Raw genomic sequence first — 72,089 nt, 5'->3', positions numbered from 1 at the left:
AGGTTCCCGGCTGCACTAAACACTCTTTCGGAGTACACACTGGAGGGGGGGCAACTCAGGTAAAATAGAGCCAGTTTGTACAGGGACCTCTAAATTGCTTCTTTTTCCTGCCAGTACAGGTACGGACTGTCTGACATGCCTACTTGGATGCTGTCACCGATGAAATCCTTTAACAGACAGATGCACGCTTTTTGCTGCTGCTTTAAGGATGCAGGTGCGGCTACAGCCCACACATTTCACAAAGACAGAAAAAAAAAGAAGAATATTTTTATTGTTTGTGGAGCACACTTTGAGGGTGTCACCACCCTTTAACAGACAGACGCACGCTTGTCGCTGCTGCTTTGAGGACAGTATCATATGCAGTGACAGTAGACTTGTCAGAAATTGTTGGCACGTCCTTCAGTCCGGACCAGATGTCCAAACCGGCCCTTGACTTATGGCAGGCGCACGCTTGGCGCTGCTACTGTGTTGATGCACGTGCGGCTACATCGCACACAAGTCACAAACACATAAAAAAAATAGTTTTTTATTTTTTGGAGCACTTTGAGGGTTACACCACCCTTTGTCGCTGCTGCTTTGAGGATGCAGGTGGAATCTAGACGGGATTTGGAACCGGGGACACACTACCTCCATCAATTGTCTAAATCCCACTGCACTAATGGCGGATACCGGACGCACGTCTAACACCAACATAGCAGTCAAGGCCTCAGTTATACGTTTTGCTTCAGGATGACTGCTGTCGTACTTCATCCTCATCGCTAGGGACTGTTGGAGGGTCAATTGTTTAGTAAAAGTAGTGATGTTCCTCTTTGGGATGATGAACAACTCCCAGCAGCAGCAACAGCACTAGGAGGAAGTGGTTCTTGATCTTTCCCTATTTTATTTTTATCGGAGAAAGTTTGGTCCTCCATTTATGTTATATTGATATATACGTGCGGCTAAGGCGCACACAAACACAGAAAATATTTTTTTATTTTTGCTGGAGAGTAGTGCACTTTGTGGGTTACACCACCCTTTACTTATGGGACACAGGCGCACGCTTGGCACTGCTCCTTTGTTGATGCACGTGCAGCCACAGTGCACACAATTCACAAACACAGAAAATATTTTTTTATTTGGTTTGGAGTGTACATTGGGGGTTACAGCACCCTTTAACGGTCAAGCCAGCCGGCCCTTTACTTATGACACAGGCGCACGCTTGGCACTACTTTGTTGATGCACGTGCGGCTACTGCGCACACAATTCACAAACACAGAAAATATTTTTTTATTTGGTTTGGAGTGTACTTTGGGGGTTACAGCTCCCTTTAACGGTCAAGCCAGCCAGCCCTTTACTTATGACACAGGCGCACGCTTGGCACTACTCCTTTGTTGATGCACGTGCAGCCACAGTGCACACAATTCACAAACACAGAAAATATTTTTTTTTTTGGTTTGGAGTGTACTTTGGGGGTTACAGCACCCTTTAACGGTCAAGCCAGCCGGCCCTTTACTTATGACACAGGTGCACGCTTGGCACTACTTTGTTGATGCACGTGCGGCTACTGCGCACACAATTCACAAACACAGAAAATATTTTTTTATTTGGTTTGGAGTATACTTTGGGGGTTACAGCACCCTTTAACGGTCAAGCCAGCCGGCCCTTTACTTATGACACAGGCGCACGCTTGGCACTACTTTGTTGATGCACGTGCGGCTACTGCGCACACAATTCACAAACACAGAAAATATTTTTTTATTTGGTTTGGAGTGTACTTTGGGGGTTACAGCACCCTTTAACGGTCAAGCCAGCCGGCCCTTTACTTATGACACAGGCGCACGCTTGGCACTACTTTGTTGATGCACGTGCGGCTACTGCGCACACAATTCACAAACACAGGGAGCACCCCTGACGGACAGAGCACCCCCTGGACAACACTACAGCACCCCTTTAGGACTGGGACACTGCACAGGACTTTGGAGTGGACACAGCCCCTATGGACAACTGACTGCACAACACAGTCCAGCCAGCCCCTATGGACTTTGAAGTAGTGGATACAGCCCCTATGGACAACAGCAGCACAGCACAACACAGCCAGCCCCTATGGACTTTGAAGTAGTGGACACAGCCCCTATGGACAACAGCAGCACAGCACAACACTACTCTGCACTACACTACACTACACAGCCCAGCCAGCCCTAACTCCCACCCTCCCTCTTCACTGTCCACAGCCGAGTGAGAAAATGGCGCCGACGCGGGTACCTTATATAGGATCCAAAACCCGCGAGACCCGGAAGGCGGGATGATGACGTTTTGCCTCGATTTCAGATCCGAGTCAGGCGGGAAAAGTCGAGCATGACTCGGATCGGGGGGGTTCGGATTAATGCCTGGTCTTTAAAAAGATATACTAACATGTGTGTTTATGTATATATATATTTTATATATGCAAGTAAATATATGTACAGCATATATATATTTATTTACATATATAAATTTATCTGCCAAGGGGCGCCGAACTCTATCTTCGCTTACCAAAAAAATAAGGCACGGGCTGGCCCTGGTTATATAGGGGCCTCAGGGAGTGTGACTAGTGATGTGGTGGGGCATGACCAGTGCTGTGGGGGTGTAGTCTGCATCATGGGCTGTGGCTAGCGCCTTCCTTTAATCATCTCTGCTTATTTCAACAGTGTAATGTGAAAGTCTACAAATAAAAGGAGATACCCTTTGCTAAAGTGATAAAAAAGAATGGCACTTAATGATCATATGAACCTGAAACTTCCCTACTAAAGAGCATGTGGGTCACTTAGTGATCACATGAATATGACACCTCCCTACTAAAGGTCCCATTGGAACTGTGACTGAGAAGACCAATCATGTCTCCGCAGCTTCCTATCTCTGTCTGGCAGACATCTTACGGTTATTGACATAAAAGTCTCACATATCGCCACAAAAGGGCTGTTTGTGATAAATTGGCCACATATTGTTAAAGTGAAAATTAAGCCTAGTAGGTTACTGGTCATTTTTTCTGCAATACATAGTAGTAAGCATCACAAAGATCAGTTTGTGGTATTTCTGACTGGAACCCACTGTCTAAAATTGAAATAAAAGGCTGTTTTAAATGCTTCTCTATTCTGATAAATACTGTCAGCAATACAGTCTAATCTCCAAAATATATTCTCTCTTATAAATTATTCATTTTAATGTCTTAATATGGGCACAAGTACATCTTAGATACATATTTTACTGTTTACAGTTTGGACAGGATGAAACTTACATATACATGAACTGCCATAATATATGTGCTTTAGGACTAAGCTCAACTAACTGCACACTACAGTTGCTTGTGACATCACAATTATTGATGACATCACAGAACTACTTGTACAGCTGTTAAAGCATTTGTACTGTTTTCAGAAACTCCAAACTGCGCAGTCACATCTTGTGATATTGCAAGTTTGCTTTATTCTCTAAGAGCCCCATTGTTGTCTTCTGACATAACATGGGAACTATTACGAGAAAAAAACCTCCAGACAAAGCAGGGAGACGGAAAAACCGAGGAAAACAGACCAAAAAAGCAGAGAGATGCAGAGGAAAGGAGGCAGGCCAGGCAAAAACAGCTAAGAGAGAGGTGAGAATAAACAATGCATTTGCAGCAGGTGTACAAAGAGGCTGGGAGAGGTTTGCTGGATTTCTAAAACAGAAAAGAGATCAATTCATAAGAGCATGCAGCAGATGTACCAGATTTTGGCGAGTGAGACACAGGAGAAACGTTGACGTTGCTAAAGATCCAGGGGAGGGATGCAGCCATTGGGTAGGCCAGACAAACCTTTCCATAAGAGATGACCAAAAAGAAGCCAGGTAAAGCAGCTATACAGAGACGCTGGGACAGGTTTGCTGGATTTGTAAAAAAGAAGAAAAATCAATTCATAACAGCAATTAGCAAAGGCCAACCAGGCATCCCACTGGTTCAGCAAACTGCAGAAGAGAGCTGCACCATGCCCACCAGCCACCAAAGCACAGACACTGTACCTTTAACAGTGGAACAATTTACTTTCCACTCACTACTTGGAAAGGGAGGTTATGGCAAAGTAATGCTGGCAACAGATGCTATTCGTAGGGAAAGAGTGGCAGTGAAAATCTTAAAGAAGAGAGCATTGATTAACATCTTAAAGAAGACAGCAATAATAGAACATGAGAACAGTTTGGTTGAGTGTCAGCTACTTGAAATGTCACATGAGAGCATTTTTATGATCCATGGTTATGCAGCCTTCCACACAGAGAGCTATCTATACTGTGTAATGGAACTGGCTGGCAGAGGGGATCTGTTTGATTTTGTGAAGACCTCACCAGTGGACCTAACCACAATAAAATTTATAGCTGCTGAACTGGTTTGTGGATTGCAGTTCATACATTCAAGAGGAATTATTCACAGAGACCTCAAATAGGAGAACATATTACTAACCACAGAGGGTCATGTTAAAATCACAGACTTTGGTCTGGCCCTATTGAATGCATATGGACAAACCAATGCCAAAGTACTTGGTGGGACCAAGGGCTATAATGCTCCAGAAATTATAACTTGCCAGCCGTACAGTGCTGGTGTGGATTGGTTCGCATATGGTGTTATTTTATATCTACTCACCCTACGCAAGTACCCTTTTAATGGAGAGTCAGCTTCTGTGGTAAACACAATAATCCTTACTCAAGAACCAATGTATTCAGGGCTTACTGATCCTGTAACAAAGGACATTATAACAAAGCTCCTGTGTAAAGAACAGACCCTCTGGCTTGGAGTAAATGGCAATGTGCGAAAACACCGCTTCTTCTCTTCAATTAACTGGGCAGCGAGAGAGACTGGAAAAACAGCATCCCCAGTTATACTGCACAAGGACTATGTGGATCTAGATGAAAAACAGCAAATTCCTTTGTCCCATAGTGAAGTGTTGAAAGAACCAATTACCATCACGAACCAAAGGCTTTTTGATAACATTCAATTTGTGTGCCCTAAATGGGGTAACATTTATCACAACATGCCAATGGAAGCAGACACTATGCCATCAGACGAAGACCTGGACTAACAAAAAGTAGAAAATCTGCAGTCCTAAAAACATCTTGTTCCTGTGTTGTCTTCTGCCTACCCCAAACTCGGCTACATCCCTGGAGATGCATTGTCTGTTGCCTGTCCCGACCTCGGCTATGTCCATGGAGATGCACAATCTGCTGCCTGCCCTGATCTTGGCTACATCCCAGGAGATGCACTGTATGCCACCTGCTCGACCTCGGCTACATCCCTGGAGATGCACTGTCTGCCTCCTGCCCCGACCTCTTCTATGTCCCTGGAGATGCACTCTCTGCCGCCTGCCCCGACCTCTGCTACGTCCCTGGAGATGCACTGTCTACCACCTGTTCGACCTCAGTTACATCGCAGGAGATGCACTGTCTGCCGCCTGCCCCAACCTCTGCTATGTCCCTGGAGATGCACTGTCTGCCACCTGCTCAACCTCAGCTACGTCCCTGGAGATGCACTGTCTGCTGCCTGTTCGACCTCGGCTACATCCCAGGAGATGCACTGTCTGCTGCCTGTTCGACCTCGGCTACATCCCAGGAGATGCACTGTCTGCCACCTGCTCGACCTTAGCTACGTCCCTGGATATGCACTGTCTGCTGCCTGTTCGACCTCGGCTACATCCCAGGAGATGCACTGTCTGCCACCTGCCCCGACCTCTGCTACGTCCCTGGAGATGCACTGTCTGCCACCTGCCCCAACCTCTGCTACGTCCCTGGAGATGCACTGTCTGCTGCCTGCTCAACCTCGGCTACGTCCCTGGAGATGCACTGTCTGCCGCCTGCTCAACCTCGGCTACGTCCCTGGAGATGCACTGTCTGCCGCCTGCTCAACTTCGGCTATGTCCCTGGAGATGCACAATCTGCTGCCTGCCCTGATCTTGGCTACATCCCAGGAGATGCACTGTATGCCACCTGCTCGACCCCGGCTACATCCCCGGAGATGCACTGTCTGCTGCCTGCCCCGACCTCTGCTATGTCCCTGGAGATGCACTCTCTGCCGCCTGCCCCGACCTCTGCTACATCCCTGGAGATGCACTGTCTACCACCTGTTCGACCTCAGTTACATCCCAGGAGATGCACTGTCTGCCGCCTGCCCCAACCTCTGCTATGTCCCTGGAGATGCACTCTCTGCCGCCTGCTCAACCTCAGCTACGTCCCTGGAGGTGCACTGTCTGCTGCCTGTTCGACCTCGGCTACATCCCAGGAGATGCACTGTCTGCCACCTGCTCGACCTCGGCTACGTCCCTGGATATGCACTGTCTACCGCCTGTTCGACCTCGGCTACATCCCAGGAGATGCACTGTCTGCCACCTGCCCCGACCTCTGCTACATCCCTGGAGATGCACTGTCTGCCGCCTGCCCCAACCTCTGCTACGTCCCTGGAGATGCACTGTCTGCTGCCTGCTCAACCTCGGCTACGTCCCTGGAGATGCACTGTCTGCCGCCTGCTCAACCTCGGCTATGTCCCTGGAGATGCACTGTCTGCCGCCTGCCCCGACCTCTGCTACGTCCCTGAAGATGCACTGTCTGCCGCCTGCCCTGACCTCTGCTACGTCCCAGGAGATGCACTGTCTGCCGCCTGCCCTAACCTCAGCTACGTCCCTGGAGATGTAGTCTGCCACCTGCCCCGACCTCAGCTATGCGTCCCTGGAGATGCACTGTGTGCCGCCTGCTTCGACCTTGGCTACATCCCAGGAGAAGCACTGTGTGCCGCCTGCTTCGACCTTGGCTACATCCCAGGAGAAGCACTGTGTGCCACCTGCTCTGACGTTGGCTACATCCCAGGAAATGCACTATTGATTCTACTATATTGCTCAATAAATAAAATAACATTTAAAAAATTAATAAAGGTGTCTTGCTTAACAGGAACTGTGTAAGTAATAAGCGCAAGGCATAGTAGGGCTAAAAGAAGCTTTATCCCTAAAAGGTCAACAGAGATGAGTTTAGAAATTATGTACATTATATAATCTATTGGAAAACATAGACGGCCCGATTGAGAGGGGCACATAATGTTGATGCCACACACAAGCAGCCTATGTTTTAAGTGTATGCATATAAATAAATTGGGGTCCTCCTCCTGAGGATTAACACGGCCAGACCTGGCAAAAGTAAACTACATGTACAGGTGCCTTTTTACTTTAACTTGTATGCGCACCCTGACATCTATAAAATACCATGCAAAAATATGTGGTGACAAGTTCTACATTGTGCCAGTCCCTGTAGGTATTTATGGTTTGGTTTTGGAAGGCACCAGGGCGTCATATAATGAATTGACCAAATTACTTAAGTGTTCGGCGGCAGCAGTATGAGGTGACAGTCTCCTGTGTGCCTATTTTCAATGGGGGGCCTGGAGCTGCAGCTCCAACCACCCCATTGTTGATCTGGCCCTGGCCTAGGCTTCCTAGAAGTCTAGCACCGGCCCTGGGTTGGGTACTGGCACTGAGGATCCCGGTGCTCAACATCCCAATGCCGGAATTCCGGTTAGATGACTAGGTTACCCTACGCCTAACCCCCCTGCAACCTAAACCTCTCACTCTAAACCTAACCCTCCCCCAAACCCTAATACTGACCGTCGGGATGCTGGTGCTGGGATTCTGACTGGTGTAACACATATAAAAACATGAAAATGTGGATATATCCATTTTTATCTTAGTTTTCTCTGTACAATTGTTTAAGCAGTAGTGCAAATTGAAGGTGCTAGCTTTGGGTTTGTTTAAGATTGAATGCTCTCCCCGTTTTGTTTCTGTACTGTCTCCAATGTTCCTTCAATGGCAATGGCTGGGCGCAATATTTTTAAATGTCAAATCAAATGGATGCTGACTGATGACAGCAAAGATGACGAGCACATTAGTCTTACTGATATTGCACAGTGCCGGGATCACCTAGAGTGATGAGCTCTGATCTCAGAGATGGAAAGGCAGCACAGCCGTAGCTAAACATCTTAGCACACTGGGCGAGAGTGATCATAATATGCCACACCCTAATGCCCCCAATTAATAATATGCCACACCATAATGGCCCAATTAATATTATGTCACACCATAATGGCCCAATTGCTAATATACTACACTATAACGTGTCAATTGATAATAATGTTCCTTTATATTTCAGCCACAGAGCCCTCTTAGTCATGCCCTTTTATATGGTCGGAGCCCTCTCAGGTGTAGACATGACAGGCCACTTTATATGCCTTCATCCTCAAATCTCCCACATGTCCTTATATTGCAAGTCCAGAGCCCCCTCATGTCCTGTTAGTACCAGCCCAAAGCCCCTCCCATGCCCTTATATTGACATCTCAGAGCCCAAGCATGCCCTTATATTGCCATCCTAGACCCCCTCATGTCATTGCCAGCCTAAAGCCACCCTCATGGATTTATATTGCTTATCTAGAGCCACCCTCATGATCACACACTACTCCTGTCACATCCGCAGCCAGAGGGCAACTCATAATGATTAACAACTCATTAGAGCTAGGGGGACTGGACTGAAGGGCGGAGCAGTAGGGGACCCGTCCGGCTGCGAAGGGGGTGGCTGAGCTAATGGGGACAGGAAGAGGGAAGCCTGGACTGTTGGGGTTTGCACATCAACCATTGCTGCAGGAGTCCGACAAATTGTTTTGCTGAGGAAGCAGTGGCTGTCTGAACATGGTAAGCTGAGGTAGCGGCAGTAACGATCCCTCCCAGACCCAGTTCTTGTGCCCTGGATCATAACACCGGCTGCACCACCCTCCCTATGGCTCTGAGAGGCAGAGCCAGGGCAGGAAAAAAAAAACACACATAGACCCCCCACATGAGCATATAAACACACACATTAGCACCCACATAAAAGTAATAAAACATATAGGATTTGCATGAAAAAAACACACATAGGCCGCCACATGAAAATGTATGAAGTGTTATAGGGCCTCCTATACAATAGGACCACCCTGGATGCTAAGCTACAATTACACCCTAAGATGCGTATTCATACAGAGGGAAACAGCCAGTGGGTGACAGGGAGAGGGTGACGACAGGGAGAGGGCAACAGGGACAGAATGACGACAGGGAGAGGGTGACAGGGAGAGGGTTACAGCACTGGGTGAGAGAGAGGGTGACGACAGGGAGAGAGTGACGACAGGGAGAGGGTGACAGCACTGGGTGAGAGAGAGGGTGATGACAGGGAGAGAGTGACGATAGGGAGAGGGTGACATCACTGGGTGAGAGAAAGGGTGACGACAGGGAGAGAGTGACAGGGAGAGAGTGACAGCACTAGGTGACAGAAAGAGGGTGACGACAGGAGGTGAAAGCAATGGGTGACAGGGAGAGAATGACCAATGGATGATGGGGACAGGGTGATGACAGGGAGAGGGTAACAACCAGTGGGTGAGAGGGAGACAGCCAGTGGGTGACAGGGAGATGGTGACAGCACTAAGTTACAGGCAAAGGGTGACAGCACTGGGTGACAGGGAGAGGGTGACGACAGGATAAGGGCAACAGCACTAATGGTGCGTACACACTGGTCGATAAAGTGGACGACTGAACGATAACGATATCGTTATCGTTCAGTTGTCCACTTTATCATCCATTTTTAACCCCAAAAAGATGAACGATGACGACGACGCGCGTTCCCGCGGGTCGTTCGTCATCATCGTTCATCGGGCTGACATGCAGGCCAACCTGACGGTCTCGTCAGGTTGCTGCATGTTGGGGAATGGGGGAGAGAGCCCGGCGCTGAATGATATTGTTAATGATATCGTTCAGCGGCTGTGCTCAATGTCATGAACGACATTGAGCACAGCCTGCCGGGGACAACACTACACGATATCGCTCAGGGAGCATATCGTCTAGTGTGTACCCACCATAAGTGACAGGAAGAGGGTGACAGCAGTGGCTGGTAGGGAGAGGATGACAGGGAGAGAATGACCACAAGGAGAGGGCGAAAGCACTAGGTGACAGAGAGGTTGATGACAGGCAGAGGGTGACAACCAGTGCATGATAAATACAGGGTAGTTCAATTTTCTTACCTGAGGCTGCTGTCCTGGGTATGCCGGGGAAGAGGATCTGCAGCTGGGAAGAAGACCAAGGTGGTGGGCTGCTGCAAAACAACATTATGTGTGTGCGGCTCAGGAGTATGGGAGGGGTGGGAGCTGTGTGGGATACCAATGCTGCAGGGGGCGCGGAGCTGGATGGGCATCTGCCGGAGTAGAAAGAAGGAGCCATCCAAATGCAGCAGTGGGGGTCTGGCAATAGGGCCTGTGACAGCGGATGAGCATGATGGGTTCTGCTGTCAGGGCACCCCCCCCATCCCAGTACAGGCATGTCACACAGTGCCCCCCCATCCCAGTACACAGGTAGGTCACACAGTGCCCCCCCATCCCAGTAAACCGGTAGGTCACACAGTGCCCCCCCATCCCAGTACACAGGTAGGTCACACAGTGTCCTCTCTCCATCCCAGTACACAGGTATGTCACACAGTGCCCCCCCATCCCAGTACACAGGTAGGTCACAAAGACAGTGCCCCCACCCATCCCAATATACAGGTATGTCACACAGACAGTGCCCCAGCCCCCATCCCAGTACACTGGTATGTCACATAGACAGTCTCCTTCCCCCATCTCAGTACACTGGTATGTTACACAGTCCTCCCCCCCACTGGTATGTCACACAAACAGTCCCCTTCCCCCCATCTGAGTACACTGGTATATCACACAAACAGTCCCCTTCCCCCCATATATCACACAAACAGACCCCTTCCCCTCATGTATCACGCAAACAGTCCCCTTCCCCCCATATATCACACAAACAGTCCCCTTCCCCCCATATATCACACAAACAGTCACCTTCCCCCCATATATCACGCAAACAGTCCCCTTCCCCCCATATATCACACAAACAGTCCCCTTCCTCCCATCTCAGTACACTGGTATATAACACAAATAGTCCCCTTCCCCCCATATATCACACAAACAGTCCCCTTCTCCCCATCTCAGTACACTGCATACAGTCTACCTCCATCTTAGTACACAGCCTCACATTAGAACACTCATTTATTTCTTACTTCTCTGCTGTTTCTTTTCTATTCCTTGCTTCTCCACTTCCTGTGGGCAGCTCCTCTTCACATACTTTGCTGAGCAGCTTAGCCTCGAGTCCTCTTCAACTGCAGCACCGCGCTGGGAATGAATGGGACTGGGACAAGGCAGCACTGCCCGTACTGCCTGCAAACACAGCAGATCTCCCTGCCTCCTCTCCCTTACATAGCTGATGATGAGTCAGTCTGATAGATGTGCGCAGGTAGCGGAACCTCATTCACTGGGGATGGTGATGCCGGCGGCGCACAGCTTGTTCCTCATGGCAGCCGCATCATTACCATCAGCTGAGCGGCCATGCCCATGCTGCCCTCTTTAAAAAAAGCATGGGAGCAATACAGTGGCTCCTTGCCGGACTGACCTCGAACTGCTGCCTGTGTTGCTACTGCGGTGATCAACAGGGGCCCGTACATGCCTGCACCCTGCTGACCACTACAGCAGCACAGGCAGCGTTTACACTCCGGGGCCCCCTAGGACCTCGGGACCGGGACAGTCTCCCCCCCGTCGCCGAGCCTGGTAACGCAGAAAGGGGAGGAGCTAAGAGGGAAAAGTGAGGCCCCTTCTCCACCAGCCAGACACAGACTTGTAAGCTGTGTGACTCTAGGGGGAGGAGCTGAGCAGAAGAGAGCAGCCACTCCTCCCTCTCCGGCCTGTCATTTAACAACGTCTGGGCTGTTTTTAAGGCAACGGCTGTGCTGGCTGCGCAGTGGCAACTAATGAGTCAGTGTGACTCATCGTAATGCCAGCGGCTGTGGGGGACAGCGGCGGTACTCAGCTTGGTGACACCCTTACATCTTGGCTCCGTACGCGGCTGCGTACCTGGCGTAATGGGCCGGCCGGCCCTGGTGGCAGGTACATTTGTCCCAGATTCTTGTCTTTTGTGTTTTAAACCCCCAGGAGAAAGTCTGCAGTGTAGCAGGCTTGAGTTTCGGCTTTTTGAAAAGCCGGTTTGGGACCTGGGGGTTGTGGGTGAGAGGAGAGGGAGGGCTCCACCCACGGCCACTCCAGGTTTTGGTTCTCGCAGCCTGGTAACAGGCTTGTTAGTTTTCCACCTGAGAGTGGCCAATATAAGCCTAGTGTGTTTAGGGCTGATTGTCTCACCTGGGAAAGCAGGCAGGGAGTTTGCTCAGAGACACTTGGATACCTAACTGTGAGTGTTGTGCTGTGCTTTTGTTGCTGGCGTGGGCATTAGGCCCTGCCAGGTTCTGGTAGTGAGGGAACTACCTGTGAAGTTAGTGCCCCAACAGGGCTAAGATTTATATTTATGTTTTCTTTATGTTTCTGACATTGTACAATAAAGACTGGCGCCGACCAGCTTGTACTTGCATCCAGACTGGTGTGCTGCTTCCCTGCTGCTGTGTGTGTGTGTAAGGAAGGAGTCCTCTACCCAGGAGAGGGACCCCCTAACCTAACTGTGTCACAATATGGTGGAGAATGTGGGCACGTGACGGTGGCCCGCCAACTGATGTGCCTCCCATTGAGGTGGGAAGTGTTGTTGGGCCAGGTGATCATCTGCCTGATTTAGAGGTCAGAAGAGGTCTTTGCCGTGGAGCAGTTGAATGACCCTACTTTGGTAAAAGCCAGGGACAATGTAAAAGTAGTTGATGGTAAACCCGTAGACCCTGATAGTCCTTTGTCCTATCCCCACATGGCAATGTGTCAGGATTTGTTATATCAGGTGACTAAGAAGGGGGAAGATGTTGTGGAACAACTAATAGTTCCCAAAGCCTACAGAAGAACAGTGTTGGATCTGGCCCATGGTCATATAATGGCAGGCCATCTAGGGGTAGAGAAAACCACTGAGCGAATAATGCAGAGGTTTTTCTGGCCCGGGCTTCATAAAGAGGTATCTGACTTTTGCGCATCTTGCCCTGAGTGTCAGTATCATGCTCCCAGGCCACATTTTAAGGGTCCACTAGTTCCATTGCCTATCACTAGTTTGAAAGAATAGCGATGGATTTGGTTGGACCCTTAATGAAGTCTGCCAGGGGACACCAGTATATTCTGGTCATAATGGATTACGCTACCAGGTACCCGGAAGCGATCCCGTTGCGCAATACGTCAACCAAGACCATTGCCAGAGAGCTAGTTCATGTCTTTAGCAGGCTGGGTATACCTAAGGAGATACTAACTGACCAGGGTACACCGTTTATGTCCAAAGTCATGAAAGAGTTATGCCGCCTGTTCAAAATTGAACAGTTAAGAACTTCGGTTTATCACCCCCAAACCGATGGGCTGGTCGAGAGGTTTGACAAGACGTTAAAACACATGCTTAGGAAAGTGGTCGACAAGGATGGTAGGGATTGGGACTACTTATTGCCGTATTTATTGTTGGCCATAAGAGAAGTTCCCCAGTCCTCCACCGGGTTTTCACCCTTCGACTTGTTGTATGGGAGACACCCAAGGGGGTTACTAGACATTGCCAAAGAGACATGGGAGGGGCAGTTTAGTCCTTACAAAACGGTGATTGAGTATGTTTCCCAAATGCAGGAGAGAATTGCTGCGGTAGTGCCGATAGTGAGAGAGCACCTGGAACAGGCTCAACAGGCACAGCAGAGGGTATACAACCGCAATGCTCGGTTACGCAGCTTTGCTCCTGGGGACAGAGTGTTAGTATTGGTTCCCACTGTGGAAAATAAACTTTTGGCTAAATGGCAAGGGCCCTTTGAAATCTTAGAAAGAGTGGGGCAGGTCAATTACAAAGTTTACCAGCCGGGGAAAAGAAAGCCGGAACAGATATACCATATAAATCTGTTAAAGCCCTGGAAAGATAGAACGGTACTGTCGGCCGTCCGAGACCCTCCAGTAAGTCCAGGACCCTTAGTTCCCGAAGTGACAGTGGCAAAAACCCTGTCGGCAATTCAACAACAAGAGGTCAAGGAGTTTCTGATTAGAAATAGGGTGCTGTTCTCTGACGTACCTGGGAAAACCTCGGTCATTAAACATGACATCATCACTGACCCAGGGGTTAAAGTTAATCTAAAGCCCTATAGGTTACCAGAAGCACAAAGAGAATCGGTGTCGAAAGAAATTAAAAATATGCTAGAGTTAGGGGTTATTGAAGAATCACATAGTGAATGGTCAAGTCCCATTGTGTTGATTCCAAAGCCCGACGGGAGTGTGCGTTTCTGCAATGACTTCCGAAAGTTGAACAGTGTTTCAAAATTCGATGCCTACCCGATGCCAAGAGTGGATGAACTGATTGAGAGACTAGGGACGGCAAGGTATTTAACCACTCTTGACCTAACCAAAGGGTATTGGCAAGTACCATTAACCGAGAGCGCCAAACAAAAGACAGCTTTTTCAGCGCCAGAGGGCTTGTTTCAGTACAAGATGTTGCCCTTCGGGTTACATGGGGTACCTGCTACCTTCCAAAGAATGATGGACAGGATTCTAAGGCCCCATAGACGGTATGCGTCTGCTTATCTGGATGACGTGGTCGTTCATAGTCCTGATTGGCAGTCTCACTTACCCAGGGTACAAGCAGTGTTGGACTCCATCTATAAGGCAGGTTTGACAGCCAACCCAAAAAAGTGTTGTCTAGGCATGGAGGAAGTAAAATATCTGGGATACACCATTGGCAGAGGCCTGATAAAGCCTCAGCTCAATAAAGTTGATGCCATACAAAACTGGCCACGGCCTCTGAATAAGAAGCAGGTGAGAGCCTTCTTGGGAATTACGGGGTACTACAGGAGGTTTATACCCAACTTTGCCACCATGGCAGTCCCACTGATTGACCTGACCAAAGGCAAACAAAAAGTCATGGTAGAATGAAGTCCTGAGGCAGAGAAAGCTTTTCAGGAGTTGAAAGTAGCGTTGTGTTCCCAACCAGTCCTGATGACTCCTAATTTTGAAAGGGAATTCATAGTACAAACCGATGCATCAGAAGTAGGCATAGGAGCGGTCCTGTCCCAGAACAAGGAGGGTGAGGAACACCCTATTTTCTATCTTAGCAGAAAGTTGAATGTACATGAGAGAAACTATGCCACAGTGGAGAAGGAGGCGTTGGCCATAAAGTGGGCGGTAGAGGCTCTCAGGTACTACTTGGTCTGAAGAAAGTTCAAATTGATCACTGACCATGCCCCTCTGAAGTGGATGTCTGAAAATAAGGACAGTAATGCGAGAATTACAAGATGGTTCATGGCATTACAAACTTTAAAATTTTCAGTGGAACACAGGCCAGGAAGCCAGCTGGCCAATGCTGACGCGTTGACACGCGTTTATTGTTTGGGAGCTTCAGTTGTTCCGCCCCACAGGTCGAAACAAAGCGGGGGGATATGTGATAGGATCACTGGTAAAGTGGTCTGTGGCAGGTACATTTGTCCCAGATTCCTATCTTTTGTGTTTTAAACCCCCAGGAGAAAGTCTGCAGTGTAGCAGGCTTGAGTTTCGGCTTTTTGAAAAGCCGGTTTGGGACCTGGGGGTTGTGGGTGAGAGGAGAGGGAAGGCTCCACCCACGGCCACTCCAGGTTTTGGTTCTCGCAGCCTGGTAACAGGCTTGTTAGTTTTCCACCTGAGAGTGGCCAATATAAGCCTAGTGTGTTTAGGGCTGATTGTCTCACCTGGGAGAGCAGGCAAGGAGTTTGCTCAGAGACACTTGGATACCTAACTGTGAGTGTTGTGCTGTGCTTTTGTTGCTGGCGAGGGCATTAGGCCCTGCCAGGTTCTGGTAGTGAGGGAACTACCTGTGAAGTTAGTGCCCCGACAGGGCTAGGATTTATATTTATGTTTTCTTTATGTTTCTGACATTGTACAATAAAGACTGGCGCCGACCAGCTTGTACTTGCATCCAGACTGGTGTGCTGCTTCCCTGCTGCTGTGTGTGTGTGTAAGGAAGGAGTCCTCTACCCAGGAGAGGGACCCCCTAACCTAACTGTGTCACAATATATATATATATATATATAGATAGATAGATAGATAGATAGATAGATAGAATTAATATATAGTATACTCTATTCATAATATATATATATATATATATATATATATATACACACAGTATATAAAAATAGTATACATATATTATTATTGAAGACTCCATCTTCAATAATTGGCACCCCTAATGGATAAATATTATATATAAAAGATTCCTCCACAACATGGACCCCTGGGGGCCCACACTACACACCCATATTTTTAATACCTCTCTAGAGTCCCACATCGGCGGTAGCGCTGCACAAATCGCCTGGAAAGTGGCTTCTGCGGCTCCCTATGCTGCACCGTCCTTGTCCATTTCCCCGGTGATCTGTGCATGTGCAGACTAGTGCCGCCGGCCACCAGGGAGAGAGGAGGGGGCCCAGTCGGCCCATCCTCTCTTAATATGCCTGTGAGTAGAATATACCATATAAGTGTAAAACATAAAGTGGATAACACAATGCAGTATTTATAGGTTAATAACTATAAGCAATGTGAGTGACGGAATAAATGATGCATATAGCGATAGATGGTAAAAGTATGTTAGGTTTTATTCGGAAGGCAATGTACTATCATACTAAATGTCCTATTGTGGACTATGCTGCATGTTACTGTGCCAGCAAAAGTCACTGATCACTGTAATGCTTCTTATTATACTGTTGGGGGGAATGATGGTATCCCATTGTTGGAAGTGCAGGGAATGGTGTGAGTCCACAAGTGGTGCAACTCCTGCCAGGGTAGTCTGCTCTGGAGGGGCGGCATCCTGTACCCTCCATTTGTGTCTTGCTGGGCGTTCCCTTCTTGGTGAGCGGTATCTTGATGTTGTTGTCCTGCACTCCTGCTTCTGCCCCCAATGCTAAGGGCTGACCCGTAGTGTGTCCGCACTCGGGAGTAGGACTGGCAATAGAAAACCCAGTCTATTGTGTAAGTACTTGTCCCCGCCTCTTTTCCTCATTCCACCCCGCAGATTTGTTTTTATCTCTGCATAGGGGGGGGCAGAGCTTTCATTGTACCCTAAGATCTGTTACCGGCCCTGATCAGGCGTCACTTGTGTTCTGCAGGACAGATGCTGCGGTCCCTCGGCAGTGGCCCCCGACTCCACGGCATGTTCTGTGAAATATAATACATGATTATTTTGAATTTTTAGTGTCGTGTTTTAAACAATATGGCATCTTGCATGTGGGGCAAGGATGGCGCAGCATATTAGTCCCAATAAAGTGCTGGTTTAGTGGCCATTTTCCCCAAACTGTGAATGCGCACCTACCACAATGAGGTAACACATAGACAATAAAAATGGCAACAATAAGTGCTACACCTAAAGGAGGTCCACAAAGTCCACGAAAAAAGTTATGTCTTGTAGTAAAATAATTTTTCACACTCCACTTCTCATGCGACGCTGCTATTTCTCCAATAACTGCTGTTCTGTATGTCAATAGATTAATCTAAAGCAATAGGGCATATGTACTAAGCCACAGAGAGGGAAAAAGTACCAAGCAATCAGCTTCTAATTGTCATTTTTCAAATACAGCCTGTAAAGTGACAGTTAGGAGCTGATTGGTTGATACTCCTACTTTAGTGGAGGTAACGGCATACTTACCGACATATCGGTGCAGCAGGGAGGGTGGGGGCAGTTTCAAGTGGCAGAACTGGGGCTTGCCGAAGCGATTGCGTTATCCTGACCCCGCCCCCCACTTTATAATGCTGATATTACCGGCTATATAAAGCAAGCGGCGGGGCTACGATGACGCGATTCAGCCCGAATTGCGTCATCACACCCCCGGACCACCCACTATCACGGCGGGCGCGGGAGGGGAGGTCCCCATTCTGGGGGGCTTAATTACTCTTGCGGGGTGACGGGAGCTGGCGATTTTCAGGAGGCTCCCGGCAGTCCCAGGAGAGTAGGCAAGTGTGGTAATGGGAAGTGTCGGCAAAAAATGCAGGCGTGTCGCAACTGTTTTGTGGGTGTGTCGCAACCTGTGTCTGCAATCCCGTATGGAAGAAAAAAGTCTCTGGTGTCTTAGTGAACACGCCCATTCTACGCGACCAGAGGGTGACTCAGAAGACCAATATTCAAAACATCTGCTTCTTCGTACGTGGTCGTGGATGCTTGGATTTGCAAAGCCGTAGGGGGGGTCTCAATACATTACTGGGCGTCTGCGCCATTTGCATATTTTCCCACAACAGTTGTGTACAGAATCGCAGCTGCAATGACATTATCACACAACTCTGAATCAGGCCTAGAATGCAATAAAATGTGTTTGAAAAAATACTTATGTGACATAAAACTTAAAATTGATATCAAACAAATACACTTCCCATTATCAAGTATAACACACATGGCATTAACAGTGAAATGTTCATATCGTATGTTATACAGACCTGATGTCATAAGCAAAGCTGCACCTAGAAGAACAGCAAGTGGGTGAGGATGATGTGGAGGATATGGAGACAGCACATGATGGTACCTTGCCGGTCTGGCTGATATAACTGCCAGAATACACAAGAGACGTCCGGGCTGTATGCCTGGCAGAGGAGAAGGAATAAGAAGGAAACTACATTTAGCCAGAGAGTGAGGAGGATTCACAAGGGGAATTCATCTGTGTATGTATCCCTTTTCCTTCTTCACTATCATGTGCCAGCAATTTCCCTGACTATACAGTGTGCCGGTAATCTCACTAACTATACAGCATGCCGGCACTCTCACTAACTATACTGTGTGCCAGCAATCTCATTACCCATACTGTATGCTGGCACTCTCACTAACTATACAGTGTGCCGGCACTCTCACTAACTATACTGTGTGCCAGCAATCTCATTACCCATACTATATGCTGGCACTCTCACTAACTATACAGCGTGCCGGCACTCTCACTAACTATACAGCGTGACGGCACTCTCACTAACTATACTGTGTGCCAGCAATCTCATTACCCATACTGTATGCTGGCACTCTCACAAACTATACAGCGTGCCGGCACTCTCACTAACTATACTGTGTGCCAGCAATCTCATTACCCATACTGTATGCTGGCACTCTCACTAACTATACAGCGTGCCGGCACTCTCACTAACTATATAGCGTGCTGGCACTCTCACTAACTATACAGCGTGCCGGCACTCCCACTAACTATACAGCGTGACGGCACTCTCACTAACTATACTGTGTGCCAGCAATCTCATTACCCATACTGTATGCTAGCACTCCCACTAACTATACAGCGTGCCGGCACTCTCACTAACTATATAGCATGCCGGCACTCTCACTAACTATACAGCGTGCTTGCACTCTCACTAACTATACAGCGTGCCGGCACTCTCACTAACTATACAGCATGTCGGCACTCTCACTAACTATACTGTATGCTAGCAATCTCATTACCCATACTGTATGCTAGCAATCTCATTACCCATACTGTATGCTGGCACTCTCACTAACTATACTGTGTGCCGGCACTCTCACTAACTATACTGTGTGCCTGCAATCTCATTACCCAAACTGTATGCTGGCACTCTCACTAACTATACAGCGTGCCGGCACTCTCACTAACTATACAGCGTGCCGGCACTCTCACTAACTATACAGTGTGCCAGCACTCTCACTAACTATACAGCGTGCCGGCACTCTCACTAACTATACTGTGTGCCGGCAATCTCATTACCCAAACTGTGTGCCGGCACTCTCACTAACTATACAGCATGCCGGCACTCTCACTAACTATACAGCGTGCCGGCACTCTCACTAACTATACAGCGTGCCGGCACTCTCACTAACTATACAGCGTGCCGGCACTCTTACTAACTATACAGCGTGCCGGCACTCTCACTAACTATACAGCGTGCCGGCACTCTCACTAACTATACAGCGTGCCGGCACTCTCACTAACTATACAGCGTGCCGGCACTCTCACTAACTATACTGTGTGCCAGCAATCTTATTACCCATACTGTATGCTGGGACTCTCATTAAATATACATCGTGCTGGCACTCTCACTAACTATACAACGTGCCGGCACTCTCACTAACTATACAGTGTGCCGCCAATCTCACTAACTGTACTGTGTGCCAGCAAGCTCATTACCCATACTGTATGCTGGCACTCTCACTAACTATACAGCATGCCGGCAATCTCACTAACTATACTGTGTGCCAGCAATCTCATTACCCATACTGTATGCTGGCACTCTCACTAACTATACAGCGTGCCAGCACTCTCACTAACTATACTGTGTGCCAACAATCTCATTACCCATACTGTATGCTGGCACTCTCACTAACTATACAGCGTGCCGGCACTCTCACTAACTAAACAGCATGCCGGCACTCTCACTAACTATACAGCGTGCCGGCACTCTCACTAACTATACAGCGTGCCGGCACTCTCACTACAGCGTGCCGGCACTCCCACTAACTATATAGCATGCCGGCACTCTCACTAACTATACAGCGTGCTTGCACTCTCACTAACTATACAGCGTGCCGGCACTCTCACTAACTATACAGCATGCCGGCACTCTCACTAACTATACTGTATGCTAGCAATCTCATTACCCATACTGTATGCTAGCAATCTCATTACCCATACTGTATGCTGGCACTCTCACTAACTATACTGTGTGCCGGCACTCTCACTAACTATACTGTGTGCCTGCAATCTCATTACCCAAACTGTATGCTGGCACTCTCACTAACTATACAGCGTGCCGGCACTCTCACTAACTATACAGCGTGCCGGCACTCTCACTAACTATACAGTGTGCCGGCACTCTCACTAACTATACAGCGTGCCGGCACTCTCACTAACTATACTGTGTGCCGGCAATCTCATTACCCAAACTGTGTGCCGGCACTCTCACTAACTATACAGCATGCCGGCACTCTCACTAACTATACAGCGTGCCGGCACTCTCACTAACTATACAGCGTGCCGGCACTCTCACTAACTATACAGCGTGCCGGCACTCTTACTAACTATACAGCGTGCCGGCACTCTCACTAACTATACAGCGTGCCGGCACTCTCACTAACTATACAGCGTGCCGGCACTCTCACTAACTATACAGCGTGCCGGCACTCTCACTAACTATACTGTGTGCCAGCAATCTCATTACCCATACTGTATGCTGGGACTCTCATTAAATATACATCGTGCTGGCACTCTCACTAACTATACAACGTGCCGGCACTCTCACTAACTATACAGTGTGCCGCCAATCTCACTAACTGTACTGTGTGCCAGCAAGCTCATTACCCATACTGTATGCTGGCACTCTCACTAACTATACAGCATGCCGGCAATCTCACTAACTATACTGTGTGCCAGCAATCTCATTACCCATACTGTATGCTGGCACTCTCACTAACTATACAGCGTGCCAGCACTCTCACTAACTATACTGTGTGCCAACAATCTCATTACCCATACTGTATGCTGGCACTCTCACTAACTATACAGCGTGCCGGCACTCTCACTAACTATACAGCATGCCGGCACTCTCACTAACTATACAGCGTGCCGGCACTCTCACTAACTATACAGCGTGCCGGCACTCTCACTACAGCGTGCCGGCACTCCCACTAACTATACAGCATGCCGGCACTCTCTCTAACTATACTGTATGCTGGCAATCTCACTAACTATACATTGTGCTGGCACTCTCACTAACTATACTGTATGCTGGCAATCTCACTAACTATACAGTGTGCCGGCACTCTCACTAACTATACTGTATGCTGGCAATCTCATTACCCATACAGCATGCCGGCGCTCTCACTAACTATACTGTGTGCCAGCAATCTCATTACCCATACTGTATGCTTGCACTCTCACTAACTGTACAGTGTGCCGGCACTCTCCCTAACTATACAGTGTGCCGGCACTCACACTAACTATACAGCATGCCGGCACTCTCACTAACTATACTGTGTGTCAGCAATCTCATTACCCATACTGTATGCTGGCACTCTCATTAAATATACATCGTGCCGGCACTCTCACTAACTATACAACGTGCCGGCACTCTCATTAACTATACAACGTGCCGGCACTCTCATTAACTATACAACGTGCCGGCACTCTCACTAACTATACAGCATGCCGGCATGCTCACTAACTGCACTTTGTGCCAGCAATCTCATTACCCATACTGTATGCTGGCACTCTCACTAACTATACATCGTGCCAGCACTCTCACTGACTATACAGCGTGCCACCAATCTCACTAACTAAACTGTATGCTGACACTCTCACTAACTCATTACTCATACAGCGTGCCGGCACTCTCACTAACTATACAGCGTGCCGGCACTCTCACTACAGCGTGCCGGCACTCCCACTAACTATACAGCGTGCCGGCACTCTCTCTAACTATACTGTATGCTGGCAATCTCATTACCCATACAGCATGCCGGCACTCTCACTAACTATACTGTGTGCCAGCAATCTCATTACCCATACTGTATGCTTGCACTCTCACTAACTGTACAGTGTGCCGGCACTCTCCCTAACTATACAGTGTGCCGGCACTCACACTAACTATACAGCATGCCGGCACTCTCACTAACTATACTGTGTGTCAGCAATCTCATTACCCATACTGTATGCTGGCACTCTCATTAAATATACATCGTGCCGGCACTCTCACTAACTATACAACGTGCCGGCACTCTCATTAACTATACAACGTGCCGGCACTCTCATTAACTATACAACGTGCCGGCACTCTCACTAACTATACAGCATGCCGGCATGCTCACTAACTGCACTTTGTGCCAGCAATCTCATTACCCATACTGTATGCTGGCACTCTCACTAACTATACATCGTGCCAGCACTCTCACTGACTATACAGCGTGCCACCAATCTCACTAACTAAACTGTATGCTGACACTCTCACTAACTCATTACTCATACAGTGTGCCGGCACTCTCACTAACTATACAGTGTGCCGGCACTCTCACTAACTATACTGCGTGCCAGCAATCTTACTAACTATACAGCATGCCGGCACTCTCACTAACTATACAGCGTGCCAGCACTCTCACTGACCATACAGCATGCCGGCACTCTCACTAACTATACAGCGTGCCAGCACTCTCACTGACTATACAGCATATTGGCACTCTCACTAACTATACAGTGTGCCGGCACTCTCACTAACTATACTGTGTGTCGGCAATCTCACTAACTATACAGCTTGCCAGTACTCTCACTGACTATACAGCATGCCGGCACTCTCACTAACTATACAGCGTGCCGGTAATCTCACTAACTATATAGTGTGCTGGCAATCTCACTAACTATACAGCGTGCCGGTAATCTCACTAACTATACAGTGTGCCGGCACTCTAACTATACAGTGTGCCGGTGCCGGCACTCTCACTAACTATACTGCGTGCCAGCACTCTCACTGACTATACAGCATGCCGGCACTCTCACTAACTATACAGCGTGCTGGCACTCTCACTAACTATACAGTGTGCCGGCACTCTCACTAACTATACTGTGTGCCGGCACTCTCACTAACTATACTGTGTGCCGGCACTCTCACTAACTATACTGTGTGCCGGCAATCTCACTAACTATACTGTGTGCCGGCAATCTCACTAACTATACTGTGTGCCGGCAATCTCACTAACTATACTGCGTGCCGGCAATCTCACTAACTATACTGTGTGCCGGCACTCTCACTAACTATACAGTGTGCCGGCACTCTCACTAACTATACTGTGTGCCGGCAATCTCACTAACTATACTGTGTGCCGGCAATCTCACTGACTATACAGCGTGCCGGCAATCTCACTAACTATACTGTGTGCCGGCACTCTCACTAACTATACAGTGTGCCGGCACTCTCACTAACTATACTGTGTGCCGGCAATCTCACTAACTATACTGTGTGCCGGCAATCTCACTAACTATACAGCTTGCCGGCACTCTCACTAACTATACAGTGTGCCGGCACTCTCACTAACTATACTGTATGCCGGCAATCTCTCTAACTATACAGTGTGCCGGCACTCTCACTAACTATACAGTGTGCCGGCACTCTCACTAACTATACTGTATGCCGGCAATCTCACTAACTATACTGTATGCTGGCAATCTCACTAACTATACAGTGTGCCGGCACTCTCACTAACTATACAGTGTGCCGGCACTCTCACTAACTATACAGCATGCCGGCACTCTCACTAACTATACTGTATGCTGGCAATCTCACTAACTATACAGTGTGCCGGCACTCTCACTAACTATACAGTGTGCCGGCACTCTCACTAACTATACTGTATGCCAGCAATCTCACTAACTATACAGCGTGCCGGCAATCTCACTAACTATACTGTGTGCCAGCAATCGCATTACCATACTGTATGCTGGCACTCTCACTAACTATACTGTATGCTGGCAATCTCACTAACTATACAGCGTGCCGGCACTCTCACTAACTATACAGCGTGCCGGCACTCTCACTAACTATACTGTGTGCCAGCAATCTCATTACCCATACTGTATGCTGGGACTCTCATTAAATATACATCGTGCTGGCACTCTCACTAACTATACAACGTGCCGGCACTCTCACTAACTATACAGTGTGCCGCCAATCTCACTAACTGTACTGTGTGCCAGCAAGCTCATTACCCATACTGTATGCTGGCACTCTCACTAACTATACAGCATGCCGGCAATCTCACTAACTATACTGTGTGCCAGCAATCTCATTACCCATACTGTATGCTGGCACTCTCACTAACTATACAGCGTGCCAGCACTCTCACTAACTATACTGTGTGCCAACAATCTCATTACCCATACTGTATGCTGGCACTCTCACTAACTATACAGCGTGCCGGCACTCTCACTAACTATACAGCATGCCGGCACTCTCACTAACTATACAGCGTGCCGGCACTCTCACTAACTATACAGCGTGCCGGCACTCTCACTACAGCGTGCCGGCACTCCCACTAACTATATAGCATGCCGGCACTCTCACTAACTATACAGCGTGCTTGCACTCTCACTAACTATACAGCGTGCCGGCACTCTCACTAACTATACAGCATGCCGGCACTCTCACTAACTATACTGTATGCTAGCAATCTCATTACCCATACTGTATGCTAGCAATCTCATTACCCATACTGTATGCTGGCACTCTCACTAACTATACTGTGTGCCGGCACTCTCACTAACTATACTGTGTGCCTGCAATCTCATTACCCAAACTGTATGCTGGCACTCTCACTAACTATACAGCGTGCCGGCACTCTCACTAACTATACAGCGTGCCGGCACTCTCACTAACTATACAGTGTGCCGGCACTCTCACTAACTATACAGCGTGCCGGCACTCTCACTAACTATACTGTGTGCCGGCAATCTCATTACCCAAACTGTGTGCCGGCACTCTCACTAACTATACAGCATGCCGGCACTCTCACTAACTATACAGCGTGCCGGCACTCTCACTAACTATACAGCGTGCCGGCACTCTCACTAACTATACAGCGTGCCGGCACTCTTACTAACTATACAGCGTGCCGGCACTCTCACTAACTATACAGCGTGCCGGCACTCTCACTAACTATACAGCGTGCCGGCACTCTCACTAACTATACAGCGTGCCGGCACTCTCACTAACTATACTGTGTGCCAGCAATCTCATTACCCATACTGTATGCTGGGACTCTCATTAAATATACATCGTGCTGGCACTCTCACTAACTATACAACGTGCCGGCACTCTCACTAACTATACAGTGTGCCGCCAATCTCACTAACTGTACTGTGTGCCAGCAAGCTCATTACCCATACTGTATGCTGGCACTCTCACTAACTATACAGCATGCCGGCAATCTCACTAACTATACTGTGTGCCAGCAATCTCATTACCCATACTGTATGCTGGCACTCTCACTAACTATACAGCGTGCCAGCACTCTCACTAACTATACTGTGTGCCAACAATCTCATTACCCATACTGTATGCTGGCACTCTCACTAACTATACAGCGTGCCGGCACTCTCACTAACTATACAGCATGCCGGCACTCTCACTAACTATACAGCGTGCCGGCACTCTCACTAACTATACAGCGTGCCGGCACTCTCACTAACTATACAGCATGCCGGCACTCTCTCTAACTATACTGTATGCTGGCAATCTCACTAACTATACATTGTGCTGGCACTCTCACTAACTATACTGTATGCTGGCAATCTCACTAACTATACAGTGTGCCGGCACTCTCACTAACTATACTGTATGCTGGCAATCTCATTACCCATACAGCATGCCGGCGCTCTCACTAACTATACTGTGTGCCAGCAATCTCATTACCCATACTGTATGCTTGCACTCTCACTAACTGTACAGTGTGCCGGCACTGTCCCTAACTATACAGTGTGCCGGCACTCACACTAACTATACAGCATGCCGGCACTCTCACTAACTATACTGTGTGTCAGCAATCTCATTACCCATACTGTATGCTGGCACTCTCATTAAATATACATCGTGCCGGCACTCTCACTAACTATACAACGTGCCGGCACTCTCATTAACTATACAACGTGCCGGCACTCTCATTAACTATACAACGTGCCGGCACTCTCACTAACTATACAGCATGCCGGCATGCTCACTAACTGCACTTTGTGCCAGCAATCTCATTACCCATACTGTATGCTGGCACTCTCACTAACTATACATCGTGCCAGCACTCTCACTGACTATACAGCGTGCCACCAATCTCACTAACTAAACTGTATGCTGACACTCTCACTAACTCATTACTCATACAGCGTGCCGGCACTCTCACTAACTATACAGCGTGCCGGCACTCTCACTACAGCGTGCCGGCACTCCCACTAACTATACAGCGTGCCGGCACTCTCTCTAACTATACTGTATGCTGGCAATCTCATTACCCATACAGCATGCCGGCACTCTCACTAACTATACTGTGTGCCAGCAATCTCATTACCCATACTGTATGCTTGCACTCTCACTAACTGTACAGTGTGCCGGCACTCTCCCTAACTATACAGTGTGCCGGCACTCACACTAACTATACAGCATGCCGGCACTCTCACTAACTATACTGTGTGTCAGCAATCTCATTACCCATACTGTATGCTGGCACTCTCATTAAATATACATCGTGCCGGCACTCTCACTAACTATACAACGTGCCGGCACTCTCATTAACTATACAACGTGCCGGCACTCTCATTAACTATACAACGTGCCGGCACTCTCACTAACTATACAGCATGCCAGCATGCTCACTAACTGCACTTTGTGCCAGCAATCTCATTACCCATACTGTATGCTGGCACTCTCACTAACTATACATCGTGCCAGCACTCTCACTGACTATACAGCGTGCCACCAATCTCACTAACTAAACTGTATGCTGACACTCTCACTAACTCATTACTCATACAGTGTGCCGGCACTCTCACTAACTATACAGTGTGCCGGCACTCTCACTAACTATACTGCGTGCCAGCAATCTTACTAACTATACAGCATGCCGGCACTCTCACTAACTATACAGCGTGCCAGCACTCTCACTGACCATACAGCATGCCGGCACTCTCACTAACTATACAGCGTGCCAGCACTCTCACTGACTATACAGCATATTGGCACTCTCACTAACTATACAGTGTGCCGGCACTCTCACTAACTATACTGTGTGTCGGCAATCTCACTAACTATACAGCTTGCCAGTACTCTCACTGACTATACAGCATGCCGGCACTCTCACTAACTATACAGCGTGCCGGTAATCTCACTAACTATATAGTGTGCTGGCAATCTCACTAACTATACAGCGTGCCGGTAATCTCACTAACTATACAGTGTGCCGGCACTCTAACTATACAGTGTGCCGGTGCCGGCACTCTCACTAACTATACTGCGTGCCAGCACTCTCACTGACTATACAGCATGCCGGCACTCTCACTAACTATACAGCGTGCTGGCACTCTCACTAACTATACAGTGTGCCGGCACTCTCACTAACTATACTGTGTGCCGGCACTCTCACTAACTATACTGTGTGCCGGCACTCTCACTAACTATACTGTGTGCCGGCAATCTCACTAACTATACTGTGTGCCGGCAATCTCACTAACTATACTGTGTGCCGGCAATCTCACTAACTATACTGCGTGCCGGCAATCTCACTAACTATACTGTGTGCCGGCACTCTCACTAACTATACAGTGTGCCGGCACTCTCACTAACTATACTGTGTGCCGGCAATCTCACTAACTATACTGTGTGCCGGCAATCTCACTGACTATACAGCGTGCCGGCAATCTCACTAACTATACTGTGTGCCGGCACTCTCACTAACTATACAGTGTGCCGGCACTCTCACTAACTATACTGTGTGCCGGCAATCTCACTAACTATACTGTGTGCCGGCAATCTCACTAACTATACAGCTTGCCGGCACTCTCACTAACTATACAGTGTGCCGGCACTCTCACTAACTATACTGTATGCCGGCAATCTCTCTAACTATACAGTGTGCCGGCACTCTCACTAACTATACAGTGTGCCGGCACTCTCACTAACTATACTGTATGCCGGCAATCTCACTAACTATACTGTATGCTGGCAATCTCACTAACTATACAGTGTGCCGGCACTCTCACTAACTATACAGTGTGCCGGCACTCTCACTAACTATACAGCATGCCGGCACTCTCACTAACTATACTGTATGCTGGCAATCTCACTAACTATACAGTGTGCCGGCACTCTCACTAACTATACAGTGTGCCGGCACTCTCACTAACTATACTGTATGCCAGCAATCTCACTAACTATACAGCGTGCCGGCAATCTCACTAACTATACTGTGTGCCAGCAATCGCATTACCATACTGTATGCTGGCACTCTCACTAACTATACTGTATGCTGGCAATCTCACTAACTATACAGTGTGCCGGCACTCTCACTAACTATACTGTATGCTGGCACTCTCACTAACTATACGGTGTGCCGGCACTCTCACTAACTATACGGTGTGCCGGCAATCTCACTAACTATACGGTGTGCCAGCAATCTCACTAACTATACTGTGTGCCAGCAATCTCACTAACTATACTGTGTGCCAGCAATCTCACTAACTATACAGCGTGCCAGCACTCTCACTGACTATACAGCATGCCGGCACTCTCACTAGCTATACAGCGTGCCAGCACTCTCACTGACTATACAGCATGTCGGCACTCTCACTAACTACACAGTGTGCCGGCACTCTCACTAACTATACTGTATGCTGGCAATTTCACTAACTATACAGTGTGCCGGCACTCTCACTAACTATACAGTGTGCCGGCACTCTCACTAACTATACTGTATGCTGGCAATCTCACTAACTATACAGCATGCCGGCACTCTCACTAGCTATACAGCGTGCCAGCACTCTCACTGACTATACAGCATGCCGGCACTCTCACTAACTATACGGTGTGCCGGCACTCTCACTAACTATACGGTGTGCCGGCACTCTCACTAACTATACGGTGTGCCGGCACTCTGTAGGGGTTCCCAAAGATGGCACAGCCCAACTATACAGCATGCCAGCACTCTCACTGACTATACAGCATGCCGGCACTCTCACTAACTATACAGTGTGCCGGCACTCTCACTAACTATACTGTGTGCCGGCAATCTCACTAACTATACTGTGTGCCAGCAATCTCACTAACTATACTGTGTGCCAGCAATCTCTCTAACTATACAGCGTGCCAGCACTCTCACTAACTATACAGCGTGCCGGTAATCTCACTAACTATATAGTGTGCTGGCAATCTCACTAACTATACAGCGTGCCGGTAATCTCACTAACTATACAGTGTGCCGGCACTCTAACTATACAGTGTGCCGGTGCCGGCACTCTCACTAACTATACTGCGTGCCAGCACTCTCATTGACTATACAGCATGCCGGCACTCTCACTAACTATACAGCGTGCCGGCACTCTCACTAACTATACAGTGTGCCGGCACTCTCACTAACTATACTGTGTGCCGGCACTCTCACTAACTATACTGTGTGCCGGCAATCTCACTAACTATACTGTGTGCCGGCAATCTCACTAACTATACTGTGTGCCGGCAATCTCACTAACTATACTGCGTGCCGGCAATCTCACTAACTATACTGTGTGCCGGCACTCTCACTAACTATACAGTGTGCCGGCACTCTCACTAACTATACTGTGTGCCGGCAATCTCACTAACTATACTGTGTGCCGGCAATCTCACTGACTATACAGCATGCCGGCAATCTCACTAACTATACTGTGTGCCGGCACTCTCACTAACTATACAGTGTGCCGGCACTCTCACTAACTATACTGTGTGCCGGCAATCTCACTAACTATACTGTGTGCCGGCAATCTCACTAACTATACAGCTTGCCAGCACTCTCACTAACTATACAGTGTGCCGGCACTCTCACTAACTATACTGTATGCTGGCAATCTCTCTAACTATACAGTGTGCCGGCACTCTCACTAACTATACAGTGTGCCGGCACTCTCACTAACTATACTGTATGCCGGCAATCTCACTAACTATACTGTATGCTGGCAATCTCACTAACTATACAGTGTGCCGGCACTCTCACTAACTATACAGTGTGCCGGCACTCTCACTAACTATACAGCATGCCGGCACTCTCACTAACTATACTGTATGCTGGCAATCTCACTAACTATACAGTGTGCCGGCACTCTCACTAACTATACAGTGTGCCGGCACTCTCACTAACTATACTGTATGCCAGCAATCTCACTAACTATACAGCGTGCCGGCAATCTCACTAACTATACTGTGTGCCAGCAATCGCATTACCATACTGTATGCTGGCACTCTCACTAACTATACTGTATGCTGGCAATCTCACTAACTATACAGTGTGCCGGCACTCTCACTAACTATACTGTATGCTGGCACTCTCACTAACTATACGGTGTGCCGGCACTCTCACTAACTATACGGTGTGCCGGCAATCTCACTAACTATACTGTGTGCCAGCAATCTCACTAACTATACTGTGTGCCAGCAATTTCACTAACTATACTGTGTGCCAGCAATCTCACTAACTATACAGCGTGCCAGCACTCTCACTGACTATACAGCATGCCGGCACTCTCACTAGCTATACAGCGTGCCAGCACTCTCACTGACTATACAGCATGTCGGCACTCTCACTAACTACACAGTGTGCCGGCACTCTCACTAACTATACTGTATGCTGGCAATTTCACTAACTATACAGTGTGCCGGCACTCTCACTAACTATACAGTGTGCCGGCACTCTCACTAACTATACTGTATGCTGGCAATCTCACTAACTATACAGCATGCCGGCACTCTTACTAGCTATACAGCGTGCCAGCACTCTCACTGACTATACAGCATGCCGGCACTCTCACTAACTATACGGTGTGCCGGCACTCTCACTAACTATACGGTGTGCCGGCACTCTGTAGGGGTTCCCAAAGATGGCACAGCCCAACTATACAGCATGCCAGCACTCTCACTGACTATACAGCATGCCGGCACTCTCACTAACTATACAGTGTGCCGGCACTCTCACTAACTATACTGTGTGCCGGCAATCTCACTAACTATACTGTGTGCCAGCAATCTCACTAACTATACTGTGTGCCAGCAATCTCTCTAACTATACAGCGTGCCAGCACTCTCACTAACTATACAGCGTGCCGGCACTCTCACTAACTATACAGTGTGCCGGCACTCTCACTAACTATACTGTATGCTGGCAATCTTACTAACTATACAGTGTGCTGGCACTTTCACTAACCCTCCCCTCTTCCCCCCCTAACCCTAACCCTTCCTTAGGAATGACTGACCCTAAGTCCTCTCTGGGTTTGCCTAATCCTAACCCCCTTTCCCTACCCTAAACCTAACCTACTGCCAGGGGTGACTAACCCAAATCTCTCCCCTAAGGGCGCCTAACCCTAATCTCCCCCAAAAAACATAACCCTAACCCCGCTACACTCACTAAACCCAACCCTTCCCTCCCTGCGGCTAATGCTAAGGACGCCCCGTATTTTGACGCCTATCTTAAGTCCCCCGTCGGGATTCCCCTTTCGGGATATAGACCAGCGGCATTCAGTCTGCCGGTCTATAAACTGCATCCCCTCACTAACTATAACAGAGAAATACAGTAGTTTATGCCACTAAGACCAATAATTGAGGCTTTTCTCTCAGTACAATTGGACAATACATAGAACAATTAAATTACCAGGAGCCACAAGGTCTTCATGTGCTTTTTTATGTGTTGAAATATACCAGGTCCTTTAAAATGAAACAGAAATATATACATATGTTCTTATTAATGAGGAAAATGACATTAGTATTACACCAGAATAAGTTTTTATGTCTCTCAGGGTGTGGGGATAACAGAAAGACAGGGATACATAGGACATTGTATTATCCATACATCAGAGAGCTATGAAGCTCTCAGTCACCTCCATGCAGGGTCAGACCTACCGGTGGTGTAGCCGATGCCCTGCACCAGGGCCCGTAGCCGTAGCAATGAAAGGGCCCACAGCTGGTGGCATTATCAGAGAGCTTACTAAGAAAATGTGTCACACTGACTCATTACACTATGCCGCAGCTGGTCGTGGGCCATAACTAAGGAGAGGCGGTCCGGCTAGTGGAGAAGAGAGGACCCCTTCCCTTAGTATCCTCTAGCTGTCACTATACACTAGAGTTACTCCACTCTAAAGCTGTGTACCCAGGACCCAGTGATACATTGCACACAATGCACAATCCTGTGTACAATGCCATAAATGTATAGCGACATAAGAAAATAACACCCACATAACTCAAATGATCTACATGCACAAGTCTTTGCCATGCAAGCCAGGGACTCTCTGTGTTATTTATATGAAAATCATCTCTAACAAATATAGACTTACCATTCTCTCCCATCTCCTGCATAAGGTAGGCCTCACATGCCTCCGGGCTGGTATACTTCTCTGTAAAGAAAAATAAATGATTACAAACACTATCAAGCCATGAATTGTCCAGCATCAGGCTAGTGAACTAGATTTCTGACTAGACCCCTACCAAATCCCAAACATACAAAACATCTACCACACAGTGGGGCCTATTTATCAAAAACAGTTGCGGAAAATCCCAGTTTTCGGGGGATATACACAAATGCGTATTAAGTATCACCTGTATGTATGAAGGAGGAACTGCAGCAGATATCTACATACCTGCCACAACAGCAATGCCTACCACTGTGCCAATCATAGAGCTGCCCACCACAATAACACATAAAATAAGAATTGTGGGATAAATGAAGTTCATGTGCCAATTTTCCTGGAACAAGTTGTGAGACATAATTGGAAACTGTTTTAGTGCTATGTATAACAAAATAGCTGTAATGCCTAGTGTAGTCTGACTTTTATTAAAAAATGTTCTCTTCCCCCCCTTCCTCTCTCTCTCTTCCCCACCCCAACACTTTCTCCCCACCTCTTCCCCCTCCCTATACTGTCTCTCTCTCTATCACCACCCTCTGCCTCTTTCCTATAACATCACTGACACTGGTGGGAGGGGTCAGACCAGCTGTCACTACCAGCCAACGTGATGACATCATTTTAATCAGCAATCAATTTTTTTTCTTTATAGAGATTGGAAAAATGTATTTGAGAAATAAAAACTCACCATGTATTTTCATATACACCGGAATATCCGGGGTTGTGTCTGCAGATAATAAAATATATTGAATTGAACATTATCTGAAACCCATATTTGGCCATTCAGTTACATTATTTAATAAAGGAAATTGTTAAAATAAAGCATACAAATAACAGAGACACAGGGACATGGGGGTCTATGGGCCTGATTCACCAAGAGTTACAATTGCTAAGCTGCACGCAGGCTATAGATATATGTGTATGCACGCAGGCAGCTTTGCAATTGTGATCCTTGCAGGTATGATAATGCAGCAGGGGCATCACACCTCCTGTGTATTACTTATCCGAGCTGCGCTGTCCAACACAGCATTGGATAATCTGCGGACCATCGGCCGGCTAAGGTGACCCGTGGGGTCACGCAAACTGGCCACCGCAGATGAGAGGAAGAGGCAGGAAAATCTCCATCAGCCGACAGAGATCCTGGTCTCTTCCCTCCCCCCTAACAGCAGCAACACGTCTCCGTTACGGAAACGGAGGCCATCGCCACCCCCTCCCCATCCACAAATGGTGGAAGACTGTCAATCAATAACAGTCTGCTGCCAGTCTGCGTGCGGGACCACAGACCCATTCAACACATGCACAGAACGGGTCAGGTGCCTCCGCAGATTCCGAAATCTAATCTGCACAAGCACCTACTGCGCATATGCAGTACGGGCCCTGAGTGTTCGCACACAGAGCGGCAGCAGACTGTCAGTGATTGACAGCCTGCTGCCATTTGGGGGCAGGGTGGGGGGCTGCAAAGACCTCTGTTTCCCAAAATGGAGGTGCGTCGTCGCCGTTGGGGGTGAGGGAAGAGGCCAGGATCTTCGTCGGCTTACAGAGATATCCTGGCCTCTTTTCCTCATCTGTGATAGCCAGGCTGTGTGACCCCATGGTCACTCAGCTGGACAGGGTGTAATATACGCTGATGATTGGATGCTGCATCCATGGACGCAGGTCGGAACATTAATGTATGCAGGAGACGTGGTGCCTCCTGCTGCAGTAACATAACTACAAGGCTGGAATTGCAAAGCTGCTTGCATGCAGCTTTGCAATGCCATCCTATGCTGAATCACCCCCACAGTCTCCAGTCAAGTTCTGAGACAACAACAATGTCAAATTGGCTTTCAGACTGAGTTAAGACCCATAATCAACATTATGTATAATACATATCTTAAATAGTTTTTTTTTTTTTTTTACTAAATCAAACTTTATAAACTTAGGGAGAGATTTAATAAAGCTTGGAGTGATAAAATTGGAGATAAATAGCACCAACCAATCAGCTCATAACTGTCACTTTACAGGCTATGGCCCCCATTTATTAACGAATTTAGGGGCCTATTCATTAATACATAAAATTTGATGGAGATAATTAGGTAGAACTCGCATGGAGTTCTACCTAATTACAGGAGGAATTCATCATTCCTCTCTCCATAACTATCTATTCCGAAAAGCTGTCATTTCTGCAATGACAGCTTTTCGGGAAATAGATAGTTTTCCCTCACTACACTGCATTACGGCAGCTGGAATCCGTGCTGCGCATGCACGGTTACATTTGTAAACCCAGCACATGCGCAGCACTACTTGGAGCTGCGGTAATTTTGTGTACCCCCCAACCCCCCTCTCCGCTCACCTCCCCCCCATCCCGCACTTACCTGTCCGCGCAGCAGCCTCCAGCTCCGTCCTGCTGGTCTGTCATGTGGTCTCCCAGCAGACCACAGTACAGATTAGAAAGAAAATTTTTTTTTTTCGAATCTTTATTGTGTTCTGCTGGGAGAACGAGTGTCCGACCAGCCTCCGGAGCCAGAGGACGCACCAGAGCGCCGGAGGGAGACGTCGGGGGACCTGTCCAGCTGTAAGCAGGTAAGTTTCACAGTGGCGGATAGTACCTCCATCAAATTCCGAAAATACATAATTTTCGGAATTTGATGAATACCATAATATCCATATCCCCATACTAATGTACGGGGAGTGTGGAAATAAATGCAGGGGAACTTAACCAGGAGATATTAGTGATATCTCCTGCGTCAAGATACTTCATGAATACTAAAATAACATTATTTAAGGAAAATGTCCTTAAAAACTTTAATTTAGTATTGATGAACAGGCTCCTCTATCACCAAAACGAGTGATAAATTTCACTGTGTATGATAAATGGTGCTCTAGCCAATCAGCTTCCAATTGTCATTTTTCTAACAGTTGACAGTTGGGAGCTGATTGGCTGGAGCACCATTTATCATACACAGTGAAATTTATGACTGTAAAGTGACAGTTAGGAGCTGATTGGTTGGTGCTATTTATCGCCAATTTTATCTCTCGCCAAGCTTTATTAAATCTCCCACTAATTTTATAAAGTTTGTTTTCACCACTTTAACAATTACATAAATAGAAAGCAAAGAGCCCCCCTTTACTAAAATAAATTCATAAAAATTGATTGTTACTTACCTTTTGATAATATGCCGAATAGGCAAATGAAGCAAAAAAATACGAGCATTTTCATATCACTGTGTCGCACTCACTATCCCTCACTAACCTGAGAGTGAGGCCACAGGTCCTCATCATGGACTCATCTCACAGCCTGTGATGTCATAATGTTACCTATTACATGGGATGTAGCCACCAGTCTGTATTGGGCTCACTATATTATTGGATGTGATTTATTATGGCCAAAAGAACTATGAATATTTGTTGCATCCATGTCCTAAATTTTAGTTGAAAGTTACTGGTGGCTTATTCCCTATCTCCCTATTTATCTCCCTCACTTCCAGAAGGCATGAGGAGAGGAGGGCATTATTACTGATACTAGATGGATGATTTCTGAGGCCTAGTATAGTGTATGCCCAATATCCTAATCTTCCATATATGACAATATTAAAGGACGCCCAATGTACAGTAGGAGATGCATTAAGAGAATTTATTTTAAATTAAAAAATGATTTTTCTTTACAATAACACAGAACAAGCATGGGGCCTCCTCTCATACCCCATACATGGACTTATTTATACACAATGTGATCATTTATGTTTCATAAGGCATTCCATACATACCTATCTTACATACATACATACATGGGGGGGATTAGCACACACGTGCTCCAGGCACCCTGGCCACATGCTACACCTCTGCACACACCTCACATCACTAATCACACCCTGTGGTGCTGGTCACACCCCCTGCGGTGCCACACAATAGGACCTGTATAAATTACAGCTCCAGGCCCAAATTCACATTAATCTGGCACTGCGTAGAGCCATTGCTTACCTCTGGCTAATTATATTGTTGTTCCACTGATTAACTGAAATTAGGTATAAACTGTATAAAGTAGGGATGTGCGCCGGACCATTTTTGCCGGATTTGGATTTGGTTCTAATTCGTCGTCCGGCTTTGGATTTGGATTTGCCAAACTGCGGTGACTGGCTTTGGATTTGGATTTGGATTTTTTTACAAAAATTGACAAAAAAAGCTAAAATCACATAAATTGGTCTTTTTTTTTCTTCCTAGAGTATTATTAACCTCAATAACATTAATTTCCAGTCAATTTAGACCATATCACAGCTTATAATATTGTTTTCAACATTATTGGCCAAAGGTTGCAGTGAGCTGACTGGTTACTAAGCGACAAAGCAGCGGCACAACGACACAGACACCACAGTATAAAGCACATCTATGACACATTGCCACACAGCAGTGGCAGAAATGAAAAGTAGTGCACCCACCCAGTGGGGTACGGCCAGCAGAGTCACAGTACTTGTTTACATAGTGGGCTACGGCCCTAGGAGTCACAGTGCACAATCTTATTAGCATTACACCGCACATAGGGCCTGATTCACATTACACCATAAAGTAGTGTCTCTTATTTATGTTACGACACACAGTAGTGCCCCTTTTACACAATGCCCACAGTAGTGACCCTTTTACACAATGCCCACAGTAGCGGTGTCCCTTACACAATGTCCCCCAGCAGTGGTGCCCCCTATGCAGTCCCCTTAGTAGTAGGGTCCACTATGCAGTGCCCCCAGTAGAATGCCCCCCAGTAGTATGCCCCCCATTAGCAGGCCCCCCCAGTAGTATGCCCCCCATTAGCAGGCCCCCCCAGTAGTATGCCCCCCATTAGCATGCCACCCAGTAGTATGCCCCCCCAGTAGTATGGCTCCCCCAGTAGTAGGCTGCCCCAGTAGCAGGCCCCCCCAGTAGTAGGCTGCCCCAGTAGTAGCCCCCCCTGTAGTATGGGCCCCCCCTGTAGTATGGCCCCCCTGTAGTAGGCTGCCCCAGTAGCATGCCCCCCATTAGCAGGCCCCCCCCAGTAGTATGCCCCCCATTAGCAGGCCCCCCCAGTAGTATGCCCCCCATTAGCATGCCACCCAGTAGTATGCCCCCCAGTAGTATGGCTCCCCCAGTAGTAGGCTGCCCCAGTAGCAGGCCCCCCCAGTAGTAGGCTGCCCCAGTAGTAGCCCCCCCTGTAGTATGGGCCCCCCCAGTAGTATGCCCCCCATTAGCATGCCACCCAGTAGTATGCCCCCCCAGTAGTATGGCTCCCCCAGTAGTAGGCTGCCCCAGTAGCAGGCCCCCCCAGTAGTAGGCTGCCCCAGTAGTAGCCCCCCCTGTAGTATGGGCCCCCCCTGTAGTATGGGCCCCCTGTAGTAGGCTGCCCCAGTAGCAGCCCCCCCCAGTAGTAGTAAGCCCCCCCAGTAGTATGGCCCCCCAATAGTGCAGATCCCCCCCAGTAGTATGGCCCCCCCAGTAGCAGACCCCCCCCCCAGTAGCAGGCCCCTCTGTAGTATGGCCCCCCCAGTAGTATTGCCCCCCCCAGTAGCAGACCCCCCCCAGTAGTGCAGACCCCCCCCCAGTAGTATAGCCCCCCCAGTAGCAGGCCCCTCTGTAGTATGGCCCCCCCAGTAGTATAGCCCCCCCCAGTAGCAGACCCCCCCAGTAGTGCCCCCGGACCTTTGACAAGTAAAAAAATAAATAAAATAAAACTCACCTGATTCCCCGCTCCCGCGCCGTCCGCTCTGTCACACGCTGAGGAGGGAGCCGGAAGACGGAGCTCATGTGTGAGCTCCAGCCGGCTCCCTCCGTGCAGCAGCCAATGAGAGTCTGTGTGACTCTCATTGGCTGCTGTAACAAACACACAGCTGCCGCTGGCGGCTGTGTGTCTGTGTCTGTGTAGGGCAGAGCGCTATCACTGCGCTCTGCCCTACACGCGAGGAGACCTGATGTCGGATTCTCTAGTGAGAATCCGACATCAGGCGGCCGCCGTTCGGCCCCGAACGGGGATCCGAGTCAGGCGGTGAACACCCGAACAGGGTTCGGGTGGACTCGGATCCCCAATGTTCGGAGCGGTTCGGATTCCACAGAATCCGAACCGCTCATCTCTAGTATAAAGTATTAAATAATCTGCTGTACTGTGTTTGCAGAATGACAAAAAGAGCAATGAACAGTAGAGATGTCTCAATGAGACTTTGTATAGCTATTTCTCTGACATCAGATTTCCTTCAGCCCACTTGGATCTAGCATCAACCATCTCTTCCAGGTGCTAGAGTGTTGATGCAAACATACACAATGATGAAGTTTACTAAAGTCTTTAATTGGTTCTGATTGGCTGATTGTATATTGACCTCTTCAGCTCATAGTAGTTAATTCAGCAGCAATGTGGATTTTTTTATATCAAGTCATGGCCATCTGTAGATCCCCATTTGAGAAAAGTGCAGTGCGAAAATTGCATGACCTGTCCACAAAATAAATTTATACACAACTTTGAAACAGGCATTATATGTTTTACTGCTGGATGTATCTTGAGATATGTCTGACAGAACATATGCATGTAAAACAATGCAAGTTTCTTGAAGGTGCCATTTTCTATGAATGTTTGGTGTGCTTAAAAAACACCTACACAAATCAGCCATAACATTCAAACCACCTGTCTAATATTGTGTAGGTCCCCCTTGTGCTGCCAGAACAGCTCTGACCCATTGAGGTATGGATGCCACAAGACCTCTGAAGAGGTCCTGAGGTTTCTGGCACCAAAACATTAGCAGCAGATCCTTGAAGACCTGCAAATTGCGAAGTGGGGCCTTTATGACTCGCACTATTTCCAGCACATCTCATAGATGCTCGATTGGATTGAGATCTGGGGAATTTGGAGGCCAAGTCAACACCTTAAACTCTTTGTCATGATCCTCAAAGCATTCCTGAACAATTGTTGCAGTGTGTCAGGGACCATTATCAGGCTGAATGAGACCACTGTTATCAGAGAATACTATTGCCATGAAGGGGCGTACTTGGTACGTGTCAAAGTAACATCCATATGAATGCCAGGTTTCCCAGCAAAATATTGCCCAAAGCATCACACTACCTTCGCCGGTTTGCCTTCTTTCCATAGTGCATCCTGGTGCCATCTCTTCCCCAGATGAATGATGCACACATACCCGGCCATCCACATGATGCCAAAGCAAATGTGATTCATCAAAGCAGCCCATGTAATAAATTAATTTATTAAGGAATGTTTACCACTGATCAAATCAAAATGTCATGCAATGAAACCTAAAAAAAAATGTTTAACTCTAAAGTTTTTCCTTAATTAATTTCTCATAAACTGGTCATCGTCCACCATTGTACAATTGAATAAATACACCTGTCTGGGAGAGGTTCCACAGTTGGTTAGCACAGTGCCAAACAAGAACACAATAAAGAAGATCAAAGGAAATTCAAAGCAAATACTTGCAATGGTTATTGAAAAGCACCTGCCAGGGGAAGTATATAAGGTTTCTGACACTTTTAGGGGCATATTTATCAAATAATATGTGCTGGATATCATGAGGGCTACCCGCAAATATTAAGTCCCACTCATATGTATGTATGGGGGGGATATTGAAGAAATCTTCTGTGGTCCCCCGTTTTCAATTGCAAAAGCACATACAACACAGAATATACCAAGCTTTGAAAAGCTTGGCCCTGGTAGCTAAAGTCAGGGGCGATGCAATGTACCGGGGCCCGCAGTGATGAAGGGGCCCACAGCCGGGCGTCTGACAGCTGTGCTGCCCGGGCCTGAGAGAGCCCAGCCTGATGCAGCTAGTTGGGATTCCTCCAGCAGCGCTGTTCAGGTCAGGATTTCACAGCGGAGCGCAGTGCCGTTGATATCACTGTCAATGCACCCTGAGCCGGCTCTCTCTGCTGCTCACAACTCAGGGAGTCAGACCTGCCTCTTTTGGCTCCTGGCTGCTGTGCCGGAGATGGAAGAAATGCAGGCAGACAAACGTGGACTGCAGGAAGGAAGAGTCACTTGTTACAAGTACATGACACAGGTACTATGGTGAGAGGCAGGGGAGACGTTTTGGGAGGTGGTCTTCACATGTTTATGGACTTTTTTTTTTTCATTAAACATTTTTTATTGATTTTCATACAACAAAACAACAAAATCAAACAAACAAAAAAATTAAAAAATCAAGAAAAAAAAGTGAAAAAACAAAACAACGAAAATAAAATAAAAGGAGTTACAGGTACCATATAATTTGATGTCATATTCAATGGACAAACAGGCTAGCATAAAGCCATTATTCATATTGCTTGTGTTGAATCGTAAATAAACCTTTAGTACATTCCTGCCTATAAACCTCTAAGATTCACCTGCCTAGAACCTCTAAGACAAAACCTGCCTATACCTTCTAAAACCACAAGATGTCGCTAATTAGCGCTGTGTTTAATTATACCATTAATAAAACTCTAAGACAGTTGAATAGCGGTCCAACGCGCTAAAGATTATTATTCAGGTAAAAGTACAGATGTTACCACGCTATGATCTAACAATGAGCGCAAAATAAATTGTACAAATATTAGGTCATAAGGTACAGTCAATACATACGCGTGTGCTCTGGGACCAGATACCGGCATCAATAATGAGACCTTCATCGAACAGCATAACAGGAACACCGCAGACTGTCATCTCGTTTCAGAGCACTCACATATATACCCATACTGGGATAAGCAATACAATAGAATAAGTTGGCAGGTTCTCACTGGTTCCTCTTCTTGCTTCTTCCGTTACGGTACAATTCATAGGTCAGTGCAAAGACTCAACCCAGCCTCTAACAGCCTGATTGTGTTCACCTTCCCGCTGCATAATAAATCTAATCTAACTATGGCATACAACATTTCAAGAAGTTATTCTCTCTAACATTCATATTTCATAGCCGCATGTTCTGATCTTCTCACCGATGCCACCAGAACGCTGTGGGAACAGAGTAGATCAGTACGGCACCAAACACGGTCCAATTGTCATTTACTAAGGCATAGTTACAGAAAACATTAATTTCTTTATATGCTGACATTGCGATTAAACCAAGTAATAATCATTCCTTTCGCGCTGCGGGACCATTGCTTTTAAATGTGTATGCGGGGAGAAATGACACTAAATTGTGTTGTGTGTTTGAGGGTCTGTGGGGCACTTAGCGACCAGCACTAAGTTGGAAAGGCTTCTGTGTATGTGTGTGAGCATGCCAGTATGGGTTTGGGAAAGGTCACTAAAAAGCTGGCTGTGCGTCTAAATAGCTATTTTGCGTTGTCCTATGTTTAACATGAAGTGCAGGGAAAACACCCCTAATTTGCTACTTTTAGCTACATCACGTATGTGTTAATGTGAATGCAGGGGAAAACACCACTACTTTGCTACTGCTCAAATATAAGTTTGTGGTGATTTTAATGTGTTGCAAAGTTATTTTATGTCTGCTAAACACTGTCGGTAGGTGTTAGGGGAAGATTGTTAAAAAGCTGTTCGTGCTACTTTTTAGCAACTTTGCGTTGTGAGTAGCAAAATTGCTACTTTTATCAATTTTGCACTGTGGATTGTGTACTATGTATTTTTGACAAAATGGCGCTTGTGTAAGCTTTCTTTTCTAAAATGGAGTCTTGCTGCCATTCATAAGATGGCATCGTGCAGGTTTTCCTGATTGGCAAACAGATTCTGTCTTACCCAATTATTCGGTTTCAACAGTCCACCCTTTGATAGCCAATCAAGCACTATCACAACCTATTCTGAATCTGTTTAGCCATGCATGTGAATATACCGTTCAATGTTATTATGGTATGACACAGTGTGGTCATTTGAACCATTCAGATAACGCTTCTCCGGGAGGGACATAAAACTGTCCTTATACGCACACCGCGGATCCTTAAGGGATCATGGGAAAGATGTGGGGATACACCTATCCTATAAGGAGAGTCTTGAAGGGGAATTGAGACTTTACATTATCTGAGGTGTTCTATGAATAACATTTCAATAATACATTCTATGCATGTCTAAATATAATACATCAAACGATTGTATTTCCTAGTTCAGGGTTGTAATGCAGTCCTATATTTACCTCAGTATACATATTGTCATTACTGACCACCATCATAGTTTCATTCTTTCGTTTCACTCTGTTTTTACATCTCCCACACTTCAACACAATAGGAACACACCGGACGCATATGCCAATTATTATGATGACAATCAGTATAAGGATTAAGAATTTGCCTATGCTAGCGATCACTTCCTGGACCCATTCCCCTAGACCTGAGAACCATTTCACTGGGTTCAGCCATAACACCCATCCTTCTATCTTTTCCCCTACTCCAGCCACTGAAGCGTTATGGTTCTTGCGAAATTCCCACTTTAGCTGCAGAATTTCATCCATCTTCCGGTCTATCACCTCCTTAGGGTCGCTGGTATCATTGGTGATATAGGTGCAACATTTTACTCCAAATTGGGTGGCCAATGTTACGCAATACCCTCCAGTAACAGCAGTTAAATAATTCAACACTAGCCTGTGTTGCACCAGTTCTTTCTTGTACGCTTGCAATTCTCTCCCTGTATACCTGAATGTGTCATCATACATCTCGGTTATATTATCTATTAATTTAGCAAGTTCCTGGATATATCTAAAATTTAATGTACCCCGAGCGATCCTGGTGGGGTCCAATGCGACCAGAATTTGAAAGCCAGTTGTCTCACTGATTAACTGAGTGGCTTTATGTATATCACTAGGTACCATATTTCTTTTGCCTCTGTGTTCATTTTGTGTGTGAAGATATGGTGACGGTGTGTTTTTATGTATACCAAGCATTTCGACATGTGTGAGGGTCATAACTTCTGGGACTACTCTTCCCAGGTAACACAAACCTTCGGAACTCGGGGAGAGCCATTTATACGCTTTTCTTCCACAGATGAAATATACATTATCAGGGAGAACATAAGGAATGGTATGCATCATTATCATTAAGCACATTTCCCTTGCAAACAATCCTATTTCTGGTTCTTCCATCTGGTACATGCAAGTTTCTGGCTGTGTTATTTTAGCACAATAACCATTTGGCACCTTACCAATAATTTCTTTGGTGGAACTTAATGACTTAATGGAGCGCAATAGATCATGGTTTATGGACTCATTATCAGCTCTTTGTGAGAAGGTCATCGTCTGATTATTCCCTGTCACTTCCCAACTCCCGGGTTTATTGGGGTTGGTTATGTTTAAACACAAAAGTGATCTGGGGCACATGTGAACACACCCAGCAATCGGTTTGATTTAACACTTTGCCTACCATGCTATGATAATCCTCTAGAGGATACCTACCCCAGTACGGATTATATTTAGGTTGGCACCGTTGGATACAGTTCTCATCAACTAGGGACCCACAAAGCTCACAAATACAGGAATCCTCAGGCGATAACCCTCCACATCTTCCCCGAGTATCCGGAATGACAGCTCTTTTAACAATAACAGTACTAAGATTGGAAAGGCACTCCCCTGATTGGCATTGCACTCCTCCTGATTCCACTCCATCAGCACTGCCATCAGCTCCCGCTTCCTCAATCGGTCCCCCATCACAGACACTGGATATCCCCGGACTGACCAGGATGGGGAACACTCTAAAAGAGAATATGAAAATTAACACAGCAGGCCCGTCCATTGTCACAACAAGACCTGTAAATTTCTCTCAGTTCAGGTATCTTACTACGACCTTTTCAATCCTCCCGGAACAAGCTCGCGATGGACAGATCCACGCTATCAGCTTTGTCTCCGACTTGTTTCTCCACCGGTTGCTTGACCTTTTTGCAGTGAGTGGAATGGACCCAGGTATCTCTCTCGGCCACCTTCAAAGATGTAGTACTCATCAGCAGCACCTGGTACGGACCTTCCCACCGATCAGTCAAACAGCGTGAACGGAAGAAATTTCTGAACATTACATATTCTCCTGGTTCAACATCATGACAGTTCGTGTCAGGCATATCATTAGACAACAATTTCAGTTTCTGCTGCTGTTGCTTTAACTGCTTACTCATTGATATAAGATACTTCACAGTTACCTCGTTGTTACCCTTTAGATCTTCCTGTGGACTTATAATCAAATGAGGTTGTCTACCGAACAATATTTCGAATGGGGACACATTTAGAGGAGGTTTAGGGGTGGTCCTTATGCTATGTAGGACCAAAGGTAATGCTTCTGGCCATCCTAGTCCAGTCTCTGCTATGATTTTACTTAGCTTATTTTTAATAGTCCCGTTCATCCTCTCTACCTTGGCACTGGCTTGAGGTCAGTAAGGGGTGTGAAGTCGGCTATTAATACCCATCAGCTTACACATATTTTGAAAAACATCACCTGTGAAATGGGTACCTCTATCACTCTCGATGATTTTAGGGATACCGTACCTGCATACAAATTCCTGAACTATTTTCTTGGCAGTAAATGCAGCAGTATTAGGGGCCGCGGGGTAGGCCTCAACCCAGTTAGAAAATACGTCTGTGCACACTAATACATACTTAAGATTCCTGCAGGGTGGTAATTGGATGAAATCAATTTGTATCACCTGGAAAGGTCCATCAGTCGGTGGAATGTGGGACGGTTCAGTAGGGATCGCTTTCCCTATGTTCTATCTCAAGCAGGTCAGATAGGACATTGCTATCTTCTCTGCTTGTGAAGAAAAACCTGGTGCGCACTAGTATGCCCTCACCAACTTGCACATACCCTGTTTTCCCAAGTGAGTCAGTCCATGCGCTGCCTCTGCCAGGCTTGGGTAATACACCTTAGGTGCCAACGGCTTACCTTGTCCGTCCCTCCAGAGTCCAGAGGGCTCTTGCCCACATCCCTTAGACTTTCTGGTTGCTTTCTCTTGGGTAGAACACAAATTTTGCATCTCAATTAATTTCTGCATGTCAACTGTTTGGAAAACCATTACTTGTTCTATGGGTACATTTGTTTTTAAACCTGCTGCCCACTTGGCAGCTTCATCCGCCCTGTTGTTGCCCAATGATACCGGATCTTCCTCACATGTGTGGGCTTTACACTTAATTACTGCTACCATTTTGGGCAACTGAATTTCTTTTAATAATCCTTTTATGTGTCTGGAATGTGCGACTGGTGTGCCTGCTGCTGTCATAAAATTTCTCAGACGCCATAGAGCTCCGACATCGTGAACCACCCCGAACGCATACCTAGAGTCAGCGCAAATGTTGGCAGATTTGCCTGCTGCCAATTCACACGCTCTTCTCAGTGCTACTAACTCCGCCACTTGGGCTGAGTGAGGAGGACCAAGAGGTTCAGCTTCTATGATGTCTGTGTCATCTACAACAGCATAACCTGTACATAACTCACCTGTGTCCGTTTGTCTATGGCAAATCCCATCCATGTAAAATGTCACATCTGCATTCTCTAAAGGTATGTCACGTATGTCAGGTCTAGCGGTAAAGGTCTGGTTAAGATAATCCATACAATCATGCGTATCAATACCTTTGCAAAACTCACTTTCTACCAGAGACTCATCCTCCACCCTTTGTGCATTCTTATGCACATACGGTAAGTACGTTGCTGGATTTAACGTATTACATTGCTTTATAGTGATGTTTGAGGGTGCTATTAGAGCTAGTTCCCATTTGGTGAATCTAGCTGAGGATACGTGTCTGGTTTGGGCAGAGTTCAACAGGGCAGACACAGCATGTGGGGTATAGACAATCATATCATGGCCCAATACCACATCCTCACTTTTGCTGACCAATAGAGCCGTTGCTGCTACACTTCTCAAACAGGTTGGGAGTGATCTCGCCACAGTGTCCAATTGTGCACTGTAATATGCTACGGGCCTACTGACATCCCCATGTTTTTGTATAAGGACACCTGCAGCACAACCATCAGCTTCCGTACAATACAAATCAAAAGGTTTTTCAAAATCAGGTATTCCCAATGCAGGAGCTCTTGTCAGACTATCCTTAAGATTAAGGAAAGCCTGTTCTGATTCCTCTGTGTGTATGACACGATCGGGCTTTGAGGAAGAGACTAAGGAGGTCATTCAGACCCGGTCTTTAGCGCCGATGCGCTCGGACCGGGTCGATGGCCCCCCACAGAGCATGTGCACGACGGCGCCATCGTGTGCATGCGTGAGACCAGCTACGACTGACAGCGCCGGTCGTAGCGGGTGTCGATCCAAAGGGGGCGAGCTGTCGATGTTGATTGACAGCTCGCCCCGTTTGGAAGGTGGGCCGGGGGGGTGGCAGCCCAAACGGGGGCATTCCCATGGGAACGCCTACTGTTTGGGGGCGGCCCCACTGACATCACTAGTGATGTCAGTGGAGAGCTTCCGGCTCAGACAGAGCCGAAAGCTCTCCGGGGCTTACGACAAGGGAGACCCTACCCTAGGGTCTCGTCGTAAGCCCCGATGGTCGCGATGGTCTTGACCATCGCGATCATCACCTTAGGCGGTCGTAAGGCTGTGGGTGTTAACCCACAGCCTTACCACCGCAAAGGAGGACGTCTTGAAAATTCAAGACGTCCTCCCCTCATTCAGACCGACCGCACGCTCTGTGCGACCGGCTCTGAATGAGGTCCTAATTCATGTAAAGGTAAGGCCAAAATAGAAAACCCTGCTATCCACATTCTACAGTATCCACACATTCCCAAGAAGGTACGAATTTGCTGTTGATTCTGCGGCAGTGTCATGTTTTGTATGGCCTGGATTCTATCTGTTGTAAGGTGTCGTAACCCCTGGATTAGGCAGTGTCCCAAATATTTTACTCTGGATTGGCACGGCTGTAGTTTGTCCTTAGCAACCTTGTGTCCTGTTTGTGAGAGATGAAGTAACAAAAGTTTAGTATCATTCAAACATGACATAAACGAGTCAGAACATAGCAATAAATCGTCCACATATTGAATTAGAATAGATCCATTGGCAGGTTAAAAAGATTGTAAACAGTCGTGCAATGCCTGGGAGAAGATACTGGGGCTGTCTATGAAACCTTGGGGTAATCGTGTCCATGTGTATTGTAAACCTCTGTATGTAAATGCGAATAGATACTGACAGTCAGGATGGAGAGGCACAGAGAAGAAAGCTGAACAGAGGTCAATGACAGTGAAATGGGTTGCATTTGGTGGGATTTGCATCAAAATGACAGCTGGATTTGGCACTACGGGGAATTGGCTCTCTACTACCTTATTGACACCTCTAAGGTCTTGTACCAGCCTGTAGCCCCTCCCACTACTTTTCTTCACTGGAAAGATGGGACTATTGGCTACACTAGCTGTACAAACTAAAATTCCCTGTGGCAATAATCGCTCAATTATTGGAAACACCCCTAATTCTACCTCCTGTTTTAGTGGGTACTGGGGAATTTTTGGAGCTTGCCTTCCACTTTTTAAATTTACCATTACAGGGCTTATGTTTGCCATTAATCCAGTGTCCTGTCCATCTTTAGTCCAAAGGGAATCTGGGATTAGGGACAACATTTCATCTACCTGTGATGGAGTTTCATTTAAACCTGTAGAGTGATACATTATCCTTTGGGGAGTGTCTAACATATCCCGCGCCTCGTATTCCATTCTCTCTGGGATATCTAAAAATACACCATCAGGGGTGCAATATAGAACACATCCCATTTTACATAACAAGTCTCTACCCAGTAGGTTAGTAGGAGCCGCAGCAGCCAGGAGAAAAGAATGCCTGGTATGCAATACCCCAATAGTAACCTCTGTGGACTTTGTTAAAGGATAACGTTCCACTTTACCTGTTACACCCATTGTTGGTACTGTCTCGTTGGTCACCTGCAAATTAACAGGAGATTTTATCACCTACCTGGTCGCCCCTGTGTCTACAAGAAAAGGATATTCAGTACCAGCTACATCAACCATCATGACCGGTTCTTCCCTAGTACTTCCCGTTAACCTGACCATCTGTAGACTACAGGTATGACCTGACCCCTAGCGTTGGCTACCATTCTCCAATAAAGCAGTTACGGCTACAATTGGAGCTGGTGCCTGCTGAACATTTGCTGGCCTCTGTGCATATCCCTTATGGGGATATCTGGGTCTTCCCTGATGTGGGATCCCTATTCCTTTTACTGTACAGTTGTTTCTACTTAAGTGTCCTGTTTGTTTACAGTTAAAACAGGTTCGTGTTTCGGGTGGAGACATGTGGTGTTGTGAGGTTTGCGCAGAGGGTAAAGGTGGTGGATATGGGTAAGGAATGGGAGGGTAAGGGTATTGTGGGGGATAAGAAGTTGGTGGATAGCCTGGGACCTGTGGTTGCATCGGGTTAGTGGGATAGAGTTGCGTTTGTTGTTGAGTGGGGTTAGTGAGAGTGAGTGTGTGTGCAAGTGCAAGTGTGTCTGTTGGCTGTGATGTTACCGTCAGTCCCTCCAGAGCTTGTATACTGACAGCCATTAGTTTCTCGCTCTGGGCTTCTCTCTTTTTGGAGATGTTCTTATCATGTTCAATGGCGGTTTCTATGAGGGTATCTATTGTAAGTCCCCGCCAGCCAGGCTGTGAGGTCTGAACCCGAGTTTTTAAAGTCTCTTTCAGACCGTCCACAAGTACCGTAACTATCATCCCCCTGTGGTGAGTGCTATCTTTAATATCCTCTATCCCAGTGTACTGGGTGATAGCCTGCAGAGCCCAATCGCAGTAATCTTCTGCAGTCTCACTCTCTTTTTGTTTAATGGTGAAAATTTTGTTCCAGTTAACTACTACTGGAAAATATATACCCAATTGAGTTACAATGCGGGAAATGTTACCTTGGTTAACTTGATCTGTTAAGGGGACGTCACCATCCAATACACAATCCGTGATAAATTTTGTCACGTCGGTATTGAGTGGCAGACAGGCCCTTAACACCACACGCCAATCTTTATTAGTGGGTTCATGTGAACTACCCAAATTTCTCAAAAATCTTTGACATTTGGCTAATTCCTTTTTGGGATCGGGGAAATCATTTATGATGGAATTTAGTTCTGCTCTTGTCCAAGGACAATGCATTACTACTTCCCTCGTGGGCACTATACCGTTTGCGTCTGCATTTCCATTTGGAACAGTTATTGTCCGAATGGGATGCGGACCGGTAGCACTGCTACCTTTGACCTGATTACCTGGCTGGGGGTTTAGTCTGCTGCTGCTACGTATGGTATTAACAACTTCCTCTATGGGTGAAGAGTGTGTTAACACTTCCCTTGCTGTTACCGATGGAGACGGCGGCACCACCCATGATTGTGGTGATGAAGCATCTATCATTGGCACAGCATGGGAAATGGCAGACATTACAATAGGCTCATCATCCATATCATAAACATTTTCTTTATAATTGCTTAAGAGAGGGTACAAGTTGCTTGTTACATTTTTATGTTTTTTTTTACAGTGACTGCACCTACACCCCCATCCGCATAGGGCGACGGTGGTGCGCGTGAACCATCTGTACTACCTTCTGCGATGCTACCTTGCAGTGCACGCGCGCTATCAAGCAATGCGTCCGCGGCGCTATTTAGCGTCACCGGCGCATTGCCCGAGACTGTGCCCGTGACGTCTGTTTGCGTCGCGGGTACCTCCTTCAGCCACATTTCCCCCTCGTGCTGCCACAGTTTTAAACATTCAAAATATTTAACCTTTTTCTCTCGGGAGCGCATCAAACTGATGTGATCCCGGACATTGTCTAACACATTTTTATCAAAACTACCAATTCCGGGAAATGATCTAACACTCTTCCTCGTCATATTAAACCATAAATCACAATACCTTATTGCATAAGTACCGTACTTGGTATGCATGATACGACGGCCGATCCGATCGGCGCCTCCATTATCAGCACATCATTGACTAACATCTCTACTGTTTGCGTGGCTCCCATTCTGAGACAACTCCTATGCTTTTCAATAAAGATTTAAGCCGGTGAAAGACAATCAAGACACTTTCACTTACCTGTGGACGATTTAAGTCGGCGGCGCCCACACACCTGGATAAGATTTAGCAAGGCAACTTCCACACCTGGATAAGATTTGAAAAAGGCAACTTCCACACCCGGTTAAGCTTTAGTAAGGCAACTTCCACACCTATGAGAGTTTGTATGTCGGCTACTCTCACGCACCTCTCTACAACAAAGACAACATGTACACCTGCTACTGTGTATAGAACGGTAAAGCTGCTTACCGAGCGGCTAGACTAACCCTTGCACCTAGCCTTTAAGGATCATACGATACCCTTAACTTTGTTCAACAAATATTCACTGTTACACACTTTTTTCCTGCGCAGAAAAATACACGTTAACCCAGATATTGGTAATAGAAAAAAAATGAAAACCTCAATGGCTTTGTTCAAACACGTGGCAGCACAACCGGAAGTAAGTGTAGGCAATTGTGCGACTAGTCGCATACACAGTGATGCGACTAGGCCCACGTGTTATTACCTTAATGCCTTAATGCTATTATGCTACTCCCTCTAAACTTTTATCAACGAGAGAAAACGACTTTTCTCTCCTTGTCCCTGGATTCTGATCAGCGCTTCCTCCACACAATAATTGGCAGTACGCTCTCAGCAACACTGTGCTAATGCATCTCTCAAAAGGCGCCTCCACCCTTTTGCTGAGAGAGAACTGACCGAGTATTACCGTGTATCAGATAACGTGATAAACCTGCTAGCCCCCAACTGTTGAATCGTAAATAACCTTTAGTACATTCCTGCCTATAAACCTCTAATATTCACCTGCCTAGAACCTCTAAGACAAAACCTGCCTATACCTTCTAAAACCACAAGATGTCTCTAATTAGCGTTGTGTTTAATTATACCATTAATAAAACTCTAAGACAGTTGAATAGCAGTCCAACGCGCTAAAGATTATTATTCAGGTAAAGGTACAGATGTTACCACGCTATGATCTAACAATGAGCGCAAAATAAATTGTACAAATATTAGGTCATAAGGTACAGTCAATACATACGCGTGCGCTCTGGGACCAGATACCAGCATCAATAATGAGACCTTCGTCGAACAGCATAACAGGAACACCGAAGACTGGCATCTTGTTTCAGAGCACTCACATATATACCCGTACTGGGATAAGCAATACAATAGAATACGTTGGCAGGTTCTCATTGGTTCCTCTTCTTGCTTCTTCCGTTACGGTACAATTCATAGGTCAGTGCAAAGACTCAACCCAGCCTCTAACAGCCTGATTGTGTTCACCTTCCCGCTGCATAATAAATCTAATCTAACTATGGCATACAACATTTCAAGAAGTTATTCTCTCTAACATTCATATTTCATAGCCGCATGTTCTGATCTTCTCACCGATGCCACTGGAATGCTGTGGGAACAGAGTAGATCAGTACGGCACCAAACACGGTCCAATTGTCATTTACTAAGCCATAGTTACAGAAAACATTCATTTCTTTATATGCTGACATTGCGATTAAACCAAGTAATAATCATTCCTTTTGCGCTGCGGGACCATTGCTTTTAAATGTGTATGCGGGGAGAAATTACACTAAATTGTGTTGTGTGTTTGAGGGTCTGTGGGGCACTTAGCGACCAGCACTAAGTTGGAAAGGCTTCTGTGTATGGCTTCTGTGTATGTGTGTGAGCATGCCAGTATGGGTTTGGGAAAGGTCACTAAAAAGCTGGCTGTGCGTCTAAATAGCTATTTTGCGTTGTCCTATGTTTAACATGAAGTGCAGGGAAAACACCACTAATTTGCTACTTTTTGCTACATCGCGTATGTGTTAATGTGAATGCAGGGGAAAACACCACTACTTTGCTACTGCTCAAATATAAGTTTGTGGTGATTTTAACATGTTGCAAAGTTATTTTATGTCTGCTAAACACTGTCAGTAGGTGTTAGGGGAAGATTGTTAAAAAGCTGTTCGTGCTACTTTTTAGCAACTTTGCGTTGTGAGTAGCAAAATTGCTACTTTTATCAATTTTGCACTGTGGATTGTGTACTATGTATTTTTGACAAAATGGCGCTTGTGTAAGCTTTCTTTTCTATAATGGATGTCTTGCTGCCATTCACAAGATGGCGTCGTGCAGGTTTTCCTGATTGGCAAACAGATTCTGTCTTACCCAATTATTAGGTTTCGACACTTGTTATGCATATCTATTAATAACACTTCATTATAAATATGCAAAGAAAACAGGTTACAAATAAAGAAATGCACATACTAACAATTGATTGTGTAGCATTATCCCCCCTCATTGGCTGCTACATAGTAGACCTAGTTGTAGAAATAGTGACAGATAGCAGCTCATGGGAGATCTGAGCATAAGCGGATATAAGCCCATATACGATCAAATTTAGATTCAGCGTTTCTAGCAAAATAAATTTATTTCTCATGCGCAATTGTGGTGGGCTAACCAATCATAAAACTCCGGCCTTGTGGATGCCATCCAAGAGCGAGCAATACAGACTTTGGCCAGCATACAGACATTCAGTACACACTGATAAGTGTGTCTATCAAGCAAGTGTTCATCTATATTTTCTAGCGTGCATACAATAGGAGTTGAGACAGATTCCCATATTCGGACAGCTTGTTTAAGTAAAGGTAATTATTAGACATATTACCACTAAGAAGAGCCTGCAGAGGAGTATGACCCGGGGTAGCTTGGGATATCATAAGAGCATGTAAGGTCTGAAGATCGGTATCATTGATCCAGTGCCACAAATGTGCCAATTGAGATGCAAAATAATACATACAAAAATAGGTAAGTGCAAGACCCCCTTGTGTACAAGGCCTAGTAAGCACATTCAGTTGAATGCGAGCTCGGCGATCCACCCAAACCAGAGAGGATATCAGGCTATTTATTTGACAGGAAAGTAACTGGGGAAGGAAAATCGTGGAATTGAAATACATATAACAGTTTAGGTTGCAACACCATTTTGATTAAGTTAACACACCCGGTGAGCGATAGTTTACTCCAGATCCTTGCCCCAGCCCATACATAGTCCACCTGAGGCCCCACATTTAAGGTCACATAATCTCGGGGAACATTGGATACCCAAATACCAAGATATTTAAAGGTATTGACCCACTTCAGTGCTACCTGGTCTCACAGGGCATGGTCCTCTAACGAGGAGAATACAGGATTTATCCCAATTTATTTTAAGTCCAGAAAAACTACCAAACTGGGTAATGAGATCAAGAACATGAGGCAGGGAACTGGAATAGTCAGAAACAAAGAGCAACATATCATCAGCGTACAATGCCACCTTGTCTGTTCTGGCTCCCAGCTCCAGTCCCCTGATACCCCTATGTGCCCGAATGAGACATGCCAAAGACTCAATTGCTATAGCAAAAAGGGCAGGAGACAAAGGGCATCCCTGTCTCGCTCCACGCGTTAAAGAAAAAAAAGAGGGAGATAGCCCCAACTGCTAGGGTATTGGTTGAGTCCTGGAGCTGAAACGACTTGATAAACCCACGGCCAATCCCAAAACAGCACAAGGCCTCCCATAGGAAGGGCCCCTCCACAGAATAAAAAGCTTTTGCTGCACCTAGCGAGAAAACAACTGAGGAGGATTCCTGCCCATGAGAGACCTGCAAGCGAGTGAAGAGACGGAGTAGGTTAATGGATGTGGATTTTCCGGTCATAAATCCTGTCTGGTCTGGGTGGATAATTGATAAAATCATAATATTCAACTGAGTGGCTAGCAATTTGGCTAGGATTTTAACGTCTGTAGGGAGAAAAGACATGGGTCGGTAAGAATCAGACAACCTCGGAACCTTCCCCGGCTTAGGCAAGACTACATAAAAGCTTCGATTGTGGGAGGGCAGAGCCCTCATATAGCTGATTAAATAAGTCAAAGAGGTGTGGGACAATTGATTATGTTTTTTGTACAACTCAATAGAAACTCCATCTAGCCCGGGTGCCTTACCACCAGGGAAGGAACGAACAGCCCCATCTACCTCCTCCAGTGTCAGGGAGGAATCCAAATAATCCCTTTCTTCGGCTGTAAAAGTGGGCAGCAGTATACCTGCAAGGTAGGATGGTACAGCCTCTAATTAGCAGGTCAATCTGGATGTATATAAAGCTTGATATCTGGGCCATCCCGGCAGAATCAAGAACTTCAACTACAGCTACAGGGGACCTCTGCTCGAGCTAAATTAGAAAAGTAACTTCCTGGTCTATCAGCTAAAGCATATTGCATATGTGCTACAAACAACAGTCTGTACTGAGGTTCTCATTCAGACCCGATCGCGAGCGCAGGACGCTCGCAAGCGGGTCGATGGTACCCAAATGCGCATGCGCACGACGGAGGGAGCTCAGCACACACCCAGAATAGCAAAAATTTAGGGTACAACAGTCACCTCCCGGGTATACAGGTGTCTGTGATTCCTCTGGTTATATGCCCGGTCACTTTCCTCCACACAGTATCACCTGGTAATTTTCTGCTCCTTATATGAACTCACCATATAAGCAGCACTTTTTGAGACCTTTTCCACCAGCAAAAATTACTGGAATCTGGTAATCTCTGTGCACCAGAGGAGCGCAACTGACTGCAAGTACTGTATTTCTATATTGTGATCAATTAGAGGGTGTTGGTGACCATCCTCACCGTCATTGCAGCACCAGTGGACTTGGAGCGCAAGTTTTTTATTATTATCATTGTGCATTGTAAACCCATATCCCGCTTGGAGGGGTCACTGGTGAACATCTCCCAGCAGGTTAGACTCCGTGCCTTTGGTCAGGTCTCACTAACATCCGATACTTGTGGATGAGGACATACATCCAGGCCCCTTGCCTCCGATTCCTTCCACAACCCGGGACCTCAGCTTTCAGCTCATCAGTAGGAGATCCTCCTGAGCCAGTCGTGACACTCGTCTAATAAGGGTACCCTTTAAGGATTTAAAGGCATCCGAAATTACCGTAGTGGTAGCTGAGCCATGATTATTAGAGAAAAATTCACCCCAGGCAGCCTCTAGTTCTGACCCTGCCCCCATACGTATTAACCAGAAAGGGTTGAGCTTCCAGAAGGAATGCCCGCATTGGCTAGCCAGGTACAACTCAAGTACAAGTGGGGAGTGGTCTGAAATTCCTCTGGGCTTGTATGGAACTGACTTATTTTTAAGCAACAGATTGGAGTAGATCAGGGCAAGGTCAATTCTGGAGAACGAGTGATGGGTATGCAAGAAACAGGAATATTGTTTCTCCATGGGATGCCTCATCTTCCAAGCATCCACCAAACCCAGCGCTGCCACAAGGGCACCAAAGCAACTACTACTAGAGTAAGAAGCACTGGGGGCATTGCTCCACCTATCAAGAACAGGGTCCAATACATTGCTAAAATCCCCCACGCAAACTACAGTTGTATCCGGAAATCTAGCCATAAATTCAGCTGCTTTTTTCATAACCTCAGGTGAGTCGGGCGGTGGGATATATATAGTCAGCAAAAGAATGGGGGCAGCATTTATTCGACACTGTAAGAAAATATAGCTTCCCCAGGGGTCACTCTGTGGGGAAACAAGCTCAAAACCAATTGATCTGCATATAAGGATCGAGACACCCCTGGATGATGAAGTATGTGAGGTATGATAAACCCAGCCAACCCACGACTTTTTAAGTGACATTAATCTACCCCCCAGTAAATGTGTTTCAGTGAGGCATGCAATGTCAGAACCATATTGTCGGAGCTGCCGGAGGACTAAGGATCTTTTAATTTTATGGTTAAGCCCTCGGACATTCCATGACCATTGGCGTAACTAGGGCAGGGCAAGCGGGGCACGTGCCCTGGGCACCATGGGACCAGCAGTGTGAGGGGGTGGGGAGCGCTGCCGGCCACGGTACCGGCCCGCCCTAGTTAGCCAGTGTAGTGCCGACCGCAGTGAGTGCGGTCAGCACTACACATTTACACAGGACCGGCGCTAGGCTTCCCAGCACCGGTCCTGTGCTCCACAGCTGAGCCTCTTCTCTCCCCCCGAGCGCTTGCCCAATAGTGCTTGGAGGAGGGTGGCAGGTGGGCAGGCTAAGGCTGTGCTAACAAACACATCGCTGCCAGCGCTGGCGGCGATGTGTGTTAAACAGCAGCCAATGAGAGTCAGATAGTCATTGACTGCTGCAGCCGCAGCGCCCACTGCAAGAACCGGCTCCCTTCCAGCTCCTGTAGTGAGTAATGGGAGAGACATCATGACGTCTCTCCCATAATGCAGAGCGCGCCAGCCCGAGAGGACTGACGTGCGGACGGCGGCGGTGGGAGCTTGGATTCAGTTAAGAATTTTTCTTTTATTTATTGTTTAATTTCTGTGTATATTTATCGGGAGGGGGGGACTATTACTAAGAAGGGGACTACTACTGGGGGCACTGCTTCGGGGGGGGCCACCACTACCGGGGACTACTACTAGGGGGGATACTGCTGGGGGCACTTCATTGGGGGGGACCACTACTGGGGACTACTACTGGGGGGGATACTGCTTGGAGCACTGCATTGGGGGGGTACCAATACTGGGGACTACTACTGGGGGGGATACTGCTGGGAGTATTGCATTGGGGGGGCCACTAGTGGGGACTACTACTGGGGGGATACTACTGGGGGCACTGCATTTGGGGGGACCACTACTGGGGACTACTACAGGGGGCACTGCATCAAGGGGGACTCCTACTGGGGCTGGCCACTATATAAAGGGCATTGTATAGGGGGGACTACTACTGGGGGCACTGCATTGGGGGGGACAACTACTAGGGGTACTGCACAGGAGGGACTTCTACTGGGGCACTATCTAAGGAGCTTACTACTGGGGGCACTGCATAGGGGGGACTCCTACTGGGGCACTATATAAGGGGCTTACTACTGGGGGCACCGCACATGGGGGACTCTAACTGGGGCACTATATAAGGGACTTTCTACTAGGGGCACTGCACAGGGGGGACCACTACAGGGGGCACTGCATAGGGGGGATAACTACTGGGGGCCTGCATAAGTGGCACTACTGGGGGCCTGCATAAGGGGGATCACTCCTGGGGGCACTGTATAAAGGGCACTGCATATGGGGGATCACTACTGGGGGCCTGCATAAGGGGGATCACTCCTGGGGGCCTGTATAAGGGGAACTAATTGGGGGCTGCATAAGGGGGACCACTACTGGGGGTACTGTATTAGGGGCACTACTGGGGGCCTGCATAAGAGGGACCACTACTGGGGGCATTGTATACTGGGGGTACTATATAAGGGGTACTACTGGGGGCCTGCATAAGGGGGACCACTACTAGGGGCACTGCATAGGGGGGACTGTATAAGGGGCACTGCATTAAGGTGCAAATGGAAAGAAATGTTCCAGTGACAAGAAAGGTGTGTGTCATGTTGTCACGCCCCATTTTTTAGTGGCCACACCCCTTGCGACCATGCCCATCTTTCGCCGCAGACGCGCGCACATAGTTGAGGGGGGGGGCCTCCATTTTCAAATTTGCCCTGGGCTCCAAATACCCTAGTTACGCCACTGTCAATGGCACAATTTTTAGTGGAGCAGCCATCATCAAAGACTACAGAAACCTGCAACAGTACAATGGGTGGCCGTTAGAATGTGCAGAACAACCAAATAAATAGGATAAATATACAGCTGTATATGCATAAGAAAGAGAAGTGTCACGAAACAAAATAAGTTAATATGACATCAAAATAGAGACATCCATTAAAAAAAATACAAAAGGAAAGCCCCAACCCTTGTTCCCTCCCCGTATACCTAACCCCAACTTAAGCATACCTAAATCCCAAACCATAAAACCTAACAACTATCCCAATACAATAGTCCCCCTATAAAATGTGGGGAAAATAAATTAAATGACCCCTAGACATGAGGGAGCTCTCCAGCCGAGGACGCCCTCGGTGCCCCTGTAAAACAACTGGGAAAGGTGCACAAACCTAAACATTATAAGTGCAGTATAAAAGCAGCATAAAATTATATAGTGCATACAGAATACAATGCAGTAAACCAAGAAATATACAGTAATTAGTGTTAGCAACTATTAACGAATAGGAAATCAGTTATCTCATAATACTAGCAGAATATCTGATGACAAACAATTAGTAGCTTAGAGATCACAGCAAAAATACAAAGAGCACCCATCATATGGGAAATCAGCAGTCTGTAACCAGAATTAAAGCATGGTGAGTCCAAGGCAGATTGTGATTGAACTGAATTAATCTTCAAAGCACCTGTCTGCGACCGAGCCTGGTGCGGTCAAACCATAGGGCAGCCTCATATGGAGACATAAAGAACTTGCTTTCCCCATCAGCAATGACTCTTAGCTTGGATGGAAATAACATTGCATATGGGAGATTTAATTAACGCAAGCGTTTCTTACTAGGCATAAATTGAGTTCTCTCCTTCTGCACATCGATAGAGAAATCAGGAAATCATGAGACTCGGTACCCATTCCTCTCCATAGGGCCTTTGACACGAACTAGTCTGAGAACTGCGTCGCAATCTTGATAATGTAAAAATTTGGAGGTGCTCCAGGTGGAGGTTCCCTAGTAGGGATTCGATGAGCCCTTTCCATTATGAAATGAGTAGTAATTGCATCGTGACTGTAGACTTCCAGAAGCCATTTTTCTATAAATTCTTCAGGGTTAGCCCTCTTCCTTTTCCGGCAAACCCACGAAGCGAACATTGTTGTGGCGTAGTCGCCCCTCCATATCTGACAACTTGCATGGCACGGCTGCCATCTGAGAATCCAATGTGGTAACTCATACTTTAAGCGGGGAGAACGAATCTTCCAAGGTGGAAATGCGTGTCTTAGCCTCTCCAACCCTCTCGCGGACGTGCTGTAGGTCTTAATGAAAAATTTACATATTAGACTGTACAGAGTCAATCTGGTCAGCCAGGCGCTTCTCACTGGTAGTTACAGCATCCAACACCTGCTGTAAGGTGATATCTGGGGCCTGTGCGGCATAAGGAATGGTAGTTGAAGGAGGTAATTGGTCAGGAGGTGCCACAGAATCTTCCGTCTGCAGTGTATTAGACACAGAGGTACAGGCAAATCGCTCCAACTTAGCAGCAGCTGCTGCATGATGTGTTTTCCCCATAACTGAAGGGCAGCACAAGCTAGTGGTATACAGTATAAGGAGAGGTACTGAAACCAGAGAGACGAGGGGTTAACTGGTATAAGATGGCCGCTTCCAGGCAGTCAGAGAGACCAGCGTTGAACAGCAGGGGGAAGAGCAGACCGACACTGCCGGTCAGAAGGCCCGGGGGTGGTGAGGCACTCACTTGTAACTGCCGCGTGTCCCACAGTGAGCTCCGGCGGCTGCAGGGTCTCCCAGCGGCACACGCGGCATGTAGGGGGAGGCGGGAACCGGAGACGTGAGGAAGGACAAGAGGAGGCGGAAGATGGAGCTGCGAGGACGGACAGGAGGAGGCGGGAGATGGCTCAAACTGCTCCCACACCAGCAACAGACCTTCCCTCACCAGTCAGGTATAACGGGCACCCCTGGGCAGAGGTTAGGATATTGAATGCGGATAGTGCGGCTGGAGAGCTCAGCAAGGTGCTAGCTACTCCATGTCCACTGTGGCCACGCCCCCCCCCCCCCCTCCCCCGTTCATGGACTTTTTTTAGTCTTCTCTTTAATCTGACTTCTTGCAAAACTGACACCCCCAGCCATCTCTCAGCACCTTCTCTGACGGAATCGGTATGCGGCCGGTGGTTCAATTCCCGGCAGCGCCTGGCCGACAAAAGCAGAGCCCCCGACAGCGGAAGCCTGACAGTGCTGGAAATCCCGATCGTCGCTAAGGTAAGTATAAACTAACCTAACCTAAGCCCCTAACCCTCCTTAGGGGTGCCTAACCCTAACCTCCCCCCAAGTGCCTAACCCTAATCCCCCCTTCCCCGCTGCCTAAACCTAAGTCCCCCCCGGGGATACCTAACCCTCCCTCCCCCAAGCCTAACCCTAACCCTCCCGGGGTGTGCCTAACCCTAAGTCCCCCCCGGGTGCCCTAAACCTAACCCTCCCCCCCCCCCGCGGCTGTCCGCTTGCGGCACCCGGCATCCCATTGATCGGGATGCCGGGCGTCAGGGAAATTAGGTCATTTATCCCACGCCAGGATACAGCAGTCGGGAAGCCGGCTGTCGGGATTCCGGCAGCTGGCTTCCCGATTGTATACCTCTCTGACACCCCAGTTGTCTCTCAGAACCCCATTCTCTCACAGCCCAAGCCGTCTCTCAGCAACCCATTCTATGACCTCCCCAGTTGTGTTAGTACCCCATTCTCTGACACCCCAGCCGTATCTCAGCACCCCATTCTCTCACAACCCCAGCTGTCTCTCAGCACCCCATTCTATGACCTCCCCAGCTGTCTCAGCACCCCATTCTCCGACACAGCAGCCGTCTCTAAGCATCCCATTGACATGCCATGCCATCTCTCCAGCACCCCTTCTCTGACAACCCTAATCACCTGTCAGCACCCTATTCTCTCACAGCCCAAGCCATCTCTCAGCACCCCATTTTCTCACATACCCAGCACCCCATTGTCTGTCAGTCCCAGCTGTCTCTTAGCACACCATTTTATGACCTTCCCAGCCATCTCTCAGCATCCCACTCTCTGACACCCCCAACTGTCTCTAAGCACTCCATTCTCTGATTCCCTGACACCCCCAGCCATGTCTTAAAACCCCATTCTTTGACACCCCCAGCCATCTCTCCTGTATGCACCAAGCTTGTTCTAGTTTCCTCCCTCATACCAAATATATAATGGTATGTTAATAAGCTGCAGACAAAAAAATATACGTAGTGTGTATGGGTCCATGTGCTAATGAAAATAGATTGGGGGGGGGGGGTAATCATAGTTTTGCACTTGGGCCCATACTTGCAATGGGCTCTCGCACATGCGTGGTCTGATGACTAGCAGCATGGCCTGCCCTCGAACCAGGAAGTAAAGTGATCACCTTACTTTTACACATAACAGTTACACATAACAGGGACAGGCCCCTGCATGTATTTTTAAGACATCTGCTAGGCTGCTACTCCAACCACCCTGCCTGATACTAAACCTCATGGCCTGGTGCTTCACTACTTTAAAATTTATGCCCAACAAGCCAAAGCTTCTCTTAACACTGAATCAAATCAGTTTGCAGATTTTCCAACATGTTTTCTTGGCTCATTTTGTGTAAACAGCAATACAATCAAATTTCCTGGCTCTCTACCCTGTCCAGAAATAAAATACTACTCCCAGTAAGGTAGATAAATACTGATTCTAATAATCTAATTAATTTATAATAATATTATTTTTCCATGTATTAAATGTATTATGTTGGAAACTAAGAATACGGAATGTACGAGTACTGTGAAATGTTGTGACAATTTCTAAATAAACAATCTTTGTGAAAATAGCTGTCATTGCATTTGGTGACTATAGAATGATAAAAGATGGATATGCCATGAGGAAAATTATGGTACAGTAAAAGTGGTATGGTCTTTTACATTCAAAACATTCCTTGAACATTCAAGTGACAGAAAACTATCAAATTCCCCAAGTATATCGGCATCAGATCCATAACATTAATAACATAACATACACTAACATATATTATTCACAAAATATCTACTCTTTATCTACAACAGTAAACACTAGTGCATTATGGTGCATACACACGGTCAGATTTTGTGTCAGATCTGAACGATAGCGATTTTAAAAATCATTCAGTCGTTCTTATCTGAAAGAAAATCTGACATGTGAGCCTGCAACGATGAACGATGTGCGTTCCCACATGTCCGATAACGATATCTGACATCTGATGGGTTTGCAGTCAGATTTGGACGACATCATTCATTTTAATACTGTCTGAAATCGTTCAAATCGTTGGTAAAATCGTTCAAATCGTTCTTCCGACAGATCTGACCGTGTGTACACACCATTACATGTGGTCAGCAGATGATTCAAAACATCTGGTTTAGCAGCAAGAGTGGTCACACACATGTCATAGCAGTCTGGGAAACCACTGACTACCAACATGGGCTACAGTACATGGAAAACATTTTAAATTCTCCAATACCACATTGGTGCATTATCATGTGTAGGCTTCTTCTTATGTAATCTCTTCTGATTAATTAAATATATTTTATTGCTGAGATTTGCTTTCATACACTTTCTGTAGCTCCTCCAACTTTTTTTTGTCATTTTCTATTTGCATAAGTTCAGAATTTGAATATCATATAAGGCAGTGGGTGCCACAGGGCAATTGCAGGGGTGCCACAGGTTGGTGGTCAAAGACCAAATTAAATTTTTTATGGTCAATTTAATAGGCAAAACCAGAGCTGGTGGCTGCCATTCATAAAATACATGGACAAACAGATCTACCACCACATATCTGACCCTAAGGATAAGAGGTAATTGATTAGTACATTTCTGCTGAACTTGTCAATAAGATACTTTTGGCCTAGACCAGAGGTTCCCAAACGCGGTCCTCAATGCTCCCACACAGTTCAGGTTTTATAGATATCCATGGTTGAGAACAGGTGGTTAAATCAGATTGACTGAGGTACTAATTAAGCCAGATGTGCTCAACCATGGATATCTCTAAAACCTGAATTGTTGTGGAGCCTTGAGGACAGCGTTTGAGATCTCTGGCCTAGGGGTTCCAGTAAAAAAAAATGTTGATACTCTGGGGCGCCATGATTCAAGAAAGTTTGGAAACCACTGGTCTATGCTAAAGGCAATGGCACATTGGGATTTTGATGTTACCTGATCCATATATGGTACCTAGGAGAGGAATAGTCACTGCCTTTTATGTACAATCCACATACCTGCCCTTATTAGCAGCAGCTTCCAATTGCTTCCATGACTGGTAGTTCTGGTTTGTCAGATTGGATACTGTGAAAGTTATTAAGTTGCTATTGGTAGCCAATTTTCTTACACTTCTGATTCCAATGTTATCCTAGGTACACAACTTATTAGCTAAAGATAATTCAGGACATTGTCTAAAAAAAAAGTTGGAACATCCTACTGCATCTTGTAGGAGCCACTGACTGCTATACCTATTCAGACTCCCATTGCCTTGGTCCAGCAAGCTCTTTTTTGCCGTTTACTAATGTTTATGCCTGAAATTTAAAGGGCAATACCTTTACTAAAATTATTGCCCTTTTACATTTTGAGCATAAACACAATTGGAAGCAAATACACCCCTTAGTGAATAATACCGTTCACAAATGACCCAATCCACACAAATTAAGACAAATTTTCTGATTAATAAAAATTGTTGTAACATTACAGGAAAGAGAATACAGAACAGTTTAGCCTTCTCTTAACCTGGTATTACTTCTTGCCTTGAGTTCCACTGCAACCCTTCAAGTATAATCTTACGTATTCACAATTAAGAAACTAGCAATAACTTTCCAAACTAATTGAGAATGATAATTATGAACAGTTATTATATGTTTATATTACACACTATACAAAGTCATTCACTCTAATTTCTGGCCCAGTGGAGGTTACAACCTATATTCCCTAACACATGGATAGAAACACACATAGAATTACATTTTTATCAGAAGCCAATTAACCTACAAGTATGTTTTTGAATTTTGAGAAGAAACTCTGTATGAGGTTTATATGTTCTCCCTGTGTTAGAAGACTCAAACCCTTGACCTCAGGACTGCGAGGCAGCAATGCTAGCCACTGTGCCACAATGCTAGCAGTAAGGGTTATTAATTCCTTTGAGAATGTTATTGTCATAATGAAACTTATCAGATAACTAGGATATCACCTATTGTCATTTAGGTAATATAAACTGCCTGCAAAGACCAGTGTGCCTTTTTTGTGATGACCGATAATAAAGGTACACATGGAATACCTTTGTTGAATACTAGCAATGAACTGAAGACATTCACACAAGTAAACTTCATCTATGTGATTATTTTGCCTTTAATTATCTGTGACTGTGTCGTTCCCAATTCATGTTTGCTTTGCTCAACATTTCCATGTTTAGATTGGTTTTATAAGGAATTCTCAAGTTTCATTGTTTGCATTAACAGTTGTGGACTTTTTATTCTGGATTTACAATAAAGGTATACATGTGCTACATTCACTGTATCTTTCACATAGGAATGATATGTGTATAAGGTGTAGTATGGTTTATTAAGCAATAGAGAGCTTTTTATATATGTTACATACGGTGAGTGCTTTTATTGAGAATTCCAAGCAGTGCCTATCTAGATTATTGTGTACATGCAACATGAAGAATATGCTGTTTTGAAAACACTGGTGATATGTACTAAACATTACAAGCCCCAGATATACAGCACAGATACAATGCAGAGCAAGGAATTTAAAATGTTTTGGATTATGCCTCCTCCTTGCTTTGTACAATTTGTTTGTGAACTCAATCTGTTAATACATAAAAACATAACTGCAATTTTGTTCAGCATCCCTAATATTCAGTGCAATATACTTCATTCCCAGCTTATGATTTGTTTTTCTTAGCTATATAAAAAAGCATGGTAAATATTTCCTTTTTTAAAGTTGTATAACTGGTAACTTCTGACTAGTCAGAGGTTTTCCGTGTCCACTTGCTTCTTTGACAACTGTCTGAGGCTTATTTGGGAGAATTTTAATAATAGGATGAGGTCTATGAAATTGTGGGGTCTATTTACTAAGCCTCGGATGGAGATAAAGTTACCAGCCAATCAGCTCTTAACTGCCATGTCACAGGCTGTATATGAAAAATGACAGTTAGGAGCTGATTGTTTGGTACACTTTATCTCCATCCAAGGCTTAGTAAATAGACCCCTGAATCTTATTTCATATGTGAATGACGCGTACAGAAAGCAACACACAAACCTTATGGAAAACATGCTAAAATAGGGTTCCATGCTAAAATACCAACTTACCTTGAAATGTAAAATTTTCTGTTATCATTTGCTGTTTTTTATCATAATATATAATAAACTGCTCAACAGTTCTTCATTATTATTAGATATAAAAATCATAATGATGACTGATATTTCTTCTAGAAAAAGACAAAAAGTATGCCAGCGAAGTTTATCAAGGGTTATTGCTACTTGTTCTATAAAGTGCCGCACAAATTGGAAGCTGCTCAAATGAATACATAGGCTGGGACAAGTGCATGAAATTGTGAGATTATCCAGATAAGAAAATCACAAAAAAATTCCCCCAGACAGTAAAAGGGTATTTTGTTTGTGTTCTTCTTGCCTAGATTACCCCACCCTTTCACGCACTTGTCTCAACCTATAAATTGATTTGACCAACTTCTAATCTGTGTATCATTTTCTGAAGGCACATTAGGGATCAGCAGCTAACAGGGAGTGGAAGGTTTCTCTGTGCTCTAGGCAAAGCTTCAGGATACTGCCCCTCCTCCACCCAATACCCACTTCCGAGTCCCTTGCACACTTAACTTTGTAAAATGAAAATAATAACTCTTACCTCCATCTGGCTGGTTGGTAAAGCTGCAGTCCACAAATACTGGTCTGATGCAGAACGTTGTCCATGCTCCACTGCTGACCAGGGGAAAATTGATTCAATTTCAGAATAAAGCAATAAAAAAAGTAACTCGTCACAATAATACAGGAACTTGTTTGGGCCTGATTTATCATGGAGCATTTTTTTTTTTTTTAATCTTTAGTTTACTGCGTTTGTTTTTATTGTGCTACAAACCAGCTGACTTATTAAAGACATTTAAAAACCTATATTTAATAAAATTGGCAGTTTGTAACTCACAAAAAAAATCTGAGAAAACAATCATACCCCTTGTCTATGCATTATGTATTTATATCTGCACATTACATTAAGTGTATATTTTTTATTCCGAGAAAAAAAAATCTCAACCAGCTTTTTTTGTTACATATCGTCTGCTCTCCATCTTTTTCCCTTACATGCTGCTCTGGCCAAAAGCTTTACCATCTTTTCTCTCACATGTTCTGTAACTACTAGCTTTTCTATCACACACTGCCCTTCACACCAGCTTTTTCCTCACCGATCCCTCTGTCCATAAGTTCTTCTCACATATGCCCCCCTGCCTAACAATTTTCCTCACATGTCCCTCTGCCTGACAGCTTTTCCCTTACATGCCACCCTCTGTCAACTATTATTTTTCTCACATGCCATCACCTGCCCAATAGGCTTTCTCCTAGAATGTCCTTTTCTGTAAACAAGATTTGCCTTCACATGTCCCTGTGCCCATCAAATTTTCTCACATGCCCCTCTGTATGCTACCTCTTTCCTTATATGCCACCTCCTGTCCACTATAATTTCTATCACAACCAACTGTATCTAGATTTTCTCCCAAATGCTCCCTACTACCAAACCAACATTTCCCTCACATGCTTCTCGGTCAACCAATTTTGCTCAGATATGCCTCTCTGCCCACTTACTATTCTCTTATATGCCATCCACTGCCCACTTTCACTTATATCACATGCCACCATCTGTCCACTAGATTTTGCGATAAATGCTCACTACTGCCCAACTGATTTAATTATACATGCCCCTCTGTCCTAGCTATTACCTTAGATGTCCTTCTGCCCACTAGTGTATCCTGCATTTGACCCATTTTAACCTGCCCACCAGATACCGCTGCCTACATGGATGATGGGTTGATAATATCACAGTTAGATAATTCACCTCTTTTTAAACTCAATGCCGTCTCCTGAGTTCTCTTTTCTGGGTGCAGCTTTTGGCAACGTGATGGTCGACCAGGGGTTGACTCTGAAAACTCTTTTCCAACTCACAATAAATGACTGGGGGTTACACACACAAAGTAAAAAGGGAAAATACACATTTATTAAAAGCCTGACAACTAGAAGGCCAATAATTCAATTAATAATGAATTAAGAAAAAAGAGCTTGTTATCAGATGTGGTAACGTGGCTTGAGTGACAGCAACAGTGAAATATAATCTTCATATAAAATGGCAAAATCATACATTTGGTACAAAAGAATAGCATTAATATAGACACAGTTGCATGACACCCATTAATGATATGTACATTAGTCAGTACAAACACTGATACAGAATATGTCAGGTCACAATTACAATGATAGCAAGTGCTTAGCAAGTTTAGCATGTAACATAGAAACATAGAATTTGATGGCAGATAAGAACCACTCTGCCCCTTTTCATTTATTCTTTTGGCAACTTCAACCCTATTTGCTCTTTACGGCTCTCTTAAGGATATCCTTATGCCTATCCCAAGCGTATTTAACTTGTTCCACCGTCTTGGCTTCAATTACCTCTGATGGGAGGCTATTTCACTTATCCACTACATGTTCTATGAAGAAATTTTCCTCAGATTTCCTCTGAGCCTACCTCCCTCCAGTCTCAGTGCATGTCCTCGTGTTCCTGTACATCTCTTCCTTTGAAGAATGCTTCCCTCCTGTACCTTGTTAAAAGCATTCATGTATTTGAAAGTTTCTATCATGTCCCCCCTTTCCCTTCTCTGTTGCAAACTATACATATTAAGATCTTTTAGTCTTTCCGGGTAGGTTCTGTGCTGTAGGCCATGCACCATTTTAGTTGCCCTTTGTACCGTCTCTAGTGTGTTTATATCCTTCTGGAGATATGGCCTCCAGAACTGAATACAGTATTCTAGATGAGGCCGTACCAAAGACCTATACAGTATCACTTTTTTTTCCCTGCTACTGATTCCTCTCCCTATGCAACCAAGCATCTGACATTTACTACAACTCTGTTTCCTATCCTGCAACCAAGATCTTATCCATTCAACAGTCAAAGAATCCAATCCCAAGCTTTCCAGTTTGTTTATCATTCTGCGATGCAAGACCGTGTCAAAACCCTTACTAAAGTCTAGATAAGCTACATCTACAGCCCCCCCTTGATCTATTACTTTTGCCACCCAGTCAAAAAAGTCACCATATGATTAATAATGTATCTGAATCATAACATGTACCCACATCAACCAGAGGTGGGAGTCTAACATGGGCAACATTCACATCTTGCCCTACATGCACAGACCCTAAACTGGCTAACAGCATGTGGGTGTATGTAAGAAAGACAACAGAGCTTGGAAAGCTAATGGAATGACTGAATGCCAAGTAATAAATACCTAGGGTCCCAAGGCCTAGAAACAAGCAAGCTTATAATTAAATCACTAATCACTCTTTGAGAACATTTTGTCAGGTTGGGTGTGCGCAGTTGCGCCTCCACAGCGACAGTGACAGGATAACTGGGCGCCAGTGATTACTATACTAATAGGGACCTGAAAGCAATGCTCCTGGATTTAGTGTGTGAAGAGAAGCTGTGGAGAGATAGGAGGAGAGCTCTGGAAGGACAGCGGGGCAGGCTGATGGTCACCTGACCTGTCAGGGAGACAAGTACTGTAAATGGGAATGTTTAATCTGCAAGACATCTAGGAGCATCAAGACTACATTCACTTATTAGCGAGTGTGGTTAGTTAGAGAAAGGCTGTACCAGTGCCTAGTGTGAGAAAGAAATTTGGAGTGACTATCACAGAGTTAGAAGCAGAGGTGTGAGTCAGGATTGCAGAGCTATCACGTTAGAATGCCAGCTGTTTTGACTAGAAATCAAAGCATTTTATTATGTAATATAAGTAGAAGAAATGTGCTGGAATTTAATGTTAGGGATGTAATAATGTTACATTGTTTATTCCATCAAAGAAGGAGATCTGGTGCCCGTTCTTTTTGCATCAACCATGCCCAAGCTTTGTTGCTGCCAAACCTGCATGTGCAGGTAATAATCCTGTCTTCCTAAATGCCCACAAAGACCTGAAGAATAAGAAACTGAGCTAGCGGTAGCTGGCACACGCCAGTGCCATACAGAGGTAGGTGCCATATAGACTTGTAGGCAGGGGTCTTCCAAAAATAACCAGATCTGCCTATTGGCGCATACACTGTCAGGTCTGGGTTATTTTTGAACCCGGGATGGATGCAGGAGAAAAAAACAGGAATAGGTTTGCAGTATAGAAATGCAGCAGGTTTAATTGAAGTATTATTATTCATGAAATGGTAATAAACAGGTAACTGGCAGTAAATGAACAAGTCTGAGTGATGTGAGGCAGAAACAAAAGTCTTGACGGAAAAGCAAATCCAAATAGCGCAGCTGAAAATCAGTGACAGGCAGAGAAACAGCAAGTCCAATGGAGGGGTAATTGAGGAGCAGAAGTCTGTGTTACAGGAGTGGGCTCTGAATCTAGAGAGCTGACAGAGTCACAACAGTGAGGTAAGTATCGGGGTATAGCAGGGTAGATGGGGGTATCCGGGAACATCCTGAGAAGGAGACAGAGCAGGTAACGAGTCACAGCTGGGACTGCAATAACAAATGAGCTAGGGAGCACAGAGAACTCTCACACAGCTATGCTGTGTATACATTGCACTAGCAACTAGAGGGTGTGTTGAACACCATTAAGTACCATGGGAATATGCATGATTGGCTGCTGAGAGTTCACACCAGATGCTCCGACCTAATTGGCCCATTCAGGTCACATGCCCAAATCCAAGATGGTGGCGCCCAGCAGTCCCCAGTGCGACAGCACTGCCAGTTTCACCTGTCACCACATGGCCTTTACCTTTAGGACATACACGTGCACCTCGCGCCAACCTCCAGACACCAGCACCCCCACCGGTAGGACTACGCCAAAGCACCCACACAGGCAGAGACCGAGACTCAACAGGTAAAACAGCTCTGGTTATGACAGTACCCCCCTCCTTTACGAGTGGCCTCCGGACACTTTCCAGGCTCATCGGGTTAGAGGCATGAAACTTGCGAATGAGGCTAGGAGCATGAACATCCTCTGCTTTAATCCAGCATTGCTCCTCTGGGCCATAACCCTTCCAGTCCAGTAGGTACTGCAAATGTCCATATCGAAGGCGAGCGTCCAGGACTTGTTTTACTTCGAATTCTACCCCTTTTTCAGTGAGAACTTTAGGAGGAGTTGGTAGGAATTTGAAGAATTTATTGAGAATGAGGGGTTTTAATAGGGAAATGTGAAATGAATTAGGGATCTTGAGGTAAGCAGGTAGTTATAGACGGTAAGCCACAGAGTTAATGACCTCGATGATGGAGAATGGACCGATGAACCGGGGGGCAAATTTCATGGACGGCACCCCGAGACGTAAGTTGCGAGTGGAAAGCCAGACCTGATCCCCTGTTTGCATCTTGGGAACAGTTCTATGTCTCCTATCTGTTCCTTTTTTATTGCATTGAGAGGTCTTGAGAAGAGTAGTATGAACTTTTGTCTAGATCTGAGCAAATTTCCGTAGAGTAGAGTCAACTGCAGGAACATCATAGGTTGGTAGATCTTTGAATTCAGGAACTCTAGGATGGAGACCATAAACCACAAAGAATGGTGACTGACCGGATGAAGAGTGGTAAGAGGAGTTGTGTGCAAATTCTGCCCAAGGGAGAGAATCAGACCAGTTATCTTGGGAGGACGTCATGTAGATTCGTAAAAAGGTTTCTAGGTCTTGGTTCACCCTCTCTGTGGAACCATTGGTTTGAGGATGATGGGCTGTAGAGAAATTTTATTTTACTTGAAGAGTAGAACAGAGAGCTCTCCAAAATTTGGCCACGAACTGTACTCCGCGGTCCGATACGTTCTCAGTTGGGAGTCCATGTAGGTGAAATATATGATGTACGAATTACAGAGCCAGTTCGGGAGAGGAGGGTAGTTTTTTGAGTGGTATATAATGGACCATCTTAGAGAAATGGTCGACCACCACCAAAATGGTGTTGTAGCCATTGTACACTGGCAAGTCATTCACAAAATCCATGGATAGATGGGTCAATGGACAAGTAGGAATAGGAAGAGGCACCAAATCTCCAGCAGGGACTTGTCTAGATGATTTATGTTGAGCACACTGAGTGCAAGAGGTAATGAACTCAGCCACCTGTGATTTCATGGCAGGCCACCAATAGGAACGCTGCAGAAACTCTAATGTTTTATGAATACCTGTATGGCCAGCAAAGCGGAATGAATGAGCCCAAGACAGTAGTTGCTTCCGTAATTCCGGAGCCACGAAGGTTTTTCCAAGAGGAGGTTGTACCCGAATGGTAGCAAAGACTTTTGAGTCGAGGACTGGGGTTTCTCTGAGGACTTCCATATTACTATTTGAAGCGTGACAGA

At 46.2% G+C, this 72,089-nt stretch overlaps 1 long non-coding RNA gene and 1 pseudogene across 1 annotated transcript; one reads left to right on the top strand and one right to left on the bottom strand.

Moving 5' to 3' along the window:
- The first annotated feature begins 3,478 nt into the window (after positions 1-3,478).
- Positions 3,479-5,057, top strand: LOC148537797 (protein kinase C delta type-like; annotated as a pseudogene).
- Positions 5,058-16,573: 11,516 nt separating this feature from the next.
- Positions 16,574-67,724, bottom strand: LOC148537796 (uncharacterized). Its single transcript, XR_015873326.1, has 7 exons — positions 67,613-67,724; positions 66,416-66,489; positions 33,767-33,805; positions 33,013-33,072; positions 32,334-32,386; positions 18,404-18,547; positions 16,574-17,134 (listed from the first exon to the last, which is right to left on the bottom strand). It is a non-coding gene; the product is annotated as an uncharacterized LOC148537796 (long non-coding RNA).
- Positions 67,725-72,089: the final 4,365 nt, after the last annotated feature.

The sequence above is a fragment of the Taudactylus pleione genome, unplaced genomic scaffold (assembly GCF_031769625.1).
Source record: "Taudactylus pleione unplaced genomic scaffold, aTauple2 ptg000044l, whole genome shotgun sequence".
Taxonomy (NCBI): domain Eukaryota; kingdom Metazoa; phylum Chordata; class Amphibia; order Anura; family Myobatrachidae; genus Taudactylus; species Taudactylus pleione.
Note: the sequence above shows the minus strand (reverse complement) of the source record. Positions and strands in the feature narration are given on the sequence as shown.